At 47.3% G+C, this 72,089-nt stretch overlaps 1 long non-coding RNA gene across 1 annotated transcript; it reads right to left on the reverse strand.

Annotated features, from left to right (window-relative positions):
- Positions 1 to 556: 556 nt before the first annotated feature.
- LOC135192484 (uncharacterized) lies at positions 557 to 42,541 on the reverse strand. Its single transcript, XR_010308999.1, has 2 exons — positions 42,382 to 42,541; positions 557 to 785 (listed from the first exon to the last, which is right to left on the reverse strand). It is a non-coding gene; the product is annotated as an uncharacterized LOC135192484 (long non-coding RNA).
- Positions 42,542 to 72,089: the final 29,548 nt, after the last annotated feature.

Genomic DNA, 72,089 nt, shown 5'->3' on the forward strand with positions numbered 1-72,089 from the left:
ACATAAACTCTGCACTACAACTTGATGATGCCATGAAATAAATAAATAAGCACAAACAGATGAAGCCAGCAACACTGTGAGTTAGAGTAATACTTAGGGAAAAGTCACAGATTGGCTCAGGTTGGAAGGTATCTCAGGGATCATCTCCTCCAACCTCCCTGCCATGGGCAGGGACACCTCTCAACTAGACTAGGCTGCCCAAGGCCTCATCCAACCTGGCAGGACCTTACACTGTGGCCACATTCTAACCCTGTAAAGCCAGGTCAGCTGCAAGGTGCTGACATCCCAACAGCAAACTCATTCTCACCATGTGAAGGTGAGGAGGACAGGAAAGAACAAAAGAAGCCTCAGAACTGACACGAAGCAGTTTAGGGAAGCAATAGTTGTCTAATCTGAAATGACTCTTTCCTTCTCTGTCTTTGTGATCAAGACAGGATCTGCTGAAATAATGGCAATGGATACCCAGCATTTGTGTTAGTTTCCAGGGCAGATTATTGCTTTGTTCACATTTAGTTTCTCTTAAAATAGTCACGAGGTTGTGAATTAACAAACACAATTAGGGCTCCTTCTTTCTTTAATATCATAAACCTTTACAAATGCTCAATATTCTCTTAGCAGAAGCTTGCTCATTTCACTCTACATTAGCAGTGTGGTGCAGGCTGTGGTTTAGAACACAGCTTTTTCCTCTCCTTGATGCACTGACTTCAGCAGCCTTTGTGGATAGTGTCATTCCACTAAGTAATGAACAGCAAGATCTTGCAGCTGAAGATGTGCTCTTCTCCCTGCTGACAAACACTTCTCATTATGTCTTCACCTCTCATTTAGCAACCAGAAAGCCAAAGCTCAAATATGAGCTCTGCTCTGTAGACCTAACATTTTTCTCAGGGTTTGCATTCCCGCCCAGCAGCTGCAAGCTCTGGCTGGCTGCTGGCTGAGACAAGCAAAGCCAGAGTCCACCTTTCAGTAAGGACTTTCAAATCTTACTAACATGAACTGAAAATTAAAAGCCAGGGGGTGTAAAACCAGTTTCTGCCCACACGCACTGCACCTACCAACTCCTTCACAGGAGTCTTGATCAGTCACCTTCAGACCACCACAGGCTCACAGGATGTTAGGGGTTAGAAGAGACTCAAAAAAGATCATCAAGCCAAGTCCTGTGACAGAGCAGGACCACAAAATCTAGATCAGGGCACACAGGAACACATCCAGACAGGCCTGGAAAGTCTCCAAAGAAGGAGACTCCACAACCTCTCTGGGCAGCCTGTGCCAGGGATCTGGGACCCTTACAGTAAAGAAGTTGCCCCTTGTGTTGAGTTGGAACCTCCTGTGCTGCAGCTTCCATCCACTGCTGCTTGTCCTATCCCACGGAGCAGTGAGCAGAGCCTGTGCCCCACTCCTGACCCTCAACCCTCAGATAGTTATAAGCATTGATTAAATCCCCTCTCAGTCTTCTCCTCTCCAGACTAAACAGCCCCAGGGCCCCCAGCCTCTCCTCACCAGGCAGTGCTCCAGTCCCCTCATCATCCTCAGTGCCCTCTCCAGCAAATCCCTCTCCATCTTAAACTGGGGAGCCCCAAACTGAACACAGTACTCAAGATGAGGTCTCTCCAGGGCAGAGTAGATTCAGAGGAAAACCTTTCTCAACCTGCTGGACACACTCTTCATAATAAACCCTAGGATCTCACTGGCCACAAGGGCACACTGCTGTCCCACCAAGTGATTCCACTCAAACTGAATGGCTCCATCCAACTCAAGTGGTGCTTTGTACAAATGTGTTTTCACCTCACATTTCACAGAATCACAGAACTTTAGAGGTTAGAAGGGACCTCCAGAGATCCTTCAGTCCACCCTCCCTGCCAAGGCAGCATCATCCGGGGTAGTTCACACAGGAATGCATCCAGGTGGGTTGGGAAAGCCTCCAGAGAAGGAGACTCCACAATCTCGCTGGGCAGCCTGCTCCAGGGCTCTGTCACCCTCACTGAAAGAAGTTTCTCCTCACACTGAGGTGGAGTCTCCTGTGCTCTAGCTTGTACCCATTGTTCCTTGTCCTGTAGTTGGGCATCACATAACAGAGCTTGGAACCTTCATCCTGACACATACCCCTTAGATATTGAGAGACACTGATTACTCCCCTCTCAGTCTTCTCCAGACTAAACAGCCACAGGGCTCTCTCGATAGAGATGTTGAAGCTGATTCATCATCCTCACAGCTCACTGTTGGACTCTCTTCAGCAGATCCCTGCCTCTCTTGAATTTGGAAGCCTAAAACTGGGCACAGGTGTGAGCTTAGCAGGGCAGAGGGGGAGGAGAACCTCTCTAGCCCTGCCACATGCATTTAAAAGAACAGCTCCACATCCTTCCTTTTATGTAAAGCTTAAATCACATTAAATGGTTTCACCACTTCACAACTTTTGTGCTCATCCATCAAGCTAAGGAGTATTGAAAATAAAAAAGGAAAGGATCATCTGAAAACATAAAGATCACCTGGCTGGAGCAGATGATCTTTCAAGGTCCCTTCCAGCCCCTGACAGTCTATGAATACTTTTTTATCCACTTTCTCCCCATTATGTTCTCCGAGAAGCCTGTATTAGCCTTAACTCGAGGAGAGCCTCTTGCAGTATGCAGCCACTCCAGATTTACTACTCCTTGAAGACTCATGTAATGAAATGGATGCTCCTTCTACCTCCATTCCACCTCTTTGCTTTAATTATACACATTGTCTGTTATGAAACCTTGTCATGTTGTCACACATGGCCTCTCTGCTGAACCCTGCCTGCTCAAGACAGCTTTATCATCCATAAATATTGCAACAAGAACCAAAGACTGCTTATGAAATATTTATTTCTTACAGTTCACTGACCCTTCCTTTGAGGCCTTTTATTAAAATTAGAGTAAATCCATCCTAGAAATCTGAGCATTAATTGTTAATAGTACAGGCTACAGAAACAGAGTCCTCAAGGAAAAGAGGTACACTGCTGGCTTGAAGTCATACATCGGCGTGGAAATTAAAGCAAGTCAGAGTTTAAGTATGGTAACTTTCACATTCAGAACCAAACTGAGGTCTTTAATGGACTTTGCACACAATCAGGAAGGTTGAGGGCTTTGGAGGCCTCTTGGCGTGACTTGGTTTGGGCAACCAGTTAGTTGTTTGGGCACCAGCAGCTGAAACTTGACCAAGGGAGCATGAGTGAAATGATCTCCAGAGGTAAATTTACTGCAGAGAGGCTTTAAAAAAAAAAAAAAAAATCAAAGGGAAAGGAAAGGCCCAGAGGAGGCTCTGAGGTCTGTGCCTCATACCCAGGGTCCTGCACTCCCCATACCAGTGATGCCACACAAGTAACAAACGACTTAACTGATCAAAAGCACCAAAGCAGCAAAGGTCTGCCTCTTTTCTTCACATCATGAGAACACAGAACGGCTTAGGTTGGAAGGGACCTTCAAGATCATCTAATTCCAACCTCTCCTTTCCACAGGCAGGGACACCTTCCACTGGGCTTCATCCAACCTGGCCTTGAACACCTCCAGGGAGGGGACATCCTCACATTGTTCCTCCAAGACATTTTCCTTTTCCAACGTACATATCCCAGGGATAAGCCTCAGCAAAGTACTTAAATGTCACCTTTTGGGTGTATTTCTGACCTACTGGGACATACTTATGATCAACAAGCTGTGTGATGTGGCAGACAGCTGGAGGGCAGGGATGCCAGCCAGAGGGACCTGCACCTGCTGTGGAGGTGGGCCCAAGCCAACCTCACGAAGTTCAACAATGCCAAGTGCAAGGTCCTGCAACTGGGCTGAGGCAATACCAACCACCAATACAGGCTGGGCAGGGACTGGCTTGGGGAACTTGGGGGTGCTGGTGGAGGAGAAGCTCAATAGGAGCTGTCAGTGTGCTCTGGCACCCAGAGAGCAACCAGAGCCTGGGCTGCAGCAGGAGCAGTGTGAGCAGCAGGGCCAGGGAAGTGACCCTGCCCCTCTGCTCTACACTGCTGGGACCACATCTGGAGCACTGCAGCCAGTTCTGGAGTCCCTGGGATGAGAGGGATATGGAGGTGCTGGAAGGTGTCCAGAGAAGGGCCACAAGGATGAGCAGAGGGCTGGAGCTGCTCTGCTGTGAGCAGAGACTGAGGGACTCGGGGCTGTTTAGGCTGGAGAAGAGAAGGCTCCCAGGGGACCTTTCAGTATCTGAAGGGGGCCTACAAAAAAGCTGGGGAGGGACTTTTTAGGCTGTCAGGTGGCGATAGGACTGGGGGGAATGGAACAAAGCTGGAAATGGGGAGATTTAGGCTGGAGGTTAGGAAGAAGTTCTTCAGCATGAGGGTGGTGAGAGCCTGGAATGGGCTGCCCAGGGAGGTGGTGGAAGCCTCACCCCTGGAGGGGTTTAAGGCCAGGCTGAATGAGGCTTTGGACAACCTGCTCTAGTGTGAGGTGGCCCTGCCCACGGCAGGGGAGTTGGAATGGGATGATCTTTGTGGTCTCTTCCAACCCTGACTGATTCTATGATCAGTTTGTCCCTGTCTTTATGCCATAGCAGCAAACACCAACTCGCAGTTTCACTAGGGGTGTTTAGTGCTGTCTTTATAATTTGTGTGCCACAATCAAGGAGGTTACACAACCTACAAATTAATCTGATATTATTCTGTTTCTAAAGGTCATATTTCACCATTGTGAGGGCAACTGCTAATTTACATACAAGTGCAATCAAACCCCTAAATCCAAGTGATCAATTGCTGACAATCCTTTATTGTTGAGTGGGGTTAAAGACAGGGACATAATTACCAGTTTTAATGTCTTGTCTTTGCTTTAAGTCATACTTTAATGTGATTCTGCCAAGAACACAGCCCTGTCCTTGTTCTTGGTCTTACCTGCTATAGCTATGCCAGATGGCTGGGCAGACATTTGGGAAACTTTACATGCCTGTGTGCCCAACTGCAGGAGCTATATGCAGCAGGGTTGGTGATTTGCTGCCCACTTTCACCTTTAAAAGGACTTGAGTGTCACAGAATCATAGAATCACAGAAACTTGCAGGCTGGCTGAGCCCCTCAGGATCACCAAGTCCAACCCAGAACCCTACTCTACAAGATTCACCTTAAACCCTGTCATGGAGGGTAGCAGAGCCCTCTTGCACCCCAAGCACCACATCCAAATGACCCTTAAACACACCCAGGGTGGGTGACTTCATCACCTCCCTGGGCAGTTCATTCCAGTCCCTGACCACTCTCTCCCTGAAAAACTTTTTCCTAGTGTCCAATCTAAACCTCCTCAGCCTCAGTTTGAGGGCATTCCCCCTTGCTCTGTCTCCAGTTACCTGTGAGAAGAGACCAGCAGCAGCCTCTCCACAACATCCCTTTGGATAGATGTAGACAGCAATGAGGTCTGCCCTCAGCCTCCCAGACCACCCAGTTCAAAATAGAATGCTGAAGAACTGGGAGAAAGCTTCACAACCTGAACACAGCTGCTTCCTTGTCAGCAAGTATTAAAATTCACAGATCAAATGAAGAAATTTTCCTTCTGCTCTATTTCCAAGCTCTGTTATGGCAGAAAAGTCAAAATCATAAAGTCACAGAATGGTTTAGGTTGGAAGAGATCTCAAAGCTCATCCAGTTCCAATCCCCTGCCACAGGCAGGGACAACTCCCACTACAACAGGTAGCTCAAGGCCTCATCCAGCCTGGTCCTGAACACCTCCCTGGGCAACCTGTTCCAGTGTCTCACCACCCTCACTGCAAACAACTTCTTCGTAACATCCAGTTTCAATCTCTGCCAGTTCAAACCCATTCCCCCTTGTCCTGTCAATACACAACCTTCTCAGTAGTCCCTCCCCAGCCCTCCTGTGCCTGCTTCAGACCACAGAAGGCCACCCCAAGGTCTCCTCGAAGCCTTCTCCTCTCCAGGCTGCGGAGCCCCAACTCTCTCAGCCTGTGCTCACAGACTACACTATTTGTAGCTGCCGGTCACCAGCACATCATAAATCTTAGCCAATTGGGGTTTGCTAACCTGGAAGGTAGGGCCACCAGACAAACAGTCCAGCAGTCAGAGTGCTAATTTGAGACCTGGGTAATCTTTCTTCATGCTCTTGCTTCCTTTTGCCTTATGGGCAAGTTCCAGGGCCTTTCATTAGCTCTGCCAAACACAAGCACCACAGGTGAGCTTCCAAGATAAACACTTTAAATGATACAAATCACTCAGAGCTGCTCAGAGCAGGTCACAGCAAGGCTCACTTAAATATTTTAGGCAGGTAGTTACTACATCTGTCCCTACAGACAGTGATCTCAAACAGGAAGATCTCAAAATGAGTCTCCAAGGGTCACACAGGAAAGATCTGTTAAAGTTAGCACCAGAAGCTGTGTTACCTGAGCAAAAAGCAGTAAGAGATCCCACATTCCAGAGAGGGAAGCACGCCTACTTCTCTAGAAAATCAAAATCAAGCCACAAACCAAAAAAACACTGACTCTCTGGCAAAAAACAGCAACACAAAACCAAAGAACTTTACATTCTCTGCGTTTTTAGAAGTGTCTCCTAGTTAGAGCTACTATAGCTGCAAACTGCAAGAGATGGAGAACAAAAAATAATCAGGTAACCTCCTGGCAAATTCCAGAGGTCTCAGCAGATGATGTTTCATCATTTCAGTCTCAGTCAGGACACTGCTGCAAGACCTCTGGAATGAATGCACTCAGCATTTTCCAGCACTGAAATTAATCCAAGTGAGTGAACGCGAGGAGGTGTGCTAAATGGTGATGACTGGGGCCATTAACTCGGGCAGTGCCAGCGCGCCAGCACGGTCACACTCACCGTAATTAGCGCACACACTGTCTAATGGCATGGTGCACACTGGGAAGTGTTTCACAGAACCCCAGGATGGCTCAGGTTGGATGGGACTTCAGAGATCATCTACTCCAAACTCCCCACCATGGGCAGGGACACCTCTCAACCAAACTCAGCTGCTAAAGGCCTCACCAACCTGTCCTTCAACACCCCCAAGGAGAAGACAGCCACAGCCTCCCTAGGCAGCTTGTGCCAGAGTCTCACCACCATCCTACTGAAGATACACCTCCTCAGCTCCAGTCTAACTCTGCTCTGTCTCAGCTCCAAACCATTCCTCCTTGTCCTGTCTCTAGACACCCTCAGAAAAAGTCTCTCTGCAGCCTTCCTGCAGGATCCTTTCAGCTCTTGCAGGCAGCTCTGAGGTCTCCCTGGAGCCTTATCCTCTCCAGGCTGCACACCCCCAGCTCCCTCAGCCTGTCCTCACAGCAGAGGTGCTCCAGCCCTTGGATCATCTTTGTGGCTTCCTCTGGACTCATTCCAGCAGCTCTGTGTCCTTCTTCTGCTGGGGACAGCAGAACTGGAGGCATGACTGGGAGGTGAGTTCTCAGCAGAGCAGAGCCAAGGGGTAGAATCAGCTAAGTATCCTCTGCCTACATTCCCTGTTGCAAGTGTTGTTCTCAGAACTAGCTGGAACTTCACAGCCAGTAGAATGATACCAATAAGAAGGAATGAAGGGCTGCAGGTCACTCACAGTGGCAGGAGCTGTAAGGTTGGTTTGCAGTCAGAGACAGGTATTTGGGTGATAGAAGAGCCTTGCCATTCCACACAGGACTCCCTCCAGCAGCTCTGTGTCCTTTTGTTGGGGACACCAGAACTGGAAGCATTATTGGAGGTGAGGTCTCAGAGCAGAGCCAAGGGGCAGAATCCCCTCCCTTGACAGTCTACACAGTACAGTCCTGCAACTTATCAGTGATTCTAAGGCAGGTGCCTACAGCATGCTTACCCCTAGACACAGAGAAAACAATTCTCCTGATCTACACACCAGTCTACCTCCTTTGGAAGAGGTGAAAGCAGCAGCAGGGCTTGTGAACACAGGCTACAGCAGTTATGTGCTTGGTATGGACATCTGGGTGAGTATACATCACTCTGACCCAGCACCTAGAACCTGAGACATCAGGCCTCAGACCTCCTTGTGCCAACATGAATTATTCTTTCAATCACAAGTTGTCATTGTCCTCACATTCCAGCATCCCCCACTTGCCTGTCAGCACTCTCCAAATTCCACTGCTGCTCAGAGCTCTTCCTTTGCCTTAGCCTCTCAATCCTGCGGTGGCTGAGCACATGGAGCACACCCAGGATTCAGAGAGGTCTCCCTGCATAAGGAAGTACTACAGTGCTACAGAATGAGGTACAACACCAAGAACATAACCTCCAAAGTGGTCATTAAGCACTTGGATCTGAGGAAGGAATCATGTGTGGTGCAAAATGGCTTAAGCTGAGTCAACTGAGTGAATCACAGTCCCTGCAGACACAGAACAGCTGGCAGAGGATTGCCCACTGCTGTCTTTGCCCACAGCATTCCACGGTTCTCTTGTCAGCAGAGCAAGAGTAACAAATTGTATCTGCTCCTTTCTGCTATTGTCTTTAAGGTGGCTGCAGACTGCTGTTGGAACCTGAATTCTCCTCTCTCTTCAAGTATGTCTGAGCACAACCATGCACGCTCTGGGTATCAGTTTGCAAGGACCTTCTGACACCACAAAATGCAATATGGATGCCCTGATTTGTCAGCCCTCTATGATGGCAGTGTGAAACCATAACATCTGCTCAGCAGTTGCTCAGTCTCAAAGGCTGCTGTGTTTTCCTTTACATATATTAAACTTCACACATTTGAATTTTTGCAATATTTATTCTTAATTTTAAATGGATTCAAGTCAAGTTAAGGAAAAGTCAATAAAATCCTGACTGCCCAAAAGTGACTATCAAGGAGAGGGACAAATCCGCACAGAGAACAATGCACCAAGACCCATTTCTGACAAATTAATGTAGCACAAGCCACCAATCACCTATTACAGGTTGTAGACATCCATCGACAACTGGACAAGCTTTTGGTTGGTGACTAACAGGCAAAATAATCCTGCACAGAGTCCTTGACCAAACCATCTCTGCTATGGGTCCCTGTATCTTGCCCACTGATTATTTTGTTTCACAATCAGGAGGGAAAAAAACACATAAACCAGGTGGAGAGATTTTATTATTTCCTCTCTTCCCAAAGTAACAAGTAGTTGACACCCATGTAAATATGCAGCAGGGCAAGTGTTCAGCCATTTAGTCTCATCATGTTGCCACGCCATGGAAATGCTGGCTCGGTTCAACGCTTAGATTTCCCAGCAGAAGACAACGCAGGTCTGGTGTGAACAGAACATTTATGATAAGCAAACTTGCTCCTGCTGTTCACCAGCTAAAACCTGAACAGAGTCAGCAATGCATAGCCTCCTCATTTTTTCCCAATGGCTGCTGCTTTCACGCCTTTGCAGGGATCATGAGATCACAAGATGTTAGGAATTGGAAGAGACTTCCAGGGATCATCGAGTCCAACCCCTCTGCCAGAGCAGAAGCTCAGGTCAACAAGAACACATCCAGACAAGCCTTGAAAGTCTCCAGAGAATGAGACTGCATAACTTCTCTAGGGAGCCTAGTCAAGTGCTCTGTGACCCTTACAGTCAAGAAGTTCTTCCTCATGTTGAGGTGGAACTCTCTGTGCTGCAGTTTATATCCATTATCTCTTGTGCTATATCACAGGGCATAACTGAGGTTTGTCCTCTCCCTCTTGACCCCAACTCTCAGATATTTATAAACACTGATTAGCTCCGCCCCGCTAGCAGAGCAAGAGCTCAGTGACTGCATGCTGGCTTTCTTTTCCTAAATGCCTGCCCCTACAGCTACCAAGAAAATCTCAAGGCCAGCCATCTTCTTGGACCTGCAGCCAAAAGCTGGACTAAGCAGAGCTATTCCTTCAACTATTCCAAATGCCAAAGACAACCTCTGGGTCCTGAACTAAGATGTAATGCTCCTGTTGACACAGCAGTACAGGAAAGAACCACTTCTGCACTTAAAGGCATTTATCACTTCACATCTCCCCAGCAGGGATTGTTATTGCTGCATTAAACTGACATCTGGCAGAGAGGTTGGGACGAAGGGGAAATGGAGAAAAGACGACTGAGAAGTTGCCAAAAAAGATCTAATAAATTAATCTCTGACACAGGACCAAGCTTATCATTAAATCCCAAGTGCTAGATTAACAGCTGTATGGGACCAAATATGTGTTTCAGCCTCTGGCAATACAGAGCAACATAATCCCCCCCAGACGTAGTAAAAATCCTGCTCTAAATGGCACAGCGGTGCTGTTGCTCTGGTGTCGGTGTGGAGCTGGACTGACAGTGGACACATAGGGAATCAGGCACTGATGGTACCCAAAAGCTCCAACTCACAGCAGAGCTCCAAACAGTTCACACTTTGACAAACCAAAAGAATGTGGCCTGTCACTCAGTACCTAATCCAATGAACTAAGACCTGGCTTTAGATGTCATTACAAGGTCTTGTAATGACAGGACAAGGAGGAATGGGTTTAAACTGGCAGAGGGGAAGATTCAAACTGGGGGTTAGGAAGAAATTCTTTACAGTGAGGGTGGTGAGACACTGGTGCAGGTTGACCAGGGAGGCTGTGGAGCACAGAAGCACAAAATGTGATTGAAGATCAAAGGTATTCAAGGCTAGGTTGGATGAGGCCTTGAGCGACCTGTTCTAGTGGGAGGGGGTTGGCACTGGATGACCTTTGAGGTCCCTTCCAACCTAACCCATTCTATGATTCTGTGCCAGATTAGGCATTCCTGAGCTGAGCATGAAGTATTCAAATCTGAAGCCTGCTCCAAATCAGTCCTAGACCAACCCTTCTGGCCTTAAACTGGGAGAAGAAAATCAGAAAAAGAAGTGTACAGGTGACTGAGTCAAGTGGAAATCTAAAGGAGGTAGCCTCTGATGATGACATGAAGGATTTCCCATGTGTTTTAGGGATCCTGTCTGCCTCTCCCCATTACACAGAATCATAAAATGGTTCAGGTTGGAAAGGACCCCAAAGCTCATCCACTTCCAAACCCCCAGCATAGGCAGGGACACCTCCCACGAGAACAGGTCGCTCAAGGCCTCATCCAACCTGGCCTTGAACACCTCCAGGGTGGGAGCAGCCACAACCTCCCTGGGCAACCTATGCCAGTGTCTCACCACTCTCACTGCAAAGAACTTCTTGCTAAACATCAACTTTCAATCTCCCCATCACCACTTCAAACCCATTCCTCCTCCTCATTCTGTCATGACAAAACCTTCTCAACAGTCCCTCCTCAGCCCTCCTGGAGCCCCTTCAGATCCTGGAAGGCCACTCCAAGCTCTCCTCAAAGCCTTTTCTTCAGGCTGCAGAGACTCAATTCTCTCAGCCTGTCCTCAGAGCAGAGCTGCTGCAGCCCTTTAAGCATCTTCATGGCCTCCTCTGGACTGGCTCCAACAGTTCCATGTCCTTCTTGTGTTGGGTGCTCCACAACTGCACACAGTGCTCTAGGTAGGTTCTCAGGAGAGCAAAGGGGCAGAATCCCCTCCCTTGCCCTGCAGGCACACTGCTCATAATGCAGCCCAGCACGCAGTTGCCTGCTGTCCTACAGAGAGTCAGAAAGGTCCCTCCTAACTTCGTTTCACAGTATCACAGTATCACCAAAGTTGGAAGAGACCTCATAGATCATCAAGTCCAACCCTTTACCACAGAGCTCAAGGCTAGACCATGGCACCAAGTGCCACATCCAGTCCTGCCTTGACAGCAACTCCACCACCTCCCCGGTCAGCCCATTCCAGTAGCCAATGACTCTCTCAGTGAAGAACTTTCTCCTCACCTCGAGCCTAAATTTCCCCTGGTGTAGCTTGAGGCTGTGTCCTCTCCTTCTGGTGCTGGCCACCTGAAAGAAGAGAGCAACCTCCTCCTGGCCACAACCACCTTTCAGGTAGTTGTAGACAGCAATAAGGTCACCCCTGAGCCTCCTCTTCTCCAGGCTAAACAATCCCAGCTCCCTCAGCCTCTCCTCCTTTCTCCCCTGCCCTTACATTTTGTTGTAGGTGAACTGAGTAAACAACCTTGGAACAAGTTCAACTGTGCAGAGACTCTCTCCCTATTCACAGACCAGGCAGCAAGGCCAGCCCGAGGCAGTGCTGCTGAACACGCAGCAAATGCCAAGAAAATTAACATTAGGGATTTTCTTCCTTTCTTTATTTCCCCACAAGGTACCCCATTGAAATTCAACATACATTTTAGCCAAGCACTCTAATGCTGGGTGACCTTTGTGTGACATTTTCTTTGCATATGGGCACCAGGAGAGACCAATCCACCCTTTACCAACTCTGCGCTACAGCAGCACAGGCAGGGAGGGAATGCCACAGACTACTGTGACAAGTGTTAATTCTTGTGATATTGGAAGGCTCCTGAAACCAAAGCACTGAAACTGGGGAGCAAGGTGCATAACTATGAGGTCTATTGATCATTCCTGACAGCATGAGCTTAGGTTCTTCCCTGAGAGAGCTCCACAAAGTCCCTGCATTATGGTATCAGGGCACTGACGAGTTATTGCCAAACACAGGTTCCAACTGTCGGCTGACAAGAAGAGGACAAAAGAGTTAAAGCTTTGTATAGGTAATATACCTCACCTAGGCCTTGCTATTCCAGTTCCAGACTAGCCTTAATGCCAACAAGTGATTCCTCCTGCTTATAAAAGGAAGGAGGGTTAGTACACAAGCAGAGAAGGCTGGCACAGCAAAGCCCAAAGAACCTACTCAGGAACACAGTGGAGATTCTAACTAAAAATAATCCAGTTGCACAAACTGTTCCAAGGCCTAAATGGGTCACTGTTTGGATAAGTCCTGCAGAAATAGTAATTAAAGAAAAGATAATAGCAAGAATGAAGCCTTATAATATACTCTCACAGTTTGCTCATGGCTTTTAATTACTTCTGTAGAAGAGTTATCTGCCTCAAAGACATTAAATCATAGAATTTTAGAATGGTTTGGGTTGGAAGGGACCTGAAAGATCATCTAGTTTCAACCCCCTGCCATGGGCAGGGTTTACCTCTGTGTTCAAGGCCTCATCCAACCTGGCCTTCAACATCTCCAGGCAGATGGCATCCACAACCTTCCTGGGCAACCTGTTCCAGAGTCTCCCCATGCTCACTGTCAGAAGTTTGAGTGGAAGCTCTTGTGCATAAGCACCCTGTAAACATCTGACCTCCCACACTGAGAAATAATGCAAAATTAATGGATCCAGATGTGTCAGCCCTGCCAGGGGACAGATGTTCATTTCACACACCATTTGGAAATCCCCAGGGCACTCGATTACACGATGGCAAAATGACTAAAGAAGGGTTGAATAGGGTCTGGTTTGCAGACTGAACACCCTGAGCAATTTTCAGATGCCAGTTGGGTGGGATCCATCCACTTGACCATGCAGGGATTGCTACCAGGAATTCCTAATCTCCTTTCATCTCCATTTGCAGCCACCACCACCTCTCACCCTCATCAGGGAAGCTTTCAGTCTGCAAATGAGCATCTGTTTATGTGATCCTGAGCAATTTGTTACATTAGATTCTGAGAGCATTTTCCTAAGGAGCTTATTCATGCTCGGTGCTTTGATAATGACTCTGATGAACAAACTTCCAGGAGCAGAGAGAGAAAATGGAAGTTGATGGTGTTTGAACATCATTTCAGTGCTGACTGCACAAAGCTCAAGCTTTCAGTAGCAATTCTGCCTCTGGTCCTTTGATTTTTCAAACAGATGACAAAGGCAATTCTATTGGCCAGGCAGATTTGATTAAAATTCTGAACTGAAATGTTCTGTGGGGCTCCAAGTTACACAGGCTCTCAGCTGCAGGGGTCCTCAGCCTCAGACAAATAGTGCAGCCCCAGTGACTGCAATACAGACCAGCTCCCTGCTGCATCCTCTTTACTCTCCATCTCATCTCTCATGGTTCTAAAGTACTTAAAGAAGACACAAGAAAGTTCTCAAAAATTCCCTCTGCTGCTAGTGCAAAGGAGCAGAACCAGCAGACCGCAAACAGCAGCCACTGGGAAGCGTCTCCTCAGTCCAACAGAGCCAATGATTGTCTTTCAGAGGGAAAAATCAAGAGGAGAAATACTGACATTGAAACGGAAATAAACAAAGTCTGATTTCAGCGGTGTGACGGAGACTGCTGAGAATCAAAGGTTTCACTTTCATCCCTAAATGCAAGTTACAGGGGAGATGCCTTGTCTTGTTGTGTGCAATTTCCCTCCTTTGTAAAACAAGAGTACATAATAAATGCCTCAAAGCAGAGCATCTGCCCAGACAAGGTCATGTGCTGAAGTTACTTCTGCTGTCCGTGTTACTGTGTTCAAAATTCAGATGCTCCTTTACAGAAAACAGACAGCAGCAGAGAATTAATTCCCTGATGCCCGAAACATTTTAAATCTCAACATTAAGGCAGAGTGAAAACAAAACAGACCAAGCCCCTTTTTCTCATTGGGTTGTGACTTACAGCTAAGACTGTCCAGGTATCTGTAACAGCGCAAGCTGCTGGGCAATGAAGGAGCTGGCACTAAACTGCCTAGAGGTGATGCTTCTGTACAAACAGTGCTGATCCGCAGGTTGTGCTGCAGTGAGGAGGGGATTAACGGTGGTCATCATCAGGGATCTGCTCGAGAGAGTCAAGGGAAGGCTACAATCACAGAGTCATAGAATCAACCAGGGTGGAACAGACCTCCAAGATCATCCAGTCCATCCTGTCACCCAACCCTATCCAATCAACCAGACCATGGCACCAAGTGCCTCATCCAGGCTTTTCTTGAACACCTCCAGGCACAGCGACTCCACCACCTCCCTGGGCAGCCCATTCCAATGCAAATCACTCTCTCTGCCAACAACTTCCTCCTAACATCCAGCCTAGGCCTCTCCCGGCACAACTTGAGGCTGTGTCCCCTTGCTCTATTGCTAGCTGCCTGGGAGAAGAGACCAACCCCACCTGGCTACAGCCTCCCTTCAGGTAGCTGTAGACAGCAATGACCTCTGCCCTGAGCCTCCTCTTCAGGCTGCACACCTCCAGCTCCCTCAGCCTCTCCTCATAGAACTGTGTTCCAGGCCCCTCACCAGCTTCGTTGCCCTTCTCTGGACCTCAACAGCACCTCAACATCTCTCTTGGATTGAGGAGCTCAGAACTGGACACAGGACTCAAGGTGTGGCCTGACCAGTGTTCAGTACAGGGGAAGAATAACCTCCCTTGTCCTGCTGGCCACACTGCTCCTGAGCCAGCCCAGGATGCCGTTGGCTCTCTTGGCCACCTGAGCACACTGCTGGCTCATGTTCAGCTACTCTCTACCAGCAACCCCAGGTCCCTCTCTGCCTGGCTGCCCTCAGCCATTCTGTCCCCAGCCTGTAGTGCTGTTTGGGGTTGTTGTGGACAAAGTGCAGAACTCTGCACTTGGCCTTGTTCAGTCTCATCCCCTTGGCCTCTGCCCACCTATCCAGCCTGGCCAGGTCCCTCTGCAGGGCTCTCCTACCTTCCAGCAGCTCCACAGCTGCTCCTAGCTTGGTGTCATCTGCAAACTTACTGATGCTGGACTCAATCCCCTGGTCCAGATCATCAGTAAAGATACTGAACAGGACTGGACCCAGCACTGACCCCTGGGGAACATCACTGGTGCCAGCTGCCAGCTGGATGTGGCACCATTCACCACCACTCTCTGGGCTCTGCCATCCAGCTGGTTCTTGACCCATATCAGAGTCAATCTCTCCAAGCCATGAGCTGCCAGCTTGGCCAGGAGCTTGTTGTGGCAGACAGTGTCAAAGGCTTTGCTACATTCCAGGCAGACTACATCCACAGCCTGCCCCACATTCACCAGGCAGGAACCTGATCATAAAAGGAGATCAGGTTGGTGAGACAGGACCTGCCCTTCCTAAACCCATGCTGGCTGGGCCTGATCCCTTTGCCATCCTGGAGGTGCTGTGTGATGGCACTCAAGACAATCTGTTCCATGCCCTTGCCTGGCACTGAGGTCAGGCTGACAGGCCTGGAGTTTTCTGGTTCCTCCTTCTGGCCCTTCTTGTGGATGGGATCACATTGGCAGCTTCAAGTCTTTGGGGACCTCTCCAGTGAGCCTCCTCGAGTGTGTGGAGGCATTTAGAGCCTGCTCCTGGTAAACTCGAGGCAGGCAGTTTCCAGGCAATTCAGGATGCACTGAGGCAGTAAGCAATGGCAGCAGCAAGCACAAACACATCAGCAGAGCACACTGCATTACCTGCCTTTGGACACGGAATAACCAACAAGAAGGGCAGTTACCCAAGGCTGACCATAGTAGGTGAAACCATAGGCTTGCTTTACCCAAATCTGGGAGAAGCACAGGCCTTGCACAAGGCAGGCACAAGCCAGGCCTGTGTACCTTGTTTACCACAGGAGCAAAAAAAGCCTGGGCAGGCCAGAGCTCTTAGACTCAGTGGCTCCAGGTCCTCTGCCCTCTTTCCTGCAGTTGCTTCTCCCCAGAACAGAAGAGAGAAAGAAGAAAAACATGCCTGGGCAAGCCAGGACATGTATAAGCCTGTTTTGGCTATCAGGCCTACCACAACAGGACCACAACTAGCTGGGATGGCAGCAAGACTGTGCGGTCACACATTTAGCTGGTGGCAAAGCTAGGAGCTGGCTGACAAGAGGCTACCTAGTGGCTTGTTGGAGGGGAACTGCAGACCTGGTAAGATAGAAGAATATGCAGTATGTCTGTGTTGTGCAGGTTAAGAGATCTGCAGCAACAGCAGCCCAGTTTTCTGTTCTCACAGCCCTGAAAACTCTTGCTCCATAAAGAGTAAGGAGCTGTGCATTCATTAGGTCTTCAGTGGATCCTAACTGCACAGACCTACACAGTTTATGTGGAATAACAACAATTTATCAGTCTCCAACAGGAAAAAAAAAAACAACAACAAAAAAACCCCAAACAAACCCAAACCAATTTCTCAGCTGAGATTAGAAGTGAGAACAGGAGGGAAGGGGCAAATCCTTCAAGCATAAACAGACTGCACTATTTATACATGAAAATGTTTTCTGCATCTACAAACTTAGCATGCTCAAGTACTTTAATTAATCACAGGGGTTGCTATGGAAACCTCCCTAACTCAATTACAGACCTACAGTGAGGTGCAGCATGCTCATGGCAGAGAAGCAGGTAACTATTCTGATGAAAATGAAGTAGAGAGCAGGTACCACGGAAACAAAACCACTGTGCAGTCACTGGCAGAAGGCACACAAGGGACCCGATGGAGTGTTCTACTAACCACATCTGACCCCTCAAGGTCACAAGACCCAAAGAGATCACCAAATCCAAGCCCCCTGCCACAGCAGGGCCATCCAAGCTAGCTCAGGTCATACAGGAACACATCCAGACAGGCCTGGAAAGTCTCCAGAGGAGACTCCACAACCTCTCTGGGCAGCCTGTGCCAGGGCTCTGGGATACTTCCAGTCAAGAAGTTGCCCTTGTGCTGAGCTGGAACCTCCTGTGCTGCAGCTTCCATCCATTGCTGCTTGTTCAGTCCCAGGGAGCAGTGAGCAGAGCCTGTCCCCACCTCCTGACCACCGCCCTCAGATAGTTATAAACATTAATTACATCCCCTCTCAGTCTTCTCCAGACTAAACAGCCTCAGGTCCCTCAGCCTCTCCTCACCAGGCAGTGCTCTACTCCCCTCATCATCCTCATAGCCCTCCCTTGGACTCTCTCAGACAGATCTCTGTCCCTCAAACTGGGGAGCCCAAAACTGAATGCAGCAGTCAAGATGGGGTGTCACCAGGGCAGAGTAGAAGGGGAGGAGAACCTCCCTTGATCTGCTGGAGACAGTAATCCCTACCAGTTTAAATTACCCTGTGATTTCCACCCACTCCAGACCCTCTTGAGGGATGCTACAACTCAGGAGCATCCTCAACAGACTTGTGCCAATCTGGCAGAACCAAGCTGATATCATTGGCTCCATCCTGAGCTGAGCAGAATGGCAATGTGACAGGTGGGGAGGAAAAAGATTTTGGGGAGAGACCTGCAGCTTTTGACAGGGTAAGTGAACTCACAGGGCCTCCAGCTTCTGGGCAGCACAGCTTTCACAAGAAGCCCTTTAACACAGCATGACTTTTAACAGGTAGAGCTCAACTACTTGACCCTAAAGACAGCATCCTGCTCTGCTGCAGCTTCTCCCTCTGACACTGCAGAAATTACAATCTGGTGTTTATACCTCAGTTCTCCATCTGTGAAATGAGGACTTTCCAATTGCTGAACAACTTAGAGGCAAAAATCCTCCAACACAGTATGGATAAGGTCTGGTTTTGTGTTACTGTTGGATTAACGATGATGAAGATGGAGGATTCTGTTCTCAGTCAGTTCTCTGTCCCATCAAGTACTGTAAGAGGACTGCAGAGACTGGGCACTGAAGACTCAAAAGTCTCACCTAATTGTTTTCATGCATTAGAGCAGACAAAGCTCTGCATCACAATCAGTATTCTGCCCCTACAGTGATGCAGAGATTTCAAAAGGAGATGCAACTTTCCCTATTGGTGCCACAGCACTGCAGGATCAACAGAAAAGGCAGGAAAATAAAGAAGTGAGAATAAAAACTACATTTTCTCTTAGCCTCATGCCCCAAAATCTGAGGACTAATAACCTGTACATCTACTATGGAAAATGGCTTGCCATGTGAACTGGGCTCTATTCTCCTCCAGACCTCTTCACTTCTCTGGCAGGTCTTTCAGGAATGGATTCAGATGACAAAAGAGAGACTACTTTTCCAGCTCATGTGTCTGCCATCTGTTATCCTAAATGCGACTTTTAGTCACTGTATCAAGGCATTCTTTTGCTCCTCTCCAATCCTGTCACTTACATTAAGTGTCCTTTTCTCCCATTTTAGATTAAATGTCTTGTTAGATATTTCTAAAGGTGCTTTTAGAGACACAAGTGATTATTTCTTACCCTTTCTGCCCCTATCCTTCAAGGTCACAAACAGAGACTTCAGCTTGTTTCTTAAAGGTTAAGTGTGAGCTCCAGAGGAGCAACTTGAACTTTGGCGAGCTAAAGCAGAAATAAACCCAAACCCTTCAGAGAATACAATATCGCTGTGTGAGAAGCAGCCACTGTGAATGATAACCTGGCAGCTGGAGAAGCTGGACAGCAAACAGCAGCTCCCTGTCTGAACAGCAATTCTAGCTGTCTCTGAAAACCAGCTGATACTTTTTTCTTCCCCTTCTTCAATCCTGCCCTGAGGAACACTGCAGCCTGCAGAGCAAGACGTTGCCAGAGGCTTATTTCAACAAAACCCCCCCACCAGCTGTGGCCACGCTCCCTGAAGGATGAGCAATGTTAGCTCTTCAGAGATGAGCATTTGCCAGTCAGGCAAATGGACGCTCACACAAAGTCAGCGTCTGCAGAGGTTGAAGAAGTTTCGCTTTCCAGCTCAACAGGCACTTGAAATAACGAATTCCTGCTCACCTTTCTACCCCCATGTTACTCTCTTAGGCCTGAAATTAGCACAATTCAAAGGATGTTGTCCTTTAGGAGATGTTTGCCCCTTTACTTTTGGTTCATTCTCTACTTTTTTTTTTTTTTTTTTTCCCACCAGCCACTCCCAATTTCCTGGGCCCATGACAGGCTACAGGATGTCAGGGATTGGAAGGGACCCAAAGGTATCACCAGGTCCAACCCCCTGCCAGAGCAGGACCACACAATCCATCTCGGGTCACACAGGAACACATCCAGACAGCCCTGGAAAGGCTCCAGAGAAGGACACTCCACAACCTCTCTGAGCAGCCTGTTCCTCTCCTCCTATCACCTGACACTATGTGTAAATACGTCACCAACAGAAACACCGATTTCAAGGACAGAAGTTTCTGATCTACCATTTTCTTCTATCTCCATCTCTCATTATTCAAATCAATGGTCCACACCTAAAGAAAGCTTATAAAAATCCAGGAAATGTTCTGCGCTATTTGCTGAGAAGCACTAATCAGGTATCAAAATTCTAAAACAGATGGAAAAAAGCAAAACCAAGCTACTGAAAATTCTACCTTTGCACCGACAGGAGGAAAGAAAAACTGACCTTCCTTCAAGGCATAAATTGACCTCTAATGGATTACAATTATCCCTGCACCAGGTCTTAATTAAAAAGTGCACAAAATCACTTTGCAACATAATTGTTAGTGGTAGCCACTGTTGGAGAGGTTATTAAAGCAGTACTAGATGTGATAGTGCCACATGGCCATTCCCATGCCACTAAAGAAATAGTTCTTAGCCACCCAAAGCGTTAAATCAACTTCAGGAACTGTTGCTACTCTGCCCAGAAAATAAAACAACTGGAGAAACCATACAATGGCTCAGGATGGAAGGGACCTCAGAGATCATCTGCTCCAAACTTCCCACCATGCCCAGGGACTCTCAACTAGACTCAGCTGCTCAGTCTCTCATCCAACCTGCCCTTCAACACTCTCAGGCAGGAGGCAGCCACAGCATCCTTGGGCAGCAGCCTAGTCCAGAGTCTCACCACGCTAACCCTGCTGTGCCTCATCTTCAAGCCATTCCCCCTTGGCTTGTTTGTAGATACCCTCAGGAAAATCTCTCTGCAGGATCCTTTCAGCTCTTGCAGGCAGCTCCTGAAGTCTTATCGTCTCCAGGCTGCACACCCCCAGCTCCCTCAGCCTGTCCTCACAGCAGAGGTGCTCCAGCCCTTGGATCATCTTTGTGGCTTCCTCTGGACTCATTCCAGCAGCTCTGTCTCCTCCTTCTGCTGGGGACAGCAGAGCTGGAAGCAGGATTGGGAGGTGAGTTCTCAGCAGAGCAGATCCGAGAGGTAGAATCAGCTAACTACTCTCTGCCTACGTTCCCCATTTCAAGTGTTGTTCTCAGAACTAGCTGGAACTTCACAGCCCATAGAATGACATCAATAAGAAGGAATGAAGGGCTGCAGGTCACTCACAGTGGCAGGAGCTGTAAGGTCTGTTTGAGGAGGTATTTGAGTGATAGAAGAGCCTTGCCATTCCACACTCTGGCTGCGGATTTAACAAGAGCCACACAAGCAGGGCGCTGCAAAACCCAAGCACAATCTTTTCTGCTATTCACAGTTTATCTCTGCAGATTTACTCGCTTCCTATCACTCTAGTTCTTCTCCCAAGGGAGATTTTGATGTGAAAAACAGCAAGCTGACCTTTAGCACAGCTCTAACACTTCACCTTCTTCACGTCCTTTGCAAAACAGCTAATTAAACCTATTGTTCTCCCAGCACAACACAGAGAGCACTATTCCTAGCACTGGGGATCCAGTTCTCCTCCTAATTACATCCTGTACCTTATATTCTGAGAGGTCAGACTGAACCAGCACTGCTTCACTGAGGCAAAAGCAGCTTTGCCAATTTACACCAGCTGAGGTCAAGGCTGTCCTGGGTCAAAGGTACCCCTTGGAATTATGTACAAAATTATTAGGATTATTACTACAGGAAGCGCTGAAATCCTTTCATACTTTGCCAGGAAACTTGTAGAAGAAAAATAAAGATACTGTGTTGCAGAATGGCTAAAGGAAAATGGACATGACTTAGAGGTGGGCAAGCAGGATGAGTATATGGAACTAAATTAAGGCTGTGCTAGGCCACACTGAAACAAAGGCCACATTGAAGAAACAAAGACATATTGAATAAACAAAGGCAGCATTTAATATAGCTAGCTAGGGAGGCACTGTCCTTGATGAGTCGGCGGACAACTCAAGCAGAGCAGGATACAGCTAACTCTGAATAAGATAAGAAGTAGTTTGCTGCTTGCAGCTGCACGTAGCAAGTAGGTGCACCATGCAAATGGGATATTTAGGGATTCAGCCATTTAGCTTCTTACATGTATGCATATATTATCTGTAACACATATAAGCGCGCGTCTACTAAATAAAGTTGTCACTCGCTTTTGATCCACATTGGATTGTGCGGTGTCCTTGCATATTTGAGATTAGCCCTTCTCCGCGAGATCTGCCTCACCGCAATACTGAGAATCCAACTAATGGCACTAAGGAGGTGTCATAGAATCATAGAATGGTTTGGATCTGAAGAGGACTTAGCATCCACAACCTTCCCAGGCAACCTGTTCCAGTGTTTCACCACCCTCACTGTCAAGAATTTCTTCTTAATCTCAACTTCCACTGAATGGTTTAGGTCGGAAGGGAGCTCAAAGCTTATCCAGCCCCAATCCCCCACCATAGGCAGGGACACCTCCCACTAGAACAGGTTGCTCAAGGCCTCATCCAACCTGGCCTTAAACACCTCCAGGATCTTTGATCACATTCTGTGCGATTCTGGGCTCCACAACCCCATTGGGCAACCTGTGCTAGTGTCTCACCACCCTCACTACAAAGAGCTTCTTCCTAACATCCAGTTTCAATCTCCCCTCTGACACTTTAAACCCATTCCTCCTCCTGTCATTACAAGACCTTGTCAATAGTCCCTCCTCAGCCCTCCTATAGCCCCCTTCAGATACTGGAAGGCCACTCCAAGCTCTTCTCAAAGGCTTCTTATCTCAAGGCTGCGAAGTCCCAACTCTCTCAGCCTGTCCTCATAGCAGAGCTGCTGCAGCCCTTTAAGCATCTTCGTGGCCTCCTCTGGACTGGCTCCAACAGTTCCATGTCCTCCTTGTGCTGGGGGCTCCAGAACTCTACACTGTACATCTCAAAGCCATTGCCCCTTGTCCTGTCACTACAATCCCTTGACAAAAGTTCCTTCCCGGCTTTCTTGTAGCCCCTTACAGGTACTGGAAGGCTTTCAAAAGGCCTCCTCAGAGCCTCCTCTTCCCCAGACTGAATGGCCCCAGGTCCAGAAGTCATCTGGAAGCTGACATCACAGCCCATGTGAGGATTGCTTCCATTTCCCTTTCAGTTTTGGGTTTTACAAAGACAAGGTCTGGACAATACTGAAGCTTAATACTTGATGTAAAGTAGATGCTCTTCTGCACCAATAACACAGCCTGTGCAGTACCATCTCTGAATGTAAAACCATGGGAGCAGGCAGAGCTGTATGCATGGCATCACCTGCAGGGAAGATAGAGCTGCCAAGCAAAGCCAGAGAACAGCTCTGCAGAAACAGCCTCACTGAGGTCAAACCAAATCCTGCATTGGGAAGAGATTCTATAACAAATGCTAATAACAGGAAGAGTATTTGCCCTGTATGAGGTGACCTTATTACATAGGAACAGTTCATCTATAATGCATTTAACTCAAGTTCTTCCTCTGCTAATGAATTAACTGCACTCCAGTGGGCTGCCACTGAGAGTCTGTTTGGGAAAATAGCTCTAATAAAAATCCCATCAATAATAACACCTCCAAAGCACTTCACAGCCTGGAAATGCTTAAACAATGATTTTCTTTCCCCTTCTCGTCAGAAGATCTTCAGAGGATATAAACATTTCATGATCATCTTTTTGTAAATTGAGTGCAAGGAAAGGTTGTTTTTGTTTTGTTTTTAATAAGAAAAAGAAATCAGCAAATAGCTGAGAAAAAAACAGGTCCACACAGGGATGCAATTTCTTCAGGCTTAGAACATGATGTCCTTACACTACTTAATTACTTCACTAGAGCAAATTTCTCTCTTAACAGCTGTTGACAACAGATGACATTTGCATTACAGATATTTCCCCCCCCCAAAAAAAAAAAACCAAACTTTCCAGAGGTCCTCAGATTTCTTGCAGGTAATGCCAAGCTGTTATTCAGATGATGCTAAAACGATGACACTGCCTAATAGTTTTCCTGAGCTTACCCAGTGAGATGCTAATCTATTATTTACATTGCTGTACGGGCTAAGTGCTAGGTGAATATCTAACTGTGACATCCCTTCTAGGTAAACTGTGAAGGTCTCCAGTGGAGAAAGCATTTCAAAACATATGCTTAATGTTTAAAAAAAAGGCATTTTAAAAATCGTTGAAGTCACTCTTCTTTTTTTAGCGAGATAGCTAAAAACTCCTACATGTTTTGCTGGCTACTAACTGCTGGTGTAATGATAGGTTGCCCAGGATACAAGAGCTGTTCCTGTGTTCTCAGGAATAGTGTAACCAGCAGGACCAGGGCAGTCCTTCTGCCCCTGTGCCCAGTGCTGGTCAGGCCACACTTTGAGTGTGGTCTCCAATTCGGGGCCCCTCAGCTTAAGAAACATACTGAGGTGCTGGAAGGTGTCCAGAGAAGGGCAGCAGGGCTGATGAAGGGGCTGGAGCACAGCCCTGTGAGGAGAAACTAAGGGAGCTGGGGGTGTGCAGCCCAGCTCTCTACAGCTACCTGAAGGGAGGTTGTGGCCAGGTGGGGTTGGCTCCTCTGCCAGGCAGCCAGGGACAGAAGAAGAGGACACAGCCTCAAGTTGTGCCAGGGCAGGTTCAGGCTGGATGTTAGGAGGAAGTTGCTGTCAGAGAGAGTGATTGGCACTGGAATGGGCTGCCCAGCAAGGTGGTGGAGTCCCCATCCCTGGAGTGGTTTAAGAGAAGGCTGCATGAGGCACTTGGTGCCATGGTTTAATTAATTAGAAGGCTTAGGTGATAGGTTGGACTCGATCTCAGAGGTCTTTTCCAGCCTGGTTAATTCTGTGATTCTCTATATATCTCCACCATAAAGGGGTGGGGGGAACTCACCCTCTTGACAAGTATTGCTAAAGAAACCCCTGTGGTTATTCGAACAAGGACCCAACATTCACACTCTTGGGAAATGGCCTATTTGCCAACCAGAACATGGTTCTTTTCTTACACAAATGGAAGCTCCTCAGCCCAGCCACAGCTGGACTTGTTCAGCCTGGAAAAGAGAAGGCTCTGGGGAGACCTAACGGCAGCCTGCCAGCACCCAAAGGGGGCTGCAAGTAGGATAGAAACAGACTGTTCAGGCCTGAAGAGACAGGATGAAGGCAGTGGCTTCCAACTACAGAAGAGCAGATTTAGATTGGATACGACAAACATGTTCTGCACCATGAGGTTGGTGGAATACTGCAACAGATTGCCCAGGGAGGTGGCTGGGTCCTGTCCCTGGAGGTGTTCAAAGTGAGTTTCAACAGAGCTTTGGGCAGCCTGATCTAGTTGAGGATGTCTCTGCTGACTGCAGGGGATGTTGGACTGGATGAGCTTTGGAGGTCCCTTCCAGCCCCAATCATTCCATGATTGTATCCCACCAACTAACACTTGGGAAATCATTTAACACCCCATTTCTCTTTCATGTGCTGTTGTGGTTCATATGTGGCTCCTATTCCCTTCCAAAGATTTGAACTCTGCTTACATAGAAAGCAGAAGAACCAGAGCAAAGAAGCTTAGGCAATTCAAGCAAGTTTCCCCAAATCTGAAGCAAACAGTTTGATGATTCTGCAGTGAGTGCTGAAATGATAACAACTCCCTCGCTCTCCCTATGCCAGCTGGATGTGCCATTATTTTAAGCCATTTTCCCTCCTCCTCTCTGCCTTGATTTTCACAGCACACTGAAGGCTGCAGAGTGCCCCAGTTTCACAAGCAATCAGCATGGATTTTTCTCCACAAGAGCAGTTTCTCATTTTTGTGTACAGCATTTTCCTGTATCTACAAGAGTAAAACCTGGCCGGGGGTGGGGGGGCAAAGGCAGGGTGATGAGAAATTAATCTGTGGTCAAGCAAGCAACACACAGTAAAAAAAAAAAAAAAGGAATCAAAAGACTCTGACAAGCACTGATCTTGAGTCACTAAACACTTCAGCATGGTCTCTTTTGTGCTCCAATTTTTAATCACTTCTAAAAGGAGATAAATATTTAGTCTTTTTTTTTTTTTTTCTTTAAACCGTAGATCCATAAAATCGTTTGGGCTGGAAGGGACTTCAAAAATCATCTAGTCCCTCCATCCTGCCACGGGACATCTCCCATCAGCACAGGTTGCTCAAAGCCTCATCCAATCTGGCACTGAACACCTTCGGGGAGGGGCATACACAGCCTCCCTGGGCTACCCGTTCCAACTTCTCAGCATCGTTTTGTGACTCTATGAAACCATCAGCTTTAGCCAAGCTCTTTCTAATTGCAGAGTGACATCAGGCTTAGGAGCACTGGCCTCTCTGGAGATTTAGGATAAACTTGTCTATCTTGCCTCTGGCAATGCATGGTCTCATTGGGTTTTATCCATAGCAAACGCTTTTCAGAGGAGCTACAGAAATCACAAAGCCCAGGTCAGCCCCAGAACTTCACTAATTTGCATTTGATATTCTGAGAAGGATGAATTGCACATGACTGTCAGTTCCTGAAGTGCCATGAAGCTTGTAGGATTAGGCTGAGACCTCCCTCCCACTGTCCATCTGTTACTTCATTTTTTCCTTAGCAGTGGAGAAATCAGGAGGGGGTTCTGGCTCCCTGGGGAGTAACTGTTTAAGGTATCACACACTTCAGACAACAGAGCTCTGCATTGGCAATGGACATCACGGTGGCCTATTCAGCAACCAAACAGCTGCTTGTAGGGACAATGACAGCAGTAGGCAGATGTTGAGGATTTTGTGCCCTTATTATTGGGAACGTGGGGTCTCAGCAGCAGACACATAATGCCTGCGTGAGGGAACCTCCTCCTTAAGACAACAGCATGAAAGAAACACAAAGTATGTGATAACAGCTCCGTGCCACGATTTACTGCCTCTTGCTTAATTCCACACAGATTGGTGCACTGAAAGAGCGAACAGAATCACAGAAATATCCACGCTGGCAAAGCCCCTCAGGATCACCAAGTCCAACCCAGAATCCTACTCTGTAAGAATCACCTTAAACCATGTCCCTAAGCACCACATTCAAACGACCTTTAAACACCCCCAGGGTGGGTGATTCCAGCACCTCCCTGGGCAGCTCATTTCAGTCCCTGACACTCTCTCCATAAAAAATTTCTTCCTAATGTCCAACCTAAACCTCTCCAGCCTCAGCTTGAGGCCATGCCCCCATGTTCTGTCTCCAATTACCTGTGAGAAGAGCCCAGCAGCAGCCTCTCCACAATGTCCCTTCAGGTAGTTGTAGACAGCATGTCCATCCCCAGCTCCCTCAACCTCTTCTCATCAGATTAATTCTCCAGACCCTTCCCCATCTTCAATGCCCTCCTCTGCACTCACTCCACATCTCTCCTGTATTACAGTGCTCAAAACTGAACACAATACTCAAGGAGTGGCCTCACCAAAGCCAAGTCCAAGAGGACAATCACCTCCCTGCTCCTGCTGGCCACAGCATTTTTAATACAAGCCAGGATGCCACTGCCTTCTTGGCTAGAAATAGCTTCATGAGATATTAAAAACAACTAAATAGGATGAGAATGAAGAAGGACAAGTGCAGGGTTCTGCACTTTGTCCACAACAACCCCAAACAGCACTACAGGCTGGGGACAGAATGGCTGAGGGCAGCCAGGCAGAGAGGGACCTGGGGTTGCTGGTAGAGAGTAGCTGAACATGAGCCAGCAGTGTGCTCAGGTGGCCAAGAGAGCCAACGGCATCCTGGGCTGGCTCAGGAGCAGTGTGGCCAGCAGGACAAGGGAGGTTATTCTTCCCCTGTACTGAACACTGGTCAGGCCACACCTTGAGTCCTGTGTCCAGTTCTGAGCTCCTCAATCCAAGAGAGATGTTGAGGTGCTGTTGAGGTCCAGAGAAGGGCAACGAAGCTGGTGAGGGGCCTGGAACACAGTTCTATGAGGAGAGGCTGAGGGAGCTGGAGGTGTGCAGAGCTCATTGCTGTCTACAGCTACCTGAAGGGAGGCTGTAGCCAGGTGGGGCTGGTCTCTTCTCCCAGGCAGCTAGCAATAGAACAAGGGGACACAGCCTCAAGTTGTGCCGGGGTAGGTCTAGGCTGGATGTTAGGAGGAAGTTGTTGGCAGAGAGAGTGATTTGCATTGGAATGGGCTGCCCAGGGAGGTGGTGGAGTCGCTGTGGCTGGAGATGTTCAAGAAAAGCCTGGATGAGGCACTTGGTGCCATGGTCTGGTTGATTGGATAGGGTTGGGTGACAGGATGGACTGGATGATCTTGAAGGTCTCTGCCAATCTGATGGATTCTATGATTCTAAATGCAAAGCAGAAAACCAGCAACAGCAACTGGTGAACAGACTTGGCAACAACAGCCATGGATTGCAGAGTTATTCCTCATCTCTCAAAAGCCCCACCCCAATGCTGCCTGATTGCAGAAGCAGATGTAGAGCACTAGCAAGCCAATGAATCAATACACAGTTAAATTACACGAGTCATAAAAATCAATGGAACCAGGAGATGTAACACTGGCATAGAAAAATCCTGCAAACAATAAATAAAGCAAAGACATATTTAGGGGCTGTCTTGCTATCTGTATCTAAAAGCAGAGCCTGGGCATGTTGTTGGCACATTATCAAGTTGTTCTTAAAACAACGTAGCTGCTCAGATCTCCCATTGCTGTTCTCCCCCGAATGCCAAAAATCCCCACAGTTACAGCCATTTCCTTCATAGATCTTAAATTTTCTGGAATGCAGCACACACAGCTCATTCTTCCCCAGAAAAGCCATGGTGTCCATTAGGATCAGGATTTGAGGGAACTGGAGATGTCTGGTGATCTAACCAGAGCACACTCAAAAGATCCATGGACTTTCAGTTTTAACACCTTAGCTATGTCAGCACTGGTCAGGCCACACCTTAAGTAGAGCTGTGTCCAGTTCGGGGCCCCTCAGCTTAAGAAACATGCTGAGGTGCTGGAAGGTGTCCAGAGAAGGGCAGCAGGGCTGATGAAGGGGCTGGAGCACAGCCCTGTGAGGAGAAACTAAGGGAGCTGGGGGTGTGCAGCTCAGAGAAGAGGAGGCTCAGGGCAGACTTCATTGCTCTCTACAGCTACCTGAAGGGAGGTTGTGGCCAGGTGGGGTTGGGCTCCTCTGCCAGGCAGCCAGGGACAGAAGAAGACACAGCCTCAAGTTGTGCCAGGGCAGGTTCAGGCTGGATGTTAGGAGGAAGTTGCTGTCAGAGAGAGTGATTGGTACTGGAATGGGCTGCCCAGCAAGGTGGTGGAGTCCCCATCCCTGGAGTGGTTTAAGAGAAGGCTGCATGAGGCACTTGGTGCCATGGTTTAATTAATTAGAAGGCTTAGGTGATAGGTTGGACTCGATCTCAGAGGTCTTTTCCAGCCTGGTTAATTCTGTGAGTCTGTGTTATTTGAAATTCTCTGTTTTTCTTTGTTGCCATTTCTTTTTCAAGGCAGAAAGAGAGGAGAGAGAGCTGCAGCCAGACTAAGATGTATTTCTAGGAAGCACTGATGGCACTGTTTGCTTGTACTCTTTCTGGAAGCCAAAACTTGGCCCCTACATCCTTAAGGGGCTCTGTTTTCTCTTCACTGATTTGTCTCTATCAGTTTACTTAACTGTGTCTCTCAGGATCTCTGTGGTGGCACTGATTGCAGTGGGACAAGTTATTATCATCTGCTGCTCAGGGCTGCCGCAGGAGCTGTGAGTTTTCTACATGCCAGTTAAAAGCTGATCTGATATTCTCTGAGAAGCTACTACTCAGGAGCAAAATCCTACAGAGCAGTGAAAATGCAGCAGGGGCAGGAAGGTGCACGTCCATCATGCCATGTGGATGAGGAGATGCGTTCACCACGTGGAAAGTGACCCTGGTATGCACCAGAAATGGACTCGAACTCCCAGTTAGCAGGGTAGGGGGTTTTATTCTCTCTGCCCTCTCCTCTCAAAAACCAACCCAACTAGCAGTGCTCCAGCCTGTGCCCTGAAGGTGCTGCTTTGTTTCTTTCTCATGTGACATCTGGATGTGAAGTGCCTGGCAGTAAACATCCAGCGCCTTCCCTCACATATTGTCATCATAGCAGAAAAGACAGGAGAGGAAACGGCCTGAAACTGTGCCAGGGAAGGGTCAGGCTGGAGATGAGGAAAGATTTGTTTGCTGCAAGAGTGGTCAGAGATTGGAACAGGCTGCCCAAGGAGGTGGTGGAGTCCTGATCCCTGGAAATGTTCAAGAAACACAGCTCTTGGGAACATGGTTGAATAGCTGTGGTGGTCTTAGGCTGATGGTTGGACTCTAGGAGCTTAGAAAGTCCAACCCAAGCAATTCTATGGCAGTATCTACGCAGCCCCATTCTGTAACAAGAAGGCACTGGGGAAGGATCCCAATTTCCTTTGCCTCTAGGCTAAACAATCTGCACAATACAAAACTCAAGAGCTAAAGACCGGTAATACTGAGTGCCCCCAGTGCCCACATTCAGCTCCTGCTGATCCTTCTGCTCCTTCTACCAAGATTCCCATTGTACACCTTCCAGATGCACAGGCATCATCCTATGTCCAGACATGAACACAACTGAAACTCCGGGTTTTTTTCTCACTATCATTTCATAAGCTGCAGGATTTAAGACTTGTTTGTGTTACAGCTGCTGATGTTCAAGTAACACTTCCCCTGAAGCTTCCATAAATTTTTTAGAGCTGCTACTATTTTTAACCTCCTGCCAGAGGCAAATCCTCCCACAGAGTACAGCTAGAAGGGGTCATCTGTTTCCTCCTAGAGAGGAAACTCAATTTCCTTATCAAGGTAATAAATATTACCACCAGCAATACAAGCATAAAGCACTTCCCACTTCCACTGCCACCATGGCAGAACATTGCTTCAATGACTTAGTCAAACCCAGACTCAAGTCACACTTAGTCAACCACATGTAGCTGCAGCAAAATCCAACAGGTTCCCATTCAACAGGGAGACGTTTTTCACCTGCCTTCCAGGCAAACACCTCCTGTTCTTGTCACAAGCTACACCCAACCTCTTAGAATACATTGCTGAATTAAAATTGCTCTGCAAGAAGAGCAGGTGCTTCAGAAAGCTGCAAGGGTGAACAACTGAAGTGCACAAAAGACTTTATCTTGGGGGGGAGGAGGAAATCTGTATACAAAGGAGGAGAACAGATCTCCACCACAGTGACAGCATTTTCTACCTTAACCTCTTCAGCTACAGTTGCTAAGTAACCACGACACACCACTGTGTATTCTCTGCAGCCTCTGCTCTACAGCCTGACAGTTTGATTAATTCTTCTCAGTACCAAACCTGCATAGGGAATATTTTAAATATTCAAGAACTTATTGGGGAGGGGACAGAAACAACAACCACCATCACCACCACCACCTAACCATCTAGGATTCATAAATTAAGTTCTAATACCAGGCTGCTGTATTTAGAGGAGAAACTGAAAACTGTCTTCCAGCAGAGGGAGGTAACAATACTCAGTGGTTCCTTCCTCTAGCATTTCTGCCTCACAGACCTGTAAGTGCATTTCTCCATCCTCCAAAGCACATGTTTAATTACTGAGCCTGTGTACAACGCCTGTAAAAGGAGTAGTAAAAGAAAAATATAAAACAAACCTCAATTGTTCTAAAAATCAAGATTCTAACCACTGTACTACAAATCAAATTTTATTATGCTTGATGGCATCCAAATACAAATTACACTCAAGCAGCTTTTGTTTCTCCCCTCTTAAAATTCAGTGCCTAAAGTGCAAGTCCAGAGTGGGATAGGGAGGGGCAGGCAGGAGTACCAATAGTGCTTAATTCAAATTAAACAGTTTGGAACTACAGAATGTCAGGGAGCAGAAGGGGCCTCCAAAGCTCATCCAACACACCTGCCAGAGCAGGATCACCTGGAGCAGATCACACAGGAACACATCCAGGTGAGTTTTGATTACCTCCAGAGAGGAAGACTCCACAACCCCCTGGGCAGCCTGTGCCAGGGTTCTGTCACCCTCTGTGAAAAAAATCCTCCTCATGTTTAAATGAAACTTCCTAAGCCTCAGCTTCTACCCAGTGTCCTGCTGGGCATCACCCAGCAGAGCCTGGCTCCAGCCTCCTGGCACTCACTTTTACATCTCTATAACCACTGCTGAGGTCACCTCTCAGTCTCCTCCAACCAGCACAGCCACAGCTCCCTCAGGCTCCCCTTGTAAGAAGGATGTTCCATTCCCTTCAACATCTTTGTGGCTCTGTGCTGGACTCTCTCAAGCAGTTCTATGCCCCTCCTGAACTGGGGTGCCCAGAACTGGACACAGTACTCCAGACGTGGCCTCACATCTAGGACTGTGTCATCCTCAGCTTCAGCCTGCTGAGTTACAGGCAGGTTCTTCAATGAGCAGGCCTGCAAGCCCCTGTAAAGGATTTGATATGGGAAGCATTGGAGCTCTGTCACTGAATTCTGAGTATAACTTCCCAGTGTACTGCAGTCTCAGGCCAGTTGCAGTGCTCAGAGTCTAACGCATGTCCCTGAGCAGAACCCTCCAGGCTTTTGTCATACCTGGTTTTGTTTGCTTCTGTAACTGCACACTAAATTATTAACAGCTTATTGGCTTGACTGTGGTTTAACAGAAGAGAGCTGATGACATTTATGAGAAGTGACAGGTTTAAATGCACGTAACTGGGAGTTCTTTTTTCCCCCTCTTTAAAAGGATCATAATGAAGGCATCTGTTGTGCAAGGCAAAGAATTACTTTAACACGACACCATCAAAAGCTGATCACATCGCCAGAGCTTGGAAGTCTCCAAGGAAGAATATAATTAACAGCTTTGTAGACAGATTGGGGGCTTTTGTTTGCTTGGCTTACTGGGTTTTGGTTGTTTTTTTCAGGTGCTGTTCCCTGCTGGGGCTCAGGAAGCACTTGCAGCCCACTTTGATCTTCACAATGCTATTGGATCACAAGATGTCAGGGAAGGGACTCAAAGTAATCATCCAATCCAACCCCCTGCCAGAGCAGGACCACACAATCCATCTCAGGTCACACAGGAACACATCCAGACTGGCCTGCAAAGGCTCCACAGAAGGAGACTTCACAGCCTCTCTGGGCAGCCTGTGCCAGGCTCTGGGACCCTTCCAGTCAAGAAGTTGCCCCTTGTGCTGAGCTGGAACCTTCTGTGCTGCAGCTTCCATCCACTGCTGCTTGTCCTGTCCCAGGGAGCAGTGAGCAGAGCCTGTCCCCCCCTCCTGACCCCCAGCCCTCAGATAGTTATAGATATTGATTCAATCCCCTCTCAGTCTTCTCCAGACTAAACAGCCTCAGGTCCCCCAGCTTCTCCTCACCAGGCAGCGCTCCAGTCCCCTCATCATCCTCAGAGCCCTCAGCTGGACTCTCTCCAGCAGACCTCTGTCCCTCTCCAACTGAGAAGTCCAAAACTGAATGCAGCAGTCAAAAGGGGGTCTTGTCACCAGCATCATTGTTTGATCTGTGATTGGTTTAAGTCATGGCACAGGTTGGACTTTATTTTCTTCCTAGAAAGCAGGGTATAAGCAAGCAGCTGTCCTGGACACTTGAAAATGAAATGCAGCTCTTCACACAAGAAGAGAAAGCCTGAGGTCTTATTGTACTGCAATGCAAGAGAGCTGTGGAGGTGCTGGAGCAGGTCCAGAGAAGGGCAACAAAGCTAGGGAAGGGTCTGGATTAAAAATCTGATGAGGAGTGACTGAGAGAGCTGGGGATGGTTAGTGTGAGAAAGAGGATGATGAGGGGAGACCTCATTGCTGTATACAGACACCTGAAGGGACATTGTGGAGGGGCTGCTGTTGGGCTTTGCTCACAGGACTGCAATGCCTCTCTCCTGAGGGAGGAACCAGTTACATGCCGAGAGCTGGGGAAAGGCTCTAAGACTGCTGCTTAGGTAACTGGAGACAGAACAAGGGGGAATGGCCTCAAGCTCAGGATGAGGAGGTTTGGATTGGACATTAAGAAAAAGTTTTTCCATGGAGAGAGTGGTCAAGAACTGGGATGGGCTGCCCAGGGAGTCACCCACCCTGGATGTTTTTAAGGGTTGTTTGGATGTGGTGCTTAGGGAGATGGTATAAGGTGAATCTTGCAGAGTAGGATTCTAGGTTGGACTTAGTGATCCTGAGGGGCTTTGTCAATCTGGATGATTCTGTGATACTTGGACTCTATCTGTGCCTGTACATTACCTAGCACAGCAAGGACTTGAGGTACCTCTACATGACAAAGTTGTTGCTACCAAGAAACCAAAATAGCAGAAGACCTTCTCACATCTTGTTAGGGAGCTCCTAAACCTCAGAACCTACCAAGTATCAGTTTCCTCCTTTTTCATCCACAATATGCACAAATTCTAACAAAAATGTTGTCCTGCTGCTCACAGTAAGTACAGAGCTCGGCTGAAAGGTTTCCAGGTAATCTATCTAATGCTTTACACTTGTTTTAATGGACACTCCCCACCACCACCACCATATTGTCTCCTTGAAAACACAGAGCACATCATATTAAATCCTAGCCACAGATGGCTGCAAATCATCTTACCTCCACTGTGTTCCTGTGCATTTCCTGAAGGAAATGAAAGTGGCTTAGAAAAGAAATAATGCATTTACAACAGCTGCAGGTGAAAACCACAAGGTGCCTTTATGAGGAGCTGGAGGTGCATACAGGTAGCAAACTGTGTAGCGCTGAACACAGTGAAGTCCTCAACTCTTTTAATGTTAAATGAATTAATCACAATATAATTAAACATCCTGACCATACTTGTGTTCAGTAAGTAGGACATGCCTACTTTTCCTCCCCATGAATTCCTCCTGATGAAGCACTTTCTGCTGTGACACAGAAATAAACCCCATGTCTCTTGGTGATTCAGTAATTAATTCCACTTCTCTGGGATTTTGTTTTTAGAAGTTCATTTTTTTATATATATACATATCAAAATAATAAATTAAACCCCCCTTAATTTAAACCTCCATGATAACTGATAATGATTTGCTTCTGCTCCCACTGGGGCAGGATGGTGAATGTAATTTAGGAGCAAACCAGAGTAGTTAATCTAAATTGCTTTAGTGCTTAAAATGTTGTTCTGAAGGTTACAGATGTGCTGGCGGGAGGTGTGGGGGGTGTGCGATTGCCTCCTGTGCACACCCTTTCACCTCTCCAGAAATCAGTTTTCTGTCCAGCTTCCTGGCTTGCAGCTTATATTGTGTGTGGAGCACTCTTCTGTTCTCATTACTCTCTCAGTTTCCAGGCAGGTTTTGTCTTCCCCCCTCTCCTGGATTACAGAAGATGAACACTGCCAACCAGATACACATCACTGGAGAAAGGTCTAGCTCAAGAAAGTTTATGATCAAAATAGGTAAAGTAGGGCAAAGAGAATCAAAACCAGCTGGATGAGGGAAAGGAGTGCAAAATAATGGATTTAATTAGGTGTTTCAGCCCAGTTGCCAGCTCAAGAGGAGAGGGACATACTAGAGAGTGCCCGATGGAGGCTACGAGGATGATCATAGAATCAACCGGGTTGGAAGAAACCTCCAAGATCATGCAGTGCAACGTATCAACCAGCCCTATCCAATCAACTAGACCATGGCACTAAGTGCCTCATCCAGGCTTTTCTTGAACACCTCCAGGGACAGGGACTCCATCACCTCCCTGGGCAGCTCATTCCAATGGCAAATCACTCTCTCTAGGAAGAACCTCCTCCTAATATCAAGATTATACCTCCCCAGCACAAGTTGAGACTGTGTTCTCTTGTTCTGTTGCTGGTTGCCTGGAGAAGAGACCAACCCCCACCTGGCTACAACCTCCCTTCAGGTAGTTGAAGATGATGAAAGGACTGGAGCACCTATCTGCTGAGGGAAGGCTGAAAGACACGGGGCTCTGTAGCCCGGAGAAGAGACAGCTGAGAGATCTTATTAACAGTTGCAAATTATCTGAAGCCTGAAATTTCATCTAATTGTAACTGCTGAGGTCTCACTAATACAGCTGAGGAAGTCTCCTGCTGGCGCTAACAGGAGGGACAAAAGCTCCGGGCAGCATGAGAAGCTTTGTTTCTTTCCTTGTCATGCCTTTATGACAGTAGCACTGTGCTTAGGAAACTGTGTGCTTAGCAGACCATAGGCTTGGCCACAGCATTCAGCTGGCATAAAGCTGTTCCAAGCTGCACAACATTTGTATGACCTGGAGTGGCCACTGCAGCAGTGCTCTGCAGGTGAAGTTACAACTCTAACAATTTCTGAGGACAAGAGAGCCTCAGTGCCAGCCTTGCCTTACTGTATCACAGAATCAAGAACCATTCACAGAATCAACCGGGTTGGCAAAGACCCTCATGATCATCAAGTCCAGCCCATGTCCCTACTCTACAAGGCTCACCCTAAACCATATCACCAGGCACCACATCCAAACAACTTTCAAACACATCCAGGCTTGGTGACTCCACCTCCTCCCTGGACAGCACATTCCAGTGCCTGACCACTCTTGATGGGGAAAAAAATAAGTATCTAATATCCAGTCTAAACCTACACAGTCTCAGCTCAAGGCCATTTCCTCTTGTTGTGTCACTAATTACCTGTGACAAGAGACCAGCACCAACCTCTCCGCAACCTCCTTTCAGGTAGCTGTAGACAGTGATGAGGTCTACCATCAGCACCCTCTTTTTCAAAGTAACCATCCCCAGCTCCTTCAGTCACTCCTCATAAGATTAATTCTCTAGGCCCTCCCTCAACTTTGTTGCCCTTCTTTGCACTCACTCCAGCACCTCCACATCTCTCTTGTACTGAGGTGTCCAAAACTGAACACAGTACTCTAGGTGTGGCCTCATCAGAGCGAAGTACAAGGGGAAACAACGCAGCTTGGCGAGCCTGATCAGAACCTCAATGATCAGCCAATGACTAACCACAGATAACGCTGAAGGCAGAGGAACTGTCACTGTATTTTTGTCTCTAATCTGGCAGTCACCTCAGAAGATCTAAGGGTGGACAAACTGGATAAAGAACTTGGAGAGAAGGATTTCCAAAGAGACTGAAAAATAATAATAAACTAAAAAAAAGGAAATAATTGTTGCAGGAAGTGAACCATCAACAGTGCAGGTGCTGACAGATTTCCTGCCCCATCAGCAGTTTGTCAGCACCAACCTGTGGCACTCTGCAGTGCTGTGCACAAGGAACAGACCTTCAGCTCAACTCCAACCACAGCACCTTGGCACCTCAGCAGCTCTCAGCATGGAACTGAACACCTGTGTAACTCATCACTTCACATAGGCTTTGCTGCAGCCAAGCATCCTGACTCAACACCTACTGCAATGACCAGTCCTTTATGTTTTTTTTCCACAAGAAATAAGGCAGCAGGAAAGGGATCCTCATGTTTACCATCAGAGTTACCGCAGAAGGCCGTAAGAGACAGGAAACCAGCCAAGAGTATGAATTCAGGCCAGCTAATCACAAAGAGATTCAATTCACTCCAAACTCCTGACTATCAGGATAAGTGCTGAAGTAGCTAAACACACAAGCAGGCTCTGTTAACCCTAATTAGTTCAGAGTCATGCTACAAAAGACTTAATTAGCAGCTACTGGATGCATCTAAGAAAAGGAGAATAAGTAACATTTGGTTGCAAGCTGTATTTATGAGTCTTGCAACCGACTGATGCTAAAGGAAGGGGGGAGGAGGAAAGAAACTGCTGCCTCACAGAGACCAAGCGCAGACCTTCTTTTGATGCTTCCCTATTTTTCTGACAGTTGGGTACAGAACACTAAAGGTTTATAAGGTAACAACTTGCAAACTTCAACAAGAAACTTATTTTGAGGATTCTGGCTAATTTATGACCCAATCTGCACCTATCTCATACCAAACTGTGCACTTGTGAGAACCCAGTGTCGTGGAAGGTCCAAACAGGCCTGAACATGTCCAGACATGTTTTTCTGCTCTCCCTCCTGCTGTTGGGAGAAGCAGCTGCAGGAAGACGGAAGAGCCTGGTGCCTCCATGGCTGTTGAGACCTGTTTGTGTTCTGCCCTAAAAAGTAAAAGTAAGCCCTGACTTTACCCAATATGGTTAAGCTTGGCAAACTGCCATTCTGTTTAGCTAATCTGTGTCCAAAGGCCCATCAGACTTGGGCTACATTGATAAAGACAGACATGCAGGTAAAGACACATGCCTGCTGCTGCCACCACTGCTTTCTGCCTTACTGTGCGCTCTGCTTTAGGCTCTGTCACTGTCTCATTGCACCCTGCCATGCTCTAGAGCATTATGTTTGCTAAACTATAAGCTAGCCCTGCTACATAGTAACAAACTCTAATGCTCCGGGTTTGTCTGCCTGGAAACTGCTTCGAGTTTACCAGGAATAGGCACCAAAAGCCTCCAGGTGACAGGCTTGCTTAGCCAGCATGACACCGTGCCAAAACTGCACATCTGCAAGACATCCTGTCTGAAAGTCTTCTGCCAAGTCCAGGAAGCCCTGGAAGGGACACACAGATCATCCAAAAAGGAACCAGGACTAGGTCATAGATTGTTTGCCTTGTTGCCCAGCACCCCTGAAAGATCAGAAGTCTCAACGGTTAAGAGCACAACAATAGAATTCCCTGCAAGTGTTTGGGTACTGTCTGGAAACTGTAGTGAGCCCCGAGTCAGGAAATAATATTTTGTGAGTAAACACTCGAAAGCCTCTTTAACAAATCCTTAGGAAAACTCTCTAAAAAATTAGAGAAATGCAAGCCTTCTGTACTGACCAGAAAGGAGCTTCCTGAGTCCATCTTAGTGGATGAGCAGTACAAAGGACTGCAAGGACCTCTCTTCCAGTACAATTCACAGAATCAACCAGTTTGGAAAAGACCTCCGAGATCATTAAGTCCAACCTATCACCTAACCCTTCTGATTAACTAACCCCTGGCACTAAGTGCCTCATGCAGCCTCCTCTTAAATACCTCCAGGGATAGTGACTCCACCACCTCCCTGGGCAGCCTGTTGCAACGCCAATCACTCTTGCTAGGAGGAACTTCTTCCTAATATCCACCCTGTGAACCTGCCCTGCTTCAGATCGAGGCTGAGTCCTCTTGTTCTGTCCCTGGCTGCCTGTCAGAAAGCCCAACCCTACCTGGCTACAACCTCTCTTCAGGCAGCTGTAGAGAGCAATGAGGTCTGAGCCTCCTCTTCTCCAAGCTGCACACCCCCAGTTCCCTCAGCCTCTCCTCACAGGGCTGTGCTCTAGGCCTCTCACCAGCCTTGGTGCCCTTCTCTGGAGATGGTCCAGCACCTCAATATCTTTCTTAAGTGGAAGGACCCAGAACTCAAGATGTGGCCTAACCAGCACTAAGCACAGAGGCAGGAGGACTTCCCTGATGCTGCTGGCTACACCACTCCTGATACAGGCCATTAAACACACAACATAAAACATTGAGTTTAATGTTGCATTATTGCTAGTTGTTTGTTCCAGATCCAGTTATTCCTTTATGTAATGTTTCCATGAATGTTGCCCAGAACATAATTATTATTAAGAATTGCTTGGCTATGCTGAAGCAGGAGAGACTCTCTGGGCTTTCCCTAGCTCATATTCCACATTCTCCCTAGGACAACACATGAAGAAATGTACTAGGGCAGGACAGCAAAACAGCAGCAGCAACTTTAGGATGTCATAGCAGTGTTAGTGAGAACTTTTTTTACAAGGGGATAATCTGCTAGGCCACATCCAGGCAAATTAATCCTGCTTTAGCCAACTCATTAGCCTGGTTACAGCAGCACAGAGATGGCCTTGTTCTGCCTCTAACTACAGAAGCAGCTCAAAGGATGGTCACAAACTCTGCCTGTGAAACTTGTAAGCTTCTGGATGACCTTAGACTCAAAAGCACAAAGTTTAAAAAGTGATTTGTATTTTCTCACTGCCTCAACTGCCCTACCTCTGGAAGGGATAAACCTCTTACTTGATACAAATCTCCCTAGTTTTGCATACGCAGTTCAAGGCTGGGTTTTATTTCTCCCCACACACACCTCCCCTGTAGCATTAGAAAATGACCTACTTAATGTTCAGTGTAACTTCACCTATAAAATTTGTGTCTAGTTTAAAGTGTTTTATCTGTTTTCATTTCATGGACACCTGTTAAAAATCCTACCCAAAATTTCTTATGATTTTAATGAAACTCCAAACATGACTGAATTACACTACACTGACTGCTACACACATTTAAGTTATATATTCTCATCAGCATAAAATATCCCAGAAATAAAAAAAGGACTGCAGTACACAAAAAAGAGAAAGATAAAGACCAAAGTGTATCAACTGCACCTTACAATGAAAGTAAATTAAAAGCTACTCCTGCCCCATCATGAGACAAGACTGTGGTTAAATAGAAACATCTACATGTTTTATTTGATGGAATGATAGCTGAGAACCAAAGTAGGTGAATCTGTTCACTCTCAGAGCCTGTCTTTAATTATAAAGCATTAACAAAATTGTTCCCATAGGGCACAGCTCCATTCTGCAAGGAAGTGTGGTGTGAATAACAGCACCCAGTAAAGCCAAATCCCTAAATGGATGCTGTAGATTTTTACATCATAGTTCTATCCCATAAGCCACGTACACCATGAGAACTCCACACCAGCCATTTGAAAGTCATCATCTAGGAGCTCCAAGACCAATCTGTATGTTCTTAACTTAAAGCCCTCCTGCTACTAAGGAAGAATTAGGTTTGCATTAATTGCAGCTTGAAAGATGCTCAGATAATGTTACTGCAGTCAAAATGCAATTACACATGGGAATGTTTAAACAGTGGAATATTTTTCACTTCAGTTTGATTTGTGTCTCTTGCAAGCACGCAGACAGGTTGCTGAGAGTACATGAAACTCAATCCACCATGCACCCTAGTTAAGGCTCTGCACTACTGCCTTGTATAAATCATTAAATGATCGCAAGAAACACTGATTGGTTTTCTTTCCTTTGCTTCCCCTACCTCAGAACTACTCTAAAGATTCCAGCTAAAGATCCACAGCACATTCACAGAATCACAGAGACATCCAGGAAGGCAAAGCCCCTCAGGAGCACCAAGTCCAATCTAGAACCCTGCTCTACAAGATTCACCTTACACCGTCTCCCTGAGCACCACATCCAAACGACCCTTAAACACATCCAGGGTTGGGGACTCCAGCACCCCCCTGAGCAGCTCACTGCAGTCCCTGACCACTCTTTCCATGAAAAACTTCTTCCTAATGTCTAACCTAAACCTCCTCAGCCTGAGGTCATTCCAAGTGCTGGCGAGTTTGTACTTCAGACTACTGCTCTGCAGGGTGCACCTTAGAAACACAGAGACCAAGCTTTGTGGATTCCATTGCGTTTTTGGGACTACAGTGTGAGGACTCCTTGTTAAGGAGGGTTTGAATCTGGGTTAGCAGTGAATTGTAATGAGGGTAACGTAAAAAGTATTAAATAGTTTGTTAATTATACTAAGAAAGTTTCCCCAAACTTATTCACAGTTAACCCACACAGATTCTATGACGCTGTCGGTAAAACTACTCTGCAGCATGCACATATATAGTCAGATTAAATGGTTTAGGAAAGGTCTCTAGAACACGTTTGTACGTAGAGCCTTGCAGCACGAACTGCCGCTGAAAGGTTAAGCATAAACCTTTACAAACTTGAGTAGAGTTAGGGTACTCACTGGCTAAGAGTCTCAGTATTTGCGCTCCAAAAGCATAAACGGGAAAACACACATAGCGAGCCGCGTGGTGGACCTCAGCTGGCCGCGGTGCGGCTGTGCTGCTTGCTCAGGCCAGATCGAGCACGCCGACTGAGAAGGCCCACGGACACCAGAGAAGTCTTCCGTGGCTCTCAGGAGGTCATCAGGTAGTCAGCAGCCACCCGGGCAAAGCGGGGCCCGTGCCTGCGGGCTGGAGCAGCCCGACTGAGTGCTGCGTATAGCAAGCAGTGGGGCCCCGGCCGGGCGCGGCGGGCCCGCAGCTCTCAGCGCGGCAGCTCGGGTCTGGGTCGTTACGCACACCCAGGCGCGATCCGGCAGGGGCAGGCTGCCGGCCGCAGGCAAGGCCCCAGTTAGGCGCGGCGCAAAGTGCCGTGGCACACAGAGGCGGTAAGGCAAGCAGGTGGCGAACAGACAAAAGCAGCAGCAGCAAACGAGCAGTTTGCAGGTCTTTAAGCATTTTGACGAGCGTCTTTGAGCAACAGATAAAACCGCCCCTAGAACCAGTCCTGTGTTATGTCTCTAAAGGAGGAAGATGCACAGGCCTAGCATCGTGACCCCTGTTTACCACAAAACAAAGCAAGCTGCAAAGCAAGGCCAAATACGGGTCCGTGATAGACTGAGAAGCGCCAAAGGCTATTGTCTGCCTTCCAGCTTTTGCAGCCGGGAAGAAGCAGCGGGAATGGGGGGCCAAGGTGGGTATTCAGGCAGGTGTTCAGGGCATGTGATGGAGAGGTGTGATAGGCGTAATTGGGACCTTCCACCACCTAACACCGGGGAGATTTTGAGACGTAGCAACGACAGCAAGCATCACACAATGCGTGACCAAGAGCCTTGGGTTTAGACTGCAGTTCCATCGCCGCTCATCTGACTTTGGACAACTTGCTCTGTTCACTTTAGCTGACCCACAGGAGGATTAAAAAAAAAGCTTCGTGACTTCTCATGAAGGAACCACCAAAACCCAGACACCCAACAGCCATTGACTTATTGCAATTAAATCTGCCCTTCTTGCAACACAATGAAATTAACAGTGAGCAGGGAAAGTACTGCTGCACAGCTAAACTACTTGGGAAGATGACCTAGAGTGCACACACCATCCCTTCAGCAAAGAACAACCTCCCACGAACACCCAGGATAGCTTTTTATCTATACTCACCACAGCAGGGGAGCGAGGTTTCCCAGGCTCTGCTCTAAAAGGCAGAGGTTCTGCACTGCATGTGCTGCCGCCGCAAAGCAAGAGAGCACCAGTCCGCAGCAGGACTCCACCGACACCCCCGCAGCTCGGGTGTTTGCAATTTATAATCAGTTGGAGGCCTGTGCAGAGAAGGTGCAGCTGAGCTTTATCAGCTCCTGACAAGCTCCCGGGCTCAGGTGTGCCTGAACTCTGCCCACGTTGGGGATAGTTGTGCCTGCCACCCTCCCTACTCCGGAATGTAATGCTTTAAATGTCTCCCAAAGTCATCAGTTAAAAAAATAAAAAACACCAAACAAGGCAGCCCTGAGGAAAAGGCCTGGGGGGAGTCTGGGGTGATGAAAAGCTCAACAGAAGCCTGCAGTGTGAGTGCAGCCCAGATACAACCCTGTGCTGGGCTGCAGCCAGAGCAGTGGGGGCACAGGGCAAGGGAGGGGATTCTGCCCCTTGGCTCTGCTCTCCTCAGACCCCACCTGGAGCACTCTGCAGCCCCCAGCACAAGAAAGATACAACTGTTGGAGCCAGTCCAGAGGAGGCCACCAAGGTGCTGAGAGGGCTGCAGCAGCTCTGCTCTGAGCACAGGCTGAGAGAGTTGGAGCTCTTGTAATGCCAGGAGGAGAAGGTTTAAAGGGTTTAAAGTGGCAGAACGGAAATTGAAACTGGGTGTGATGAAGAAGTTGTTTGCAGTGAGGGTGGTGAGACACTGGCACAGGTTGCCCAGGGAGGTGGTGGATGCTGCCTCCCTGGAGGTGTTCAAGGCCAGGTTGGATGAGGCCTTGAGCAACCTGTTCTAGTGAGAGATGTCCTTGTTTATGGCAAGGGGCTAGAACTGGCTGAGCTTTGGGGTCCCTTCCAACCTGAACCATCCTATGATTCTAAGTCGCACAGCATCAGCTGCTACTCCATGAAGAGAATTTAATTTTTCAATAACACCAGCACTAAGGAGGTAGCAGAGGTAAGCCTGGAAGGGGATGATCTGCCAAAAAAAAAAAAAAAAAAAGGCACTCTGGAAGGTAGCTTTTTGGTTATGAGTCAAGAAATAGTCAACCCTCACTGAGAATGTGGAAGTGGGAATCTCAGAGCCATTCTGGAATGCACAGCGTAAGTGATTTCTGGGGATCTCAGTGGCCCAGAAGATGCACACTGGGCAGCAAATCAGACCATCTGGCAGCTAACCACAGGCTACCTTCTCAAGGTCCACAGAGACTGTGCATATTGCTTTGGTCACTGACTGAGCAGCCCAGGGTCAGACAGCAGCTGCAGCATTCTAAGTCACCTCTGCCTAGCTTATGTTTCAGCCTGGCACTTGGAAAAAGCTTCAGGGATTCTTCTGGATGCCCTTGCCTGAAAGGAGGGAAGCAGAAATTGACTTGAAGAAGTCAGGATAAGGGAATGGACTAGCGCCTCCTGTCCTGCCTTCATGTTTCAGTTAGTTTAGGGAACATAGAAAGTTCCTTTCTAAAAGAGCTGTATCAGAGCCAAGATTATGAAGAGTTTCTCTCCTACAAAGAACTTAGTGCTGGTTTGTCTCAAGTGCTTCAGTCAAAGTCAAGCCAACCTCTGACACAGACTCATTTTGATTTAATTGGGTTCCCTTTAAATAAAAATAGGGTAGAATGTCAATTAACTCTTTTGTCAGGTTCATTAAGTGACTTTGATTATGCCTTGCTGTATGAGCAGGTAACACCTGAAACTACTCCATCTGAAACTGCTTAAACTTCTCTCCCTCAATCCTTATCAGGTGAGGCAGTCACGAAGCAAAGCTTTGTCCCAAGTGCTTATAGACGGCTTGATTGTAGTCAGCTGGTTAGCATAAGGCACTGCTGCAAACGTTGCCACACTAATAGTTTGTCTGTACTCCTTAACTAAATTTATGCAGCTCTGCACGCACAAATGATTGTTCCACTCCAATTCTCTCATTTTCACGGGAGTTCCACACTTAGTTGGCAGAAATCAAAGCAGGGAGCATTTCACCAGCCTCCCAATTGCTTCTCTTTCTCCATCAATCAAAGAGTGAACTTTAATACCTCCTCTTTATCTTGGAAGTTAAAATAAGCTGAGATAATAGAAATTTAAGTATCTTGTTTCAGAAACTCCTTTGAAATTCCAAGCTCTTGTATTTGGATCTATGATGATGATGATTATCCAGCCTGGACAGGCTGGACAGATGGGCATAGTCCAACACATGAAATTCCATCCCTGGAATTGAAAGCTCCATTCCTGGAAGTTTTTTGAGGCCAGGCTGGGTGTGGCTCTAAGCAACTTGATCTAGTGTGAGGTGTCCCTGCCCATGGCAGGGGGGTTGAAACTGGATAACCCTTGGGATCCCTTCCAACCCTGACAATTCTACGATTCTTTCAGAAGCAAAGTCAGCACAGTGTGGGGGACAACAGGTGGAGAAAAGTATGGATCCACACCAGCGTCCTTTCCTCATCCAGGCACTGATGGAAGAACAGCAGCCAGACAGATCAGCATTTTCCTCATGACATGGAGATGTTTCGTGTCTGTTTTCAGTGACTGCGTGCTCCCCTCTGTCCCAAACAGTGTTCCCTTATTCATAACTAAGGGGCAAAACAGAGCATCAAAGTTTTGGCTACAGCTTGAGCAGCCTCCAGGAGCAGAATGCTCTATGTCGTTAAAAACCTGCTCATTCAGGGCCAGCTTGGTCTGTTTCACAAGTCTCTTCCTGGCTTTATTTGCTTATTTCTTTTAAAGAAGGTTTTAATCGTGGGCTTGGGAGACTTCAGTCTTTGGTGCTAATGTTCCTCTGGACATGCACAGGAAAAAAAAATCATACAAACCTGAACTCTGCTGGATCTTTCCTGAACTATTAGTATTGAAGCCTAAAGGTAGATGGGACTTGAGCGAAAGTAAACAAATTTGGGCTCACAGTCATTCAGTAAGGAGAGGCAGTAAAGAGTAAATACAGCCTTTTTTCCCCCAAACTCCCCTGCTGTGATATGCTCTCACCTGTGAACCACAGATCCCCTTGAGAAAGACTTTGAGAGGAAGCAGAATAAATAAGCTATCTCCTCCTCCAGGCTTTGCCACAGTGGCAACCAAAGCATTAATTTCTGTACATTGCCTGCATAAATAAACTCTTGGGGGCTGTCTGGGACTTTACTGTGAAAGTCACAGTGCAAGTGTGACAGCAAAAGGACCACAGAGAAAAAACGTGCTGCTGTCAGGCAGGAAGAGATTGTCCTGTAAAAGAAGGAAGCACGTTAGAGGTCCGTTTGCAGAGAGAGATCACTTGCCAGGAATTTTAGCCTTAAGCAAATTTAAATCCTGGCTGAGTGCAGACCTCAGTTCCAATACCCTCAGGGTTGCATTTCACTGCTGGGTTCGTCCCTTTCCAGGTCTTCCATATTATTACCTCCCCCATGTTTGCCAGCAGCCTAACAAAGCTCTTCAGGAGGATTCATAATTAGTGAACTCGTGAGGTGTGTCACCTCTAATGAGCTCTGATTTCCTCAATCTTTATTTGTTTTTGAAGGCCTTCTACAATGATTGGTCACCCTATTAAACTCCCCCTCCCCCCAGTTTATAAATGGGGATGTGACAAGGTGAAATTGAGCCTGAAGTGATGACTATCATATGTGAGTTGCATTGTGCACTTTGCAGCTGTGAGCACAGAAGGGAAGGTCTGATAAAACTTCCAATGAGTTTGTGCAGAATGCAAGCACTGGTGGAGATTTCTCACTGCTACATTACGGACCCCCAAGTCGGGTCTTGATTCCTAAGCCCTGGAAAAAATGCAAGTATATCTAGGCCAGCCCCTAGCAATCCCCTTCTAGGGATCCTAATTGATTTCCTTGCTTTTGTAGTCTTAGGGGTTTGTATCTTGGAATACTACATGCATGAAATATAGAAAGGCACTCTTCGATCCTTTCAGGATTTTTTTCATTTTACCCTCAAAATGAATCCTAATCATCAAATGGTTGAGGCACAGAATGTTCTCCCCTTAGACACAACTAGGAAGCCAATAAGAAAGACAACAGAATCTTGAGTGATCAAGAGGGACAAAAGGATCCTGGGGTGCACTAAGAAGAGTGTGTCCACAGATTGAGGGAGTTCAGAATCACAGAAGCACAGAATCACAGAATCAGTCAGGGTTGGAAGGGACAACAAGGATCATTTATTTCCAATCCCCCTGCCATGGCAGGGACATCCCTAACCCTAGACCAGGTTGGCCAAGGCCTCATCCAGTTCTCCAAGTGTTCTGCATCAACAGGAAGATGGATCCATGTTGCCTATTTCTTTCTCTGTCCTTAAGGTGTTCCACCCATTCCTCTATGAGCTGTATGGAAAAGCTGCCCTCTTGTTTAGGTCCAGAATACAAAGACTTAACAGGATGTCGAACTCTTCCCACCATCACAAGCTTTTGGCTCGGGTGGATTGAAAGATTTGACTTGGTGATCTTGAAGGTCTTTTCCAACCTGCTTGAGTTCTGTAATTCTGTGAAGTCACGTGCATCAGTGAAAGGTGGGAAGGGAAGGTGTCAGCAGAGCATGAGGAAGAACACACCACAGGAGGGAATTGGGTACAACTACAAAAAATTCACAGAGGAAATCAGCCACCACATGTGCGAGTGAGGATGAGGTCACCTACTCGCTGGGATTCCTCCACCTCTACTCGGCCCTGAGGAGACCCCTTCTTGAGTGCTGGCATTCAGTTTTGGACTCCCCAGCTGGAGAGGGGCTGGGGTCTGCTGGAGAGAGGCCACTGAAACTACGAGATGATGAGGGGGGTAGGAGCACTGCCTGGTGAGAGAGACTGAGGGACCTGAGTCTGTTTAGTCTGGAGAAGACTGAGAGGGGATTGAATCAATATCTATAACTATCTGAGGGCTGGGGGGCAGGGAGGGGGGGACAGGCTCTGCTCACTGCTCCCTGGGACAGGACAAGCAGCAGTGATGGGAAGCTGCAGCACAGGAGGGTCCAGCTCAGCACAAGGGGCCAACTTCTTGACGGGAAGGATCCCAGAGCCTGGCACAGGCTGCCCAAGAGATTGTGGAGTCTCCTTCTGTGGAGCCTTTCCAGGCCTGTCTGGATGTTGTCCCGTGTGACCTGAGATGGATTGTGTGGTCCTGCTCTGGCAGGGGTTGGACTTGGTGCTCTTGGTCCCTTCCAACCCCTAACATCCTGTGATCCTGTAATATGCACAGCAAAACCTCCTCTGCTCGTGAAGAAATTACCAGCCATGGCAGAGCAGTACACCCAGCCAGCGTGTTTCAGCAAGAAATGCATCCAAGTTACAGAATATGGCAACTCTCAGGTCAAGGGCAGCTGGATTCTATCTGCGGCTCCTGAGCTCTGAATGCAGCGCGGTTGTTATGGACATAATGGAGCTATAGAGATTTTATCCTGCAAATAATCCCCCAGGTACTGGAAAGGGGAAGGTCATTGAAGGATAAGGGCAGGACCTTCTTCCTCATACCCTATTTTCTTCTGCAGGATGGACACAACACTGTGTTGGTTCCAGCAGGGGTTTGAAGTGAAAATTTTGTAGCTTTTGGCTTTGTCCTAGGCTTAGCAGCAGCACCCACTTTGAAGTCTCTTAAAATCTCCCTCCCCGGACTCGTAATAGACACTCAGAACTTCCAGCCAGAAAGCTTCTGACATTTAACTCCCTCTTTATTTTTTATTTCTTTTTTCATCCTAAGAAAGCAGAAGTAAAATTGGTGAGGAACCAAACCAGAGGTGATAAATAACACAAAAATTAAATATTGCCACGGGCCACTGGGGCAGGACAAGAAGCTTATGGGCCTACAGTGTTGCTACCTCGAACAAGGGCATTGTGGAGTTCCTTGTTTGTCACAGATCCCCAGTAAAATGTGGCATTAGAATGGACTGCCCAGGAGGTGGTGAGTGGGAAGTCACCATCCCGGAAAGTCTTTAAGAACATGGATGTGCACTTGGTGGCATGGGTTTAGCTGATGTCGCGGTGTTGGGTCATAGGCTGGACTTGATCTTTTCCAAGTATTGTTCAGCCCTTGGTAATTCTGTGCTTTGCTTTCACTTTATAAGGTGGGCTGGGGGTTCCCTCTCCACTCCTCCTTTGTGGAATACAAGAAGGAGGAATGCAAGAAAAAAAATTGAGCTGTGTAGAAAGTAAGCTGTCCTCCTCCCAGGGAGTTCCAGGATGACAGCTCTGTCTCTAATAAAATTGATTCTGCTGCGGCCCTGTGGAGCCCATCCATGTTCTCCATACTCCGTTGCTCAGTTTTGTGATGGAGCGTAACTTTTCATTACAAGCCCCAGCAACCTTCTGTCCAATCTGATCATTAAAACAGGCAACAAGAACAGGACTGGCTATGCGTTCTGCTGAGTTTAACAGAAGAGCACTGAGGAGGTTTTAGGTTGCTGGTTGGGCTTGATGATCTTAGAGGTCTTTTCCCAATCAAAACAATTCTGTGACTCTCTGAAAAGCCAAGTGGACCAAACTATGCAAGCAGGGCCTTCTTTTGCCCCAGTACACCTGACAATTCCATTCCACCAAGGAAGCAGCATGCATATAATTGAAGACATAATTTTGCTTGGAGGTCTACAAGTATCAGAAGACTTAAAAGAGTGTGCTGAGCTTTAACCACATGGTTAAATACGTTTCTGAGCTCAGACTTTATTTAATGTTCTGTTGAAGATATGCCAACCACTGGGCTTGGGTAAATGAGGTGTGTATTCAGCATTTTAAAGCTCAAGTGTGCAGACTTGCTTTTAGTGAAGAACACAAAGGGGCACGTGAAGTGACACCTGTAAACAAGATGTGCAAAGCTGGCCAGAGAGCTCAGGAGGTCTTTGCAGGCATAATTTGATCATTGCACAGCAGAGCTGGCATCACAGAGGTACAGGGTTGATGCACAGAGTCACAGAATTGTCAGGGCTGAAGGGACCTGTCATGGTAGGTCTGATGGCCAGAAATAGGCTATATTTGTACTGGCTTGTCCAGGCATGTTTTTGCTCCTGTGGTAAACAAGGGACACACACTTAACTTGTGCCTGCCTTGTGCAAGGTCTATGCTTTTCCCATATTTAGGTAAAGCAAGTCTAAGGTTTCACCTAATACGGTCAAGCTTGGCTAACTGCCATTCTGATTGCTATTCTGCATCCAAAGGCTCATTAGTCTCTGCCCACATTGATATAAGAAATATACAGACAAACATAAGTGTGCTCTGCTGTTCTAGTTCGTGCCTGCTGTTGCCTGCTGCCATTGCCTACTGCCTATTGTTTGCCGGGGTACTCCACTGTCTTGAGTTTACCAGGAACAGGCTCTGAATGCCTCCACACGATCACCTGCATAGCTGGGTGTGACCTTCCTGATAAGACTGCACATCACAGGACATTCTGCCTACACCTGACAGTCTCACAGTATCACAGTATCACAGTATCACCAGAGGGTGGGAAGAGACCTCACAGATCATCCAAGTCCAACCCTTTAACCACAGTGCCCTAGGCTAGACCATGCACCAGTGCCACATCCAACCGTGCCTTGAACTGCCCCAGGGACGACGACTCACCACCTCCCCAGGCAGCCCATTCCAGTGCCCAATGACTCTCTCAGTGAAGAACTTGCTCCTCACCTCGAGCCGAAAGTGCCCTGGCGCAGCCAGGAAGTCCTGGAGATACACAGATCATCCAGAGGACCAGGTTAGGTGGTCAGGCCTCCTTTCCCAGCACGCTGAAGCCTAGGAAGAATCAGGAAGTCTCAGCGGCTGACAAGAAAGACTGAATTCCCTGTCTAAGCTGATGTAGCCCTGTGAATGGGGTAGTAATACTTTGTGAGTAAATGCTTATAGCCTGTGTAATTCACCATTGCCTTCTGCCACGAGCAAAGGGAGCTTGAGTCCATCTAGTGGGCAAGTGGTATATTGACCACAAGTGGTATTTGGCCAGAAGGATCTTCTCTTCCAGTTCAGTTAATGTATTATGTTTTGCAAGATATTTCCAGATCTAGTTATTATCTGTAAAATGTTTCCATGACTCATGCTGAAGGACTGATTATTATTAGAATTAGTGTCGGGGTGGTGAGAGGTTCCAAATAGCTAAAGGTAATAATTTAATGTTGGAAAAATATCAGCTCGCGTAATTAATTACCCCTTCATAAACAGACCTCGAGAATCATCCAGTTCCAGCCCCCTTGCCATCGCATGGACAACCTCACACTGGTCAGACTGCCCTAAGCCACATTCAGCCTGGCTTAAAAACTTCCACGATGAGCTTCCACCACCTCCATAGCAGCCTGTACCAAGCTCTCAACACCCTTATGGTGTAGGACTTCTTCCTAACATCTAGTCTGAACCTACTTACTTCTAGTTTTGCTCCATCTCCCCAGTCTTATCACTACCGAAAGCCTAAAAAGACCCCTCCCCAATTTCTTGTAGCCCCCTGCAGATACTGGGAAGGGCCACAATAAAGTCTCCTGTCAGCCGTCTCTTCTCCAGACTGAACAACCCAATTCCTTCAGCCTGTTCACACTGTAGAGGTTTATGGTGAGAGTACCCAGACCTTCCAGGGTAAATAAAGGGAGTCAAATTCAACCTCTCAGTTGAATTTAGCATTTGCAGCTTTGTGTTACATCTTTGTACTCTGTTACCATGGTACAACATGTCAATGAAATGCTCTCATAAGCTCTGTAACACATTGTCCTTACTACTGTAAGGCACCAGAGGGAGACGAGTCACTTGCTCTGAGGAGATGTTCAGTTCTACAAAGAGTCCATCTCATCAGTCATAGAATCACAGAAGGGGGTGAGACTCAGTGATCCATGGACAGTCCCTTCCAACCCCTAACATCCTATGATGATGTGAATCATGGAGTTGTTTGTGTTGGAAGCAACCTTTAAATGTCAGCTAGGTCTCCAATCAGCAGGGACATCTTCAACTAAGCAGCTGCTCACACCCGAGCAACCTGATCTGGTTTGTTTTCCAGTGGCATCCTGGCCTGCATCAGGAATGGTGTGGTCAGCAGGAGCAGGGAGGTCATTCTGCCCCTGTACTCTGCACTGGTTAGACCACACCTTGAGTATTGTGTTCAGTTCTGGGCTCCCCAGTTTAAAAGGGACGCTGAGGTGCTTGAGCGTGTCCAGAGAAGGGCGACGAGGCTGGTGAGAGGCCTTGAGCACAAGCCCTATGAGGAGAGGCTGAGGGAGCTGGGATTGTTTAGCCTGGAGAAGAGGAGGCTCAGGGGTGACCTTATTGCTGTCTACAACTACCTGAGGGGTGGTTGTGGCCAGGAGGAGGTTGCTCTCTTCTCTCAGGTGGCCAGCGCCAGAACAAGAGGACACAGCCTCAGGCTGCGCCAGGGGAGATTTAGGCTTGAGGTGAGGAGGAAGTTCTTCACTGAGAGAGTCATTGGACACTGGGATGGGCTGCCTGAGGAGGTGGTGGAGTCGCCGTCTCTGGGGCACTTCAAGGCAAGGTTGGACGTGGCACTTGGTGCCATGTCTAGCCTTGACTCTGTGGGTAAAGAGTTGTCTTGATTGATCGTGAGGTCTCTTCCAACCCTAATGATACTGTGATACGGTGATACTGTGATATTCCACCTCTCTGAGGCAACTGGCATAACAAACTCGCTCTAACTGAAACCATTTCCTGCTGTACCAAAAAACCTCAACAGCCAGGGTGCAAACAGCGTCTCTGGTAGACACAACTCTGCGTTACCAAAAAATTAAAGAGCCAGGATTGCAAACAGCCCCTTGGGCTGACACAACGCCTCTGATCCATTGGCCATTGTACTGTTCAAGACCCTGACTGACCAAGACTCTGAAGCACATACTGAAAGTAAACACAACACTCACCTCACATATTTAGAGGGTAGAGATGTAACTGAAGCTCTTCCTGAGAGGCAGAGCCTGAGTGCTTGGAGGCTGCGCTAGCTTCCAGCTCATTTGCAAACCACAGCTGATTCACCAGCACAGAGATCAGGTCTTACATTTCTAACACAGTCAAGATTGAAATCCTCATGCACAGAGAATCTGACTGCAGCAGGTAGTCAGAATCCTAGCACATCTCACTAAACCGCATTCTACCCACCTCAGCAGCTCATTATAGCTCAGATGATGATTAATTATTTATTCAATTATCATTCATTGTTATTTCAGGGGTACTCAGGCTTCTTGCAATAGATAAGGAGAAATCGTAAGCCTGTGGGCATCAAGGATTTATTTGTTTGTTTTCAGCAAAATAATTGTGATTCTCAGTATTTGACACCAAATTTTTATTTAGGGGGAAATATTAAAGAAAAAAAGAAGGATTTCAGACAGTGTAAAAATTCTCCTTAAAGCATAAAAATGTAGGGATCTCTTTCTTCTGCTCTTCCTACCTTAATTCTGAGTGGGAACCAAGCCCCTGGAAAATACACAAACTAAATGAGAATAAATGTTTGGGTTTGTTGATGCCACAGTATTTGTATTATGGCCAGTGACAACTTCCCCTCCCCCAGCCTAGGAGAAATTAGCTGTCCTGAGCCAGAGAATCACAGAATGTTTAGGGATTGGAAGGGACCTCCAGCCCAACCTTCTGGGACTACCTAGGGCAGATGGCAACAGTGACAAGTCAGGAGGAGTCCCAGGACTCTCAGACTCTCTCCATAGGGGAGATGCTCAAGTGCCTGAATCATCCTTGTGGCTCCAAAGAAGTCACCAGAAGAGGGAGACTCCACAGCCTCTCTAGGCAGCCTGCTCCAGGGCTCTGTCACCCTAGGAGTAAAGAAGTGTCCATGTTAAGGGTGAACTTCCTGTGCTCCAGCCTGTACTCTAGGTCTCTTCCAGCTCAGCTAGTCTGTTTTCCTAGGACTTGCAGAAGACCCAAGCAGTCTGCACCTCAGGGAGCCCAGCCTCTCAGGTGAATTTTGTCCTAAATCATCATACTCTGCTTACTCTGCTTCTCCACTTTCTTCCCTGGAACCTCACTGAATGGATTTCCTGTTCCTTCTGAGGACACTCATTATTACAGTTTACAATTAGAGCTCTGCTTCACCTCCATACAACCATTTTGCACCTTCCCTGCAGGCATCTTAATTCCTAATTTTCAGCAGGCAAGCCCAAATGGAAATCACTATCAGTGTGGGTAGCATTTGGAGCTTTCCTATTGAATTTATGCCTTGGTGAAGAGGTTAATTAAATGTGAATTTTAAGCCTAACAACATGATTAGGGGAGTGAGGAAGTCTGAATTCATGAATACTTCCAGAGCTGTTAAAACCATTTAAAATGAACAATGACTGGAAAAAAACCCCTGCCTCCCTGCCTGTTGCTGGCATCTGGATTAATGGGATTCTGAAGACTTTAAGAGGAAACAACAGCCAGGCTCTGGTGTTTTCAGTCCAGCTGGGCTTTTTGGTTTGCAGTTACATTGACATTAACACTGAATTAGCACTTTATCTAAATTCTTTCTTGTAAATTTGAGTTTAGTTTCTGATCTTTTCCTCCTTTCCCCTCCCCCCCCCCTTTCCAACAGTTCATCCTAGAGCTGCATCAACTATTGGCTGCACAAACCCTGAACCCAGTCTCATTGCAGACATCGCAGGCTCTAGAACAAGCTGCTGAATTGCCTTAACTGAAAGCTTTGCCAGCCACAGCTCCAGCTGCTGTGTACTAAAAGCCAGGGCACCTCTGTTTGCCGATTAATTTTAGAAGGAATTCTGCTAAGATATCCAACCACTACTTCCATGTCCAACCACTTGTGGAAGTTCCACTGACTTAAACCACAAACCTATGCTTTTGAGCTCTACCACTGCAAGAAATAGTTCCTAAAACTTGGTTTTCATGTGCTTCTGGTTTGGCTTTGTTGTTGTTGTGTTGTTGTTGTTACTGTGTGTTTTGGTTGGTTGGTTTGTTTGTTTTTTTTTATTTTTTTTGAGCTCTGTATTCTTTCCTCCCCCAGGTGTATTCTGTGTTCTTGTTGCATCTTTACAGGAGTTTGCTCACACAAGCAAGTAGAAATTTAAACCTGACACTGTTTTTATAAGGATGCAGTAAAGTGAAAGATACCTCGACGTGGGAAAGGAATTAAATGTTTAGAACAACACCTCTTGTAAGAGATTTATCCCTTGACATAGCAAGACTGCCCAGGGAGGTAGTTGAGGCCCCATCCCTGGGGGCTTCAAGGTGAGGCATTGCAGTGTTCTGGGTAACCTGATTTAGTCGAGAATGTCCCAGCTGACTGCAGGAGGGGTTGGACCTTTGGAGGTCAACCCAGACCATTCTGTGATACAGCACTGGAATCCAAGTAAGGTCTTAATGGGAAATAAGAGAGGGATAGAGAGGGGAAAAAAGAGCGGTTCAGTTGTTGTCACCACTCTGATGCCTTCTGCCAGGTCAACTTTTCAGCTGAGCAGCTCAGAAGAACACAGGATCACAGAATAGCAGGAGCTGGAAGGGATCTCAAAAGCTGATCCAGTCCAACCCCCCCTGCCAGAGCAGGATCACTTAGAGCAGATCACACAGGAACACATCCAGACAATGTTTGAATATCTCCAGAGAGGGAGACTCCACAACTCCCCTGGGCAGCCTGTTCCAGGGTTCTGTTACACTCATAGGGAAGAAATTCCTCCTCATCTGTAAATGAAACTTCTTATGCCTCAGCTTCCACCCAGTACCCCTTGGCCTGTCCGTGGGCATCACCCAGGACAGCCTGGCTCCTTTACCTCTTTATAAAAATTGATGAGGTCACCTCTCAGGCTCCTCCTCTCCCAGCAGCACAGCCCCAGCTCCCTCAGGCTGTGCTCATATCAGAGGTATTCCATTCCCTTCATCATCATGGTTGTGGCTCTGTGCTGGTCTCTCTCAAGCAGTTCTATGTCCCTCCTGAACTGGGGCGGGGCAGAAATGGACACACCGCCACCACCAAGCTCTGCATTGGCAACCAGAAGGATTCCATCCCCAACTGGACAAGCTTCCTCTCAGCTGCTGTCTCACCACCACACTCCAGTCTGCAACACAATTAGCTGGCTAAAAATCACAATTAACACCACTCCTCTGTTCTGCACATCCCACAGCAAATGACCACCTGGCAATGAAAACGATCCATCTCCTGCTGTTTGTCTAGACTGCCCTTGTCATTTCCCCTCCATCACTCACAGCAGAACCCTGCTAATAAGAAAGGGAAGAGAAAAAGCCCAAACTGTTTATTTATGCAGTGCATTGCCTCAACTAATGGACAGAAAAATCTGCTCAATTGCCATTTCCTTTCCTGCCTGATTCATAGGAAATCTTGGGCTTGGAGAACTTCCTTTATTAGCTCTATCTGCAAATCCCTTTGGAACACTGCATGGCAGCAGCCTGCAGTGAAGTGTTACATTCAGTCTTTGCCCTTGGCACACTGTACATGTCCTGACAGAAAGACAGAGCATGCCTGAACCTTCCTTGAATCCTCACAGGCTGGTGGCATTTGCTTTCTGGTGACTAATGGGGGAGCAGCCAACAAAACATTACTGTTTGCTTGAGGTTTTTCCCCCAACTCCTTGTCCCCTCACATCAGGGCTGCTTATCTATTGTTTTAAAGGTTAAACCGAGAAAGATTAACCTGTAATAGGCATGTGTCCTGATTGACTACTACAGAATGTATGCTGGCTTTGTTTAGAAATAAAATCAAAGGCAACACAAATAGCTCCAGCATGGACAGATGAAAGGAAGCTTGAGCTCCTCTGGAGTTTTCCAAAGCAGGGATCCTGTATCACGAATCATTGAAGTTGGGGAAAGACCTCAAAGTCATCAAGTCCAACACAACACCTCCATGACAGCTAAAGTGCAGTATCCAAGCTAACAGAACCATAGCAAAAAAAGACCCCAACAAACAGACAGAAAACCAACAACAAAATAGAGCAAATAAGATCTTGCGACATTCAAGTCTTGTACCAAATTTAAGTGTACCAAAGCATGCCAGTTAAACTGGTGTAGAATGTTGAGAGGACGTCTTCAGTGCATCTTAGTCTGAAATTGTGCCAGGAGCAGGCTAGGTTTGGGGATGAGGAAAAACTTCTTTGCTGCAAGAGTGGTCAGGGGTTGGAACAGGCTGCCCAGGGAGGTGGTGGAGTCCCCATCCTTGGAGGTGTGGTCATGGCACTTGGGGATCTGGTTTAATGGCCATGGTGGTGTTGGGTTGATGGTTTGACTTAATGATCTTGGAGGGTCTTTCCCAACCCAAACGATTCTGTGATTAATGATTCACTTTCTGTACCACTTCAAGCAAGTGTAACAAGAAAAATAAGTTCCATGGGGCTATGTCATAGAAAACATGGCCTGAGTGCTGACAGCCCTGACCTGGAAGAGCAGAGAGTGTCATTATTTCAAGTTAAGCACAATTCCACACAACACCTCACTATACTTCAGATTTTCCTGTCAAGCTGCAGACATCTGCACTAAGGTGTTATTTCTATTCAGTCTCTTCCAGCAAACAAAATTGCTTATCTCTGCTGAGTTAAAGCAGCTCAAACCTATCCAAGAGCTGCTCTAAGCATTACATTCAACTTCCAGCCTGTTGCTCCATGGAGAGCTGCCCAACTCTATCCCAAAAGACTCACAAATGTTATCAAAATCTGTAGAGCAGGACCTTTAGAGCACTCTACTAAACTCAGCTAGCACATGGCACTGGGAATAATTGAGCTTCTTGGTTTGAGTAGGAGGCAAAGCAGTAAATCAGGAGATTCTTTTTTTGGTGTGTTCTTCCCCATGTAAATTTGTTAGTTAAGAAGTGCTGATCATCATAAGTCATAGAATCACAGAATGGTCTGGGTTGGGAGGGACCTCCAAAGATCAGCCATGTCCAGCCCCCCTGCAGTCAGCAGAGGCATTCTCATCTAGATCAGGTTGCCCAGAGCCCTGGTTGAGCCTCACTGTCTCCAGGATGGGGCCTCAACCACCTCCCTGGGCAACCTGTTACAGTATACCACCACCCTGATTGTAAAGAATTTCTTCCTAACATCCAGTCTAAATCTTCTCTGCTCTGGTTTGGAGACATTGCCCTCATCCTGTCCTGCAGACCTTTGTGCACAGTCTCTCCATCCTTCACGTAGTCCCCTTTAGGTACTGCAGGTTGCTCCTGCTCTCCTTGAGGCCTGCTCCAAGCTGAACACCCCCAGCTCCTTCAGCCTGTCCTGTAGCAGAGGTGCTTCAACCTTCTGATCATTTTGATGGCTCCCCTCTGGACCCTCTCCATCAGATCCATGTCCTTCCTGTATTGAGAGCTCCAGACCTGGATTCAATACTCAGGTAAGGTCTCAGCAGAGCAAAGTGGCAGAATCCTCTCTCTCCATCTGCTGGCTACACTGCTTTGATGGCCATTGGCCTCAACATACCAAAGTATTCTGCAGTCTTCCAAGCAAACTCCCCCCAGCACCAATCTGTCATGTGTAAAGATAAAACTTCCTGAGCAGAGACCTTTGGTGGTCTCCAGGGAAAAAAAAAAAAACAACCAAAAAGCAAAAAGCAAAAGATAAAGTGCTCCTCTAAAGCATACACAATTTAAACGGATGATGAGACAAGCAGAAGTCAATACAATATGTTTGGTGGGTTTGTTGAGTTTTGTTGTTTGGAGGTTTTTGTTGGTTTAGGCTTTGTTATTTGAGGTTTTGTTGTTGGGTTTTTATTATTCCTTGGTTTGGGTTTGTTGCTGTTGTTTTTGGGGTTTGTTGTTGCTGGTTTGGGTTGGTTTTGGTTTGGTTTGGGGTTTTTTTTAGAGGGTTTTAAAAAATGAACTTTATGTGAATTCTGACTTCTTAAACTTTTAGCACAGTCTTTCAGCCAACTCCTTTCAACCATTTTATGCAGTCAAACAGCAGTCAAAGCTTAAACCTAACCAAAATAACAACTTAGATATCAAAACACCAACTGTTAATATAAAACGAATAGATGGCCAGATTGCTCTTGTGACTGAAGTGGTCACAAGCTGTCTGCAAGGATAAGAACTCATCATATGCTTTTCATTTTTTTTCTTTCTGTACATTATGCCACTACCATGGGGGAGGCTTTCACCAGCCTCTGGGTAGCAGAGAGGAATTGGAGTCCATCTGGTAGGGATTCATTACACGTACAATAATGACAGCATCATATGGAGGAGTTCACTGCTTGCAATGGAGGTATCTGCAAACACTGGAAAGCATAAACACACATCCAAGAAGAAATGTAACAGGCCCAGCTAGGGAAGTTAACAAAGGCATAACATTAGATGGGGCCCACTCATTTTCTTGTGGTATCAAACTCAACAGGAATAAAACACAGCAAAAGAATTAATAAATTCATAGCATAGGTTGGCTTGGAAGGGACCTCAAAGTTTATCCAGTTTCCAACCCCCGGCCATGGGCAGGGACACCTCCTACTAGACCTGGCCTGCTCAAGGTCTCATCCAATCTGGCCTTGAACACCTCCAGGGGAGGAGGCTGGTGAAATCGTTTGTCAGGTGTTTCTTCACCTGGCTCGTCCTTAAATCCTCCTGCTTTTATCCCCAAACTACAATAATTATCATAAAACCACTTCCACTCCCAGAACAAGTATAATTGGGAATTGATGAGCTGCCACATGTCTGATTTGACCTTATGATTGAATGAGAATGATCAGGAATTAGGTAATGACCTACAGGTCAGGTATTAAGCACACTCAGATACCTCTCATCTGATGAAATGATAGGGAACATCCACCTGTATACAGGGAATGATCTGATCCCATTTCCATCTTGATTCCTTAACCCTTTCCCTGAATCTGCATACAACGACCTGAAGGGACATCGTGGAGAGGCTGCTGCTGGGCTCTCTTGCAGGTAAAGGAAGACAGAGCAAGGGCGAGTGGCCTCAAGCTGAGGCTGGGGAGGTTTAGATGAACATTAGGAAGAAGTTTTTCACAGAGAGAGTGGTCAGGGACTGGAATGAGCTGCCCAGGGAGGTGGTGGAGTCACCCGCCCTGGATGCGTTTAAGGCATTTGATGTGGTGGCTGGATATGGTACTTGGTGAATCTTGCGGAGTAGGATTATAGGTCAGACTTGGTGATCCTGAAAGGGCTTCTCCAACCTGTATATTTCTGTGACTCTGTGGAAACACTTGGTGCTGGCAGCCTACAGAAACCAAACATTATCTGACCCAACATTGCTCAAGGTAAGATTAGAAGTAGGCTTCTGCTGAAAGAAAAAGAAACAAAAGAGGAGGGTTTCAGCTGCCCTCTGTGTCAGCAGCAACACACAGAACAGATCCTAACCAGGACTGGCAAACTTAAGAGGTTTAATTTCCAGCACATTTATTTATCCAGCTGACTACCATGAAATGCCTGTCACCTTGACAACGAGTGCTGCTCTTGGCAAATCTGGAAGCACAGGATGGCAGAAAGATCCCTACACAGACTGCAATGCCATAGGAAGTGTCTGCCACTGCTTGTTGGAAAGTAATTCCAGGAGAATAGCGAGAGAAGGGAGGAACAGGAGGAGAGAAGATCCCACAGAAGGGAGATTCTGAGTTCATTGCTGCTTCTACTGCAGGAGGGGACTTGTCTGTGGATATTTCTGAGGGTTGGTAACTTCTGCTTGCATATTGTGCTAAGCTGTAAATAGTAAGCTTCATTCTTAATTTCCATCTGCTGAGTCTAATCGGGGTGATTCCATAAGAGTGGGGGAGTGGGTAACACCCTAACCAGCACACCAAGTCCTGGGGAGGAGCTGGAGCACAGCCCTGTGAGGAGAGGCTGAAGGAGCTGGGGGGTGTCAGCCTGGAGGAGGCTCAGGGCAGACCTCATTGCTCTGTGCAGCTAACTGAAGAGAAGTTGTAGCCAGGTGGGGTTGGTCTCTTCTGCCAGGCACCCAGGGGCCAGAACAAGAGACACAGCCTCACCTGTGACAGGGGCAAGTTCAGGTCTGGATGTTAGGAAGAAGTTCTTCACAGCAAGAGAGATTGGCATTGGAATGGGGCTGCCTGGGGAGGTAGTGGAGTCCCCATCCCTGGAGGTGTTTAAGGAGGAGGCTGCATGAAGCTCTTAGTGCCAGGGGTTTAGTTAATCAGAAGGGTTTGGGTGATAGGTTGGACTCAATGATCTCAGAGGTCTTTTCCAACCTGGTTAATTCTGTGATTCTGTGCAAACCCTACAGCCCCATTAACCCAGAGCAGCTTACTACCACTTGTCTTTTAAAAGGCACTACAGAGAAGGCAACCAAAAAATCAACCATCCTGAAAAAAGAAGTGCAGCTTCTCTTTCCAAACCAAGACTAATCCGCTGATGAGAGCAAGGATTCAACTGACAGCTAACCCTGAAGAACCTTCAGGTCTTTTTGTGTGTGTGTGAGGATTGTGTACATTGTCACACACAGGAAGAATGTTTATCTGATGTAATGGAGCACTCATGACCTGACTCTGCTCAGCCTTACCCTCCAGTACAAACAAGAAATCAATTCTGCTCAGTCTCCAAGTCCAGGCTGTCAATCCCCTGCAGAAGCAGGAGCTGCTGTCTGCTTATCACTCATAGCTTCCAGAGAGCATGCGACTGCTCCGCACAGCTCTGTCACTCATCTAGGCTGACAAAGTAATTTCCAACTTATCTTGTGGTCATCTGTTAGTCAGCTTGAATCAAAACCTTGTCCAAGGGCATCGACTGCCCTGTGGGGTTCTTCAGCACTAGTGACAAGTTGATGCATTATAACATCAGGAACAGTGATTCAAGCTCATTTTGCACAAGCAAAAGCGTGGAGGCAGGTTCAGGAGACCCTCCCACCACGTATGCCCTCAAGAGAAAGAGTGGCCAGCAGGGCAAGGGAGGGGATTCTGCCCCTTTACTCTGCGCTCCTGAGACCTCACTGGAGTAACTGTGTGCAGCTCTGTAGCCCCCAACACAAGAAGGATATGTATCTGTTGGAGCCAGTCCAGAGGAGCCACCAGATCTGAGAGGGCTGCAGCAGCTCTGCTCTGAGCACAGGCTGAGAGAGTTGGGCTCTGCAGCCTGCAGAGGAGAAGGCGTCCAGGAGAGCTTGGGGTGTGGCCTTGCAGGATCTGAAGGGGGCTACTGGAGTGCTGGGGAGGGACTACTGACAAGTCTTGTAATGGCAGGATGAGGAGGAATGGGTTTTAAGTGGCCGAGAGGAAATGAAACTGATGTTAGGAAGAAGTTCTTTGCAAGGAGGGTGGTGAGGCACATGGCTGTCAAGGGAGGGTTGTGGGTCACAGAATCACCTCCTTGAGGTATTCAAGGCCAGTTGGATGAGGCCTTAAGTGACCTGTTGCTAGTGGAGGTGTCCTCTGCCTATGCAGGGGATTGGAACTGGATGGTCTTTGAGGTGCCTCCAACCTAAACCATTCTATGATGCGATATTGCAGCAGCTCCTAGTTGTGCGAGACATTATAGTAGCAGTGCTTACTAAATGGACCATGCAAAAATATCCACACCAGCTAAGCGACCTCCCACATGCCAAAAATATTCAAGACTGGCAGCTTAATTCATAGATGACAGCCCAACCATGACGGACTGAAACATCTTGGCTCCAAACTGCCAGGTCTGGCAGATTTTTACCCTGTTCTTTAAAAATAGAATCATAGAATGGTTTAGGCTGGGAGTGACCTCTAAGCTCATCCAGGTTCCAAGCCTCCACCATAGGCAGGGACACCTCCCTCTAGAACAGGTTGCTCCAAGGCCTCATCCAACCTGACCTTGAACACCTCCAGGTTTAGCCTGGAAGAAAGGAAGCTGAGGAGACCTCATTGCTCTCTACAGCTCCCTGCAAGGGGGTTGGGAGTGAGGCTGGGTCCTTGGGTCTCTTCTCCCGACTAACAGGTAATAGAATGAAAGCACAAGCCCTGTGTGAAGACGCTGAGGGAGCTGGGGCTTGTTTAGCCTGTGAAGAGTAGGCTGAGGGCAAACCTCATTGCCTCAGCCTGGCCTTGAGCACCTCCAGGAAGGATGGCCATCATAGAATCACATTCTATGTGCCAGTGTCTCACCACCTTCACTACAAAGAACTTCTTCCTAACATCCAGTTTCAATCTCCCCCCGGAAGTTTAAACCCATTCCTCCTCATCTTGTCATTACAAGACCTTGTCAGTAGTCCCTCCTTTGCCTTTCTGTAGCCCCTTTCAGATAATGGAAGACCACTCCAAGGTCTCCTTGAAGCCTTGATTGGGTTCATCTCTCATTTGCTGTATAGAACAGAGCATGCTCCAAATCACAGGAATCATAGCATCACAGAATGGCTCCAGGTTGGAAAGGGACCTCGAGATCACCTACTCCAACCTCCCCACCATGCCCAGGGACACATCACAACTAAACCTGGCTTCTTTGAGGGTCTCGTCCCACTGGCCTTCAACATGCCCAGGAGGAGGCAGCCACAGCATTCCTGGGTAACCTGTTCCAGAGTCTCACTACCCTTACATTGAAGAACTTCTTCCTCATCTTCACTCTAACCCTGGTCTCCCTCAACTTCAAAACATTCCCCCTTGGCCTGTCTCCAACATCCTCAGGAAAAATCCCTCTGCAGCCTTCCAGTAGGGTCCCCTTCCACTATGACCGCAGCCACTGTCACCCCTTTACAGCAGTGCCTCCAAGCACCCTGTGAGCATCTCAGGATTATACACAGAACTAAGGGCTGAGAGGATAGTAAGTACCCCCACACCACCTTCTGTTGCATCATCACCTCTCCCCCTCCAGATGAGACGGACTCCTAGAATTTGGGGCATTTACACGAGGCATTTGGTTGGAGAGAACCTGTGGTAGAGCTCAGTGGTTTACACAGTTCCATGCTGTACACGAAATGTCCAGTGGTTGTAAAAAGTAGCTTCTTGTTAACAGCCACCAAGGAACAGCTCCTCTCCAACGAGCGCAGCAATTGGTGACTTGAAGGGACACCTGCTGGCAAGAGGGGATGGTACAAGCACGCAGCATCAGCCCGGGTTAGTACGCGTACTAAGAGAACCTGAAATGATACTAGAGCTGTGATTGTACAACGATCGATAGCATGGAGGTGATAGCAGCTGAAATAAAAGGAATAAAATACTCCTTGGCTTCCCTCAGGACACAGCAGCAATTGCACTGAAGCGGTTGGGTTAGGTGGGGCTGGTTTAAGACACGGATCAGCTGAATGGTGCACCTGCAGAGCAGGAAGGTGAGATGCTGTTAGAACTTGAGTGCATTGTCATGCGGCCCACGAGGCCTCTGCCAGCCCGGCAAAGAAGCTGAAGCAAAGTGATAGGCTGGGAGGGGGGTGGATTTAAGAAGAGGATATAGAGACTGGAAATGGGGAAGAAATTCCTGACAGTGAGGGTGAGACACTGAAACAGATTGTCCAGGGAGGTTGTGGATTGCGCCTCCCTGGAGGTGTTCAAGGCAGGTTGGATGGGACCCTGAGCAACCTGGGCTGGTGCTCTGCCCATGGCCAGTGTGCTGGAACTGGATGAGCTTTAAGGTCCCTTCCAACCCAAACCATTCTTTGAATGTATCGACAGAAGGCTCTGCTTCAGCAGGGTGACGGAACACTGCAACAGGCTGCCCCGGGGGTTGTGGAGTCTCCTTCTCTAGAGACATTCAAGATCCATCTGGATGCCATCCAGTATGATCTAGTATAGGTATCCTGCTCTGGCAGAGAGCGTTGGGCTGGATGAGCTTTCAAGATCCCTTCCAGCCCCTGACATTCTGTGATTCTGTGAGTTCTGTGACTGTGGAAGAAGGACAACCCTCAGAGGCACAGCTACAGCAGGAGCTCCATTGGAGCTGGCACCTTTGAGATTTGGATCTACAAGACTACATCACCTTAAGAGTAACACTGGGGTACCTGGAGACCTCTCTGTGATGAAATGATTAGCTGAAACTTGTGAAGTTTTTAACCAAAAAACAGAGAGCAACTCCAGATAAAAAAGTTCCAGACACTCAATTAGAGGCGGGGGCAGAGTCAGAATACTTTCCTAAGGCTTTTATGTAGCGATACCTTCTCCCCGCTCTCTCCCCCCCCCCCCCCCCGATTTTTTTCTAAATGCAAATCTTTTCAAATCCTTTTGCTTCAAGCTGATCCTTGTAATTAAAAGAACTGATAAAAAAAAGCCTTTGTTAAAGGGATCTGTGCATATTAGTGTTCATTAAAATGTAATTCCAACAAAACAGGACATTTTAATCTATCCTTACTTGGGAAGAGAGATATTTTTCCCCTCTCTGGTATGTATCTCTAGGCCATATGTGTTAATTACAATTGACTTGCCTAATGAGAAGATTTCACATTAGCAAGTAGTTAACCAGTTATTAACTCAATAACTCTTCACGAGTTTGGGAGGAATTAGACTCCCAGTTTAAGGTGTCCTTTCTAGCTGCCCGTTGTTATTTCTCATGTTCTTCAATCCTCAGAGAAGTTGTTGGAAGGATTAAAACCATATCCAAAACAATACTTACATACTGTAAGTTATGCAGAGAAATATTCTGGCAACCACTTCACAGGAAGGTGAAATGAGGCAGAGGTTACACACAGCCAACATACCATGCTCTGTTAGAATGCGCTCTCTCCTGCCCTCCCTTCTTCTCTTCAGGCCTTGGTCCACTGGTCAAGTCCAGTCAGGCTGGACAGAAGCTTCAGAGACCTGCATATCCCCGCAGGCTTTATGAAAATTGGTAGCTGGGGAGGCGAGGGAGAGCCCCAGATGGGTACTGGCCTCCCCACAATGGTTGAGTCTGAGAATCCACACAGCAGGGAGAAGATGGGAGAGAGGAGATTGAGATTGGAGACTAGGAAAAGATTCCTTACAGTAAGGGTGCGGAGACACTGGCACAGGTTACCCAAGGAGGTTGTGGATGTCAAGCCCAGATTGGATGATGCCTTGAGCAACCTGGGCTAGTGGGAGGTATCCCTGCCAACAGCAGGGGATTGGAACCTGGTGATCTTTAAGGTCCTTTCCAACCCAAACCAATCTGTGTCTGTCAACTCGGGCTGTACATTGTCAAACCACAAAGCTCTGAGCACACAGAGCCAGCACAGTGCAAGCAGATGAGGAAAACCACCTTAGGTCTTGACACACAAAGAAGTCCAAAGCTGAATGAATTGTTTGAGTTGCTGAGGATGCAGCAGAGAGAGCCCCCAGAGAGATCAGGAGTCAGCCCTGTATGGTTTTATCACCACTACCCTTTAAAAAGTGTCACATTCCACACTGCTTTTCTTGTTTGCAGGTTTTTTTTTTTCCAGTCAAAGGATGCTTCCTGACCAGGTGCAAAAGAAAGTGTCTCAAGCCAGACCTAACAGTTCTCTTCTCCTTAGTTTCCCCAGTGGTGAAACAGCAATAGCAAGAATGAAAATGCTTTTTGTAGTCCTTTTCCATGCAGTCACCATAATACACACCATGACACAGCCTCCTAAATAACAGTAAAATCACTTTCATTCATTTGTAGACAGGAAACATGAAATTATAGAATCATAGAATCAATCAGGTTGGAAGAGACCTCTGAGATCATCCAGTCCAACCTATCACGCAGCCCTATCCAATCAACCAGACCCTGGTACTAAGTGCCCCATCCAGTCTTTTCTTGAACACCTCCAGGGATGATGACTCCACCACCTCCCTGGGCAGCCCATTCCAATGCCAATCACTCTACCCCTGAAGAACTTCCTAACATCCACCCTGAACCTTCCCAGCACAGCTTGAGGCTGTGTCCTCTTGTTCTGGCCCTGGGTGCCTGGCAGAAGAGACCAACCCCACCTGGCTACAACCTCCCTTCAGGTAGCTGTAGACAACAATGAGGTCTGCCTTGAGCCTCCTCTTCTGCAGGCTGCACACCCCCAGCTCCCTCAGCCTCTCCTCACAGGGCTGTGCTCCAGGCCCCTCAATGTGTGCAGGGAGTGGCTGTTATTTGGAGGTCCTCCTTATCATCTTTACTTCAGCTCAAATTTTAACAAGGCAAGGACAACAGAAAATGGTACTGGGCAGACACACATCTCTCACCTGGTTCAGCTTTGGAGCAGTCCAGGTGTTCAAACATGTGGTTCTCACAATGCAGAGCTTGACTCTTTGTCTACCACCAGCACTCTTTAGCAACCCAATAGTGTGTATGGTTGGAAGTCCTTCCAGCAACAAGAGGAATCCAATTCAGATAAAGTCCAGACACATCATCCTGGCAACCCTCATCTCCCTGTCTCATTGCAGAAGGATGTTTGGCTGAACTCCTGAAGAAAAAGCAGAGACATCTCAGTGATCTGGCAGACATGTTCTGGAGAGATAAGCTTCTAAGGAGGATGATGCCAGGAACACAGCTCACATCTGGGTGGTGTGAAGTAAGGCTCTGTATTTTCCTTCTGTGCTTCACAGCTGCCTTGTGCTGGCAGCAGTCATTACATCCAGTAAAACACCATGTGGGTAAAAAGAATCACAGAATCACAGAGTCACAGAATGTCAGGGGCTGGAAGGGACCTCCAAAGCTCATCTAGTCCAACCCTCCTGCCAGACCAGGATCACTTAGGGCAGATCACAAAGGAACATGTCCAGGTGGGTTTTGAATCTCCCCAGAGAGGGAGACTCCACAACCTCCCTGGGCAGCCTGCTCCTGTAAGGTGCTCCATAACAAGCCCAATCCTCAAATGGGGGAAACTGGCTCCTTGCCTTCTAGCTCAGCATATCAGCAGCTTCACTTGATAAAAATCATCCAAGCTCTCAGCTCTCCAGTCTTGCACTGAAACAGCCTTAGTGTCTGCCTTTCCAGGAAGCTGCTGGCATTTACTTTGCAAGATGCACACAGTAATCCTCCCCACAGACACTCTACCCTCAGTCTAACTGGAGTGTAATGAACTGGAGATAGAAGACAGCAATCACGAGGGACTGCTAATCCATCTTCTATGAGGGGCAGAATGGATAGCAAGGATTCATTTCAGAGCCAATGAATACCTTCAAAGCACCTTTCTTCAAACAGGACCCTTCAAAGCAGGGTGACTGTTGCCAAAGTTTCAATTCATGTTTCAGATGCAGGGCCAAGCTCAGCCTTATCCCAGGACTTTTGAAGTCAGGCACCAGGGCTGAGTTTGCCTCACAAATGTTAATACAGGGGGGATGCCTTTCTAAACAGTTGTTGCTGCACCCACTGATCATGTTGCACTGTACAACAAGTGTCAAAGCTCTACAGCTAGCGACCAGGCTGCAGACAAGTTGAACTCACCCCTGCTCTGTGCTGCTCTTCAGATGGAATGGAGCAGGCTGCCCAGAGAGGTTGTGGAGTCTCCTTCTCTGGAGACTTTCAGTGAGACTTTGGCAGGCTGAGGGCTGGGCGGAAGAAATTTAATGAGATTCAACAGGGGCAAGTGTAGAGTCAGGCACTCGGGAAAGAACAACCCCAGGGATCAGCATAGCTTGGGGATTAACACGTTGGAAGGCAGCGAAGGAGAAAAGGACCTGGGGGTCCTAGTGGATGGGAGGTTGAGCATGAGCCAGCAATGTGCTTTGGTGGCCAAGAAGGGCAAGCCCATTCTGGGGTGGACTAGAAGGGCTATGGCTAGTAGGTCAAGAGAGGTTCTCCTACCCCTCTAGTCTGCACTGGTGAGGCTGCATATGGAGTGCTGTGTCCAGTTCTGGGCTCCCTCATTCAGGAGGGACATCGAACTGCTTGAGAGAGTCCAGCACAGAGCCACAGAGATGATGAAGGAAAGGGAACATCTCTGTTAGGAGGAGAGCCTGAGGGAGCTGGGGCTGTGCTGCTTGGAGAGGAGACTGAGAGGTGACCTCATTGATGTTTATAAATATGTAAAGGTGAGTGGCAGGAGGCTGGAGCCAGGCTCTGCTGGGCGATGCCCAATAACAGAGCAAGGGGCACTGGGTGGCAGCTGAGGCATAGGCAGTTTCGTTTAAAAATGAGGAGGATTTTTTTCCCTGTGAGGGTGACAGAACTCTGGAACACACTGTCCAGGGCAATTGTGGAGTCTCCCTCTCTGTAGACTTTCAAAACCTGCCTGGATACCTTCCTGTATGACCTGCCCTGGGTGACTCTGCTTTGTGAGGGGGGTTGGACTCAATGCTCTCTTGAGGTCCCTTCCAACCCCTAACATGCTGTGATTCTGTGGTTCTGTGATTTGCTGCAAGGCTCTTGAAGGCAACAGCACTTCAGTGTCCGTTGAAAACTAGGTGAGGTTCCCCAGCAGTGCAAATCCAGCATGTTCTCATGAGAATCATAGAATTATAGAAAGGCTTAGGTTGGAAGGGACCTCAAAGCTCAAAGCAACACCCCACCATAGGCAAGGACACCTCCCACTAGAACAGGTCGCTCAAGACCTCATCCAATCTGGCCTTGAACACCTCCACGGAGGTTGTGGAGCACAGAATAACATAAATATCTAATTTTGTGATTCTGTGCTCCACAACCTCTCTGGGCAACCTGTGCCAGTGTCTCACCACCCTCACTAAAGAGAACTTCTGCCTACATCCAGTTTAAATCTCCCCTCTGCCAGTTTAAACCCATTCCTCCTCATCCTGTCGTTACAAGACCTTGTCAGTAGTCTCTCCCCAGCCCTCCTGTAGCCCCCTTTAGATACTGGAAGGCAACAACCTGAACCCCAAGACTCAGCTTTAAATATTTCTCTATGCTCTGCCAAAGGCAGCAGCAGGCACCCACCCTGCCATGCTTCCACCTGGCACATTCATCTAGCAGTACAAAGTTAACACTACAGCAAACTACAGTGAACCAGACAAAACTCACTGGGACTTAGGAAATTTGCCTCCCACTGTGTGTATTGCATCTTAGATGACAAAAATAAATAAATAAGCCCTAGAGTTTCCCTCTGAACTGCAGTGTAAATACTTCTCACGAGTGAAGCTAGTGGTTTGAAGAGCTTGTTTCACTTGTTCCATGCAAATATCAAGATTAACAGAGAGATTAATTATGTCCCATTTTTCTTCTTACAAAGGATACAGGCAGATTTAGAATAACAAAAATAAACCCTCTGGATTAATATTCATAACATAGTGCTGAGCAGTACAAAAGCAACTCATTTTTTATGTAGAAGGGGGGAGAAAACAAACTGTCAAGAGTGCTCCAGAAGCATAAATACATATTAAGTAAGGAAGTCTCACAGGATGTACTTTCCCAGTCTGTTGGAAGAGGGTTGGGGGCTCTAAAAGGGATGTGCAACATGGCATGGTCTCAGGGAATGAAACAGAGGGAGAGAATTAAGAGGAGTGTGGGCAGCAGATCAAGGGAGGTTCTCCTCCCCCTCTACTGTGTCCTGGTGAGACCTCACCTGGAATATTGAATCCAGTTCTGGGCTCCCCAGTTCAGGAGGGACAGGGATCTGCTGAAGAGAGTCCAAGGGAGGGCTACAAAGACGCTGAAGGGTCTGGAGTCTCCCTATGAGGAGAGGCTGAGAGAACTGAGGCTGTTAAGTCTGGTGAAGAGAAGACTTAGAGGGGATCTAATGAATAGGCTGGGGGTCAAGAGGGAGGGGACAAACTGCACATTTGTGCCCTGGGATAGCACAGGAGGCAATGGATGTAAACTACAGCACAGGGAGCTCCACCTCAACATGAGGAAGAACTTCTTGGCTGTAAGGGTGACAAAGCACTGGAACAGGCTGCCCAGAGAGGTTCTGCAGTCTCCTTCTCTGGAGCCTTTCTAGGCCTGTCTGGATGTGTTCCTCTGTGACCTGAGCTAGATTGTCTAGCTCTGGCAAGGGGGTTAGACTCAATGATCTCTTTGAGTCCCTTCCAACCCATAATGTCCTGTGATTCTGTGGCATCCAAATAGCTCAGTCAGTGAGGCAGCCTACAAGTGGCAGAACAAGGCAGCTGAATGAACAGTTCTGACACAACTCCTAACATCCTGCGATCCTGTAATCCTGTGATTTCCAACCCAGTATCATCCTTGGGTTCAGGTGTCTTAGCTTTGAAGCTTAGAGGGATTTTGGTTTGAGGTCCTGGGCTTATGTCTGTGCTATGAGCCGGACAAGTGTATGACGCAGGGAGCACTGAATGAGTGGAGGGAGAGAACAGAAGCACCAAAGTGTTGTCATCAGTGTCCCACACACAGATGGCAAATACAAGTCCAGTTTTGAAATGTGAAGGGTGAAATGAGCAGAATGAAAATGCTACCTGATAAACAAACTGATCTTCAGCTTTACAGCAGGTTCTGACTGAGGCAGAACTTGGTGGCTATTTTTAAGCTCCCACTTCACCTAACGTGCATCTGGCACAATCTATTTATGCCTTTTCAGCAAGAATATTTATTTTACAGATATTGAGCCAGGCAAGCTTTGTTTCACCTTTCACTGAATCAGAACAATCAAGAAGGTTAAGTCAGCCCTTTAATGACATTTTGACTTCTTTTATGGAGCAATTTAAGGTAACAGCCCATTTTAGATACTGGATGCAACATAAACAGAACTTAATACATATAATTACGCAGTTTGCAAATGTGACAGCTCTGATGTTGCTGCAGTACAAGTCTAGGCAGTTAAATTAGAATTATAATGACAGTAATTACACTAATTAGTCTTTTTTTCCCTATAATTTGTTACCAGCAAAGTTTTGCATATTTACGTAACAGCTACTTCTGCTTTCTCCTAAAAATCCACCATAACCAATTCACTCTAAAGGTAATTTATCACAGCCCTGTAATACACAAGGAGCATTCAGAGACAGAAATGCCAATGCCAAAAGGGTAAGACTCGAAATCCACACCGTGGCTTTCATAAATTATTTACAGGCATGCTCTACATCTGTACTGCTTAGAAGTTTAGACAGGCACTGGGTGAAATATTTAATGTAATCCACAGGCAGCAGGCAGCATCACAATTCATACGTAAGAGCACACACACAAGAGACTGCTCTGCAAACAACATGGAAATAGGAAAGCTTCCAGTTCCCTGGCAAGGCAACAAGGCTTTGAGCAAGACCTGCTCATCAAAATGCTTTCAGATCAGTGCACTGCTAAGATATGGAAAACAGAACGTGCCATGGATACAAGGATCTCAGCCTGCCTCTGAATGCAGTTAAACCCTAGATGCATGCTGCATTTCATGTACTTGTGGGAATCCCCTTGATGCCAGCTGGATACTGACCACATGAATAGGTCTTTACAACAGCAGACCTACCTTCTCCTAGAACTGTACAATGTTGGTCCAGCAATATATTCAACAATTAAAGCACTGCTTAATGGCTCCTGATAAGGAAATGAACATATATATAGTACAGTGTCCTCAGTCACATCAGATTCACTGATTGGTATCAGCTTCAAATCTGCTGTACTTATTACAAGGTTATTAACATTAATAAATAATCTACTTTCTGTTCTAGGTCTGAAGATGTCTAGAAGGAAAACCATTTCTCCCAGCTAGTACAGCCTTGAGCCTGACTCAAAAAAAATGCTAATATCAAAATGCATTTCCAGTTGTTGTGAATCAGACCACTGAGACACAGATGGTCTGAGACACAGATGAAATCTTCCTTTGACTCTCATCTCGAGCTTTGGCTAACCACAGGCTGCAACACAAAACAATTTAACTGAAACCTCTGCACCTGTAATTTTAAGAGGTATCTGTGTCAGATGCTGAGCTGCTGCCAGGCCAAGAACATGCTAAGGAGAAGAGATGCACAGGCACCTGACTGTAAATGCAATAATAGCTGCAGGAGAGCAAAGCCTTCTCTGCACAGAGCTAAGCTCTGCCCAGCACAGAACCATAGAATCAGTCAGGGCTGTGTTGTGGAGGCAGGAAATTAATGTGGCCGAGTCAGGAATCTTTTAGAAACACAGAGTTATTTTTTTTTCCCAAAAA

Source organism: Pogoniulus pusillus, chromosome 42 (assembly GCF_015220805.1).
Source record: "Pogoniulus pusillus isolate bPogPus1 chromosome 42, bPogPus1.pri, whole genome shotgun sequence".
Lineage (NCBI taxonomy): Eukaryota > Metazoa > Chordata > Aves > Piciformes > Lybiidae > Pogoniulus > Pogoniulus pusillus.